Consider the following 72,089-nt stretch of genomic DNA (forward strand, 5'->3'; position numbering starts at 1 on the left):
GGCTTAGTCCCTCAGCTGGAAGTGCTTTTGAGAAGTGGTGGAAACTGAAGTTGATATTTTCTTCCTGGCTGGCCCTTCTCTCTTTCCCTTTGCTTTCTAGTCACCATGAACAGTTTTGCTAAGCCATAATTCTCCAACTTGGTGTTCAGCCTCATCACAGACTCATACAATGGGGCCAAATGAATGCGGATGGAAATGTCTGAAGTTGTAAGCCAAAATAAAACTTCCTTCTCTTAGGTAGGGTATGCTGTGATAACACACTTGAAAATAATGAATACCAATGGGGAGATAAATGGAGGAATATTTAATTTGATTAAAAGATGAGAGACAAATATAGATGTTAGAGACAAAGATAAATCAATCGATAACAAGAAGTACGTCTTTCTAGCTAATATTCATGCTTCCTTTTCTACTCCCCAGTATCTTTTAAAATTCAATCAAAATTTTATTTGCAAATCTGTTTCATTTTTTAATATTTTTACTGGTTTATATCTATAATACAGGAGACCCTATGATTGTTCCATTTCCATGCTTTTACACTGAATTCCAATCCATTTTACCACTTGTGTCACATTCCCCCTCTAAGAAAGAACATCTGCAATTTTTTTGTGTTACATTTTCATAGTCACAAAGAATCAATTTTGGCAGTATATAATCCTCTTTATATTCTCCTCATACTCACTCCCTTTTGCTACTCGCCACCCACCAAACCACAGTCTTCCATCTCCCTATTAATCATCATCTTTTGGTCAATTTCTCTGTGCTGTTTTCATATATACTGCAGTGTGTTACAGTTACTCACCCTTCTTTTCCCATTTTCCCATCTTCTCCTATGTAGTGTCCTAGTTTGTTTCACAAGTATGTTTAATCATCTAAGTCACTATGTATACAGATACTAATACTCATATATATTTCTGTAAATGTAGATGACCTTTAGCTTCCACATGAATGTAAAATCATACCTGCTGAGTTTTGCTTGTCTTATTCAATAGACTGTTCTTAATTTGTCTCTATTATTCATTCATCTGCTGTTGGGCACCTGAGTTGATTTCATTGTCTGGCTCCTGTGAATAGTGTTTTGATTGAGATATGTGGGGATTTGTCTACCTTTTGTAGTGTTTTATTCTTCTTCAGACATATATACCCAATAACGGTATGGGGGGTCAAAAGGAAGAGCCACTCTTAAGTTGTTGATGGATTTCTATACTGATTTCCATACTTGTTTACCTTCCCAGCAACAGTATATGAGAGATTCTCTTTCCTAACTTCCTCTCCCAACATTTCTTATTGTTTACTTTCATGATGACTGCAACTATGACTGGAGTGAAATCTAATCTCAGTGTGGATTTGCTTTTCAATTCCCTTATCTCTAAGGATGTTGAACATGTATCTCATGTATCTATTAGCCATTATATTTACCCAAACTTTTTTGTAGCATTTTATTTATTTTTTCATATATTTTTATTGTAATTAATAGAAGGATTACATGATTTTTGCCAGATAGAAGGTGCATTAATTTACATACATTGATACCCTTTCACATGTCTTGGTCCCCATTTCCCTCCCCCACACCCCCACCCCTCATCTTGTTTCCCCCCCTTCCCTATCCATTTTCAAACAACCAAATACAAATATATCCAATATATCAGGTAACAAAGTGAGACACTGTAACAATATGAGATAACCAAGGGACAGCAAAAGAGATGAGAGATAACATAGTACCTTAAGGACAACAATCATTCATTATACGACTTATGTTTCTATATGGTAGAGATCCTTTCATTTAGCATCATACTATATGGCCTTATGTATCAAGGTTTTGCTCTATTGCAAATCTCTGCTAGGAGAGCCCAAGGTTTCTACTGATTATGACAAATGAGGGAAGCCATTGAGCCTAAGTTCCTTTGAGTCTGGCTTACTTCACTCAATATGATTTTTTTCTAAGTCTTTCCATTTCCTAACAAATAGGGCGATGTCATTCTTTCTGACAGCAGCATAGAATTCCATTGTGTACAAATACCATATCTTGTTGATCCACTGATCAACTGAGGGACATCTTGGTTGGTTCCATATTTTTGCTATGGTAAATAGTGCTGCAATGAACATTGTTGTGCTGGTGGATTTAGTATGTCCTTGTTTCTGCATGATTGTTACCCAAACTTTTTAAATAGCAAGTAATTTTACAAGTCTGGCAAAAATGGACAATTGTTAATTACTTTAACCATTCTCTTACCATTTTTTCATCCCTAAAAAGTACTGCATTCGGTTTTTTCAGCAGATTTATTACATTTACCTCCATATCTCTGAATATATCAGCATTAGGCATTACTTACTGATATCCCACTGTGGACTATGAAAATGTGACTTTCGTTGACTGACTTCCTCTGCCTACCAATCCCCCTCATAACATATCCTCACAAACCACTACTCTATCTATTCCCTTGGATGAATCATTGGAATATATATATATGTGTGTGTGTGTATGTATGTATGTGTATATATATACATATATATACATATATATATGTTTTGTGACTTCTGTAAGTGGAGTCTTTCAGTAATGCCATTTGAACAGCAATCTGAAATGTGCAGCACACTTGATTTGTCAAGAGTGAACTGGGGTGCTAAACATTTTAGTATATGCACAGCAAATGGTGCTAGTTTCAATTTATCCTTCAGGGACACTGTGATACTGCTTATGACTAGTCTATTCAATACTTTATCTACCTTTTTCTTTCTTGGGCCACTTGTTTTTCTTAGAATTAGCATTGTCTTGATATTTTTATTTTTCTCCTTGGGAAATTTTGATGACCATATTTTGGTTCTATTGTATGTTGATATTTCACAATGTTACTGCATGTTTTAATCCACTTTCTGTCTCTTTGTTGTTTTCTGAGATTTCTTCCTTCTATTCCTCAGACTTCTCATGTTTCATGTTGCTTAAGTTTTGGAACTCCTACTTTCCAAATTACATCAATATTTTTTCTTGTTTTTGATCTTTGCTCTGTTCCCAGCAATGTTTCTCAGATTCTGTTTCTAGAACCTACTATTGAATTACTTTTTATTTTGTTTTGATATGTTTTTCTTTACCATATCTGTTGATTTTTAAAAATTCATGAATCTTTTTAATTGCTAAATCTATTTTATAGCATTTTACTTCTAGTTTGCAGATATAGCATTTACTTTTATGATTCTAGAGAAGTGCTAACAAAGTCTTTTTTTGTTCTATTCTACATTTTATTTGTGTTATATAAGAATTTCCATTCTGCTTTGTTTAGTTTGTGCATTTGTTAAGCTTTTATAGCTAATACTGTAACATAAAAAAGTGCAAATATTTAATGATCCTTGGAAGTCTGTGAATATCTAAATGAGGTACAAAGAGGTTGGTTAGAAGCTCTTTGCATAAACATATGAATTTTACTAACCACATAATTTATTAACTGCTCCACATGATCTGTATATATTATTTTCCCTAGTACTCCTACCTCAACAAACTTCTTCTGCTGGCTGTACTAGTGAAATTTCTCTGAGAAATGCATTTCTAATATCCTGGCTAAGGAGTATAGGTTTGTTTGTTCATTTTATGTGTGTGGGGGGCGGGGTTCATGGGGATTGAACTCAGCCTGGGCACTGTCCCTGAGCTCTTCAGCTCAAGTCTACCACCCTACCTTTTAGCCAAGCCCCACTTCCTGTTTTCTAAAGGTTAACTGGAGATAAGAATTTCAGGTCCTTTTGTGCCTGGGCTGGCTTTGAAACTTGATCCTCAGATCCCAGCCTCTTGAGATGCTAGGATTACAAGCATGAGCCACCATACCAGACTGTTTGTTTACTTTCTGAGGATGCATGTATCATGTAAACTTACACTGAGTCCCTCAGCTTGTTTCTTCTGTTATGGGGTCAAGAGGAGGGGATTCCACATCCCTCCCAGGTGAGGATTCCACATCCCACCAGAGTCCACCACACAGAGACAGTCTCATATAAAAAGATGAATTTATTAGGGAAGTAGATGGTGAACTGACCGTCCAGGGACACAGTGCAGACTCGGGAACTGACATTGTGACCCCGAGCGGCTTTCACGCAGGGTTTTTAAGGGCAAAACCCATGCGGTCGAACCTGGCCACACAGGTGGCAGTGGGATAGTCACATACACAGAGGGATCATAGTCAGCTCCGGCCACACGAAGGTAGCCAATAGGGACACAGTCCAGTGTCAAATTTACCGATCACCTTAGTTGGAGTTTGCGTGCAAATTGGAAAGGTCTCCACACAAAGCCAGCCCCCTCCTCACCCAAGCAGATATCCCTTCTCGTGGGGGTGGGGAGAAGGTCAAGGTTGCCCCTCCCTAGAAGGGCAAAGGTGGCTGGGCTGTACCACTGTCGACCTTCCACAGTGGGGTGGGGGAACTCTTAGGCATTCTGGGTGGTGCCAGTCCCTGCTCCCCTTAACACTCCCTGCTCCCCTCTGTTGTGCCCAGAGGAGGGTCCCCCAAAAGAAGACCGAGTTCGAGACATCCGAAATGCAACAGCAAGGTTTTATTGCGGGATACAAGCCAGGCAAGGAACTCTTCCACAGGCACTTGGCAGCGAGGCTGGGAGGAGTTGACAGTCAGGTTTTACACAGTGTATTTAAAGGCAGAAATCACAAACAGTTGCTAGGCAAGTTGGGGGGGGGGCATTCTACAGTTGTGAAAACCACAAACAACTGTTAATTAAGGTCCAGAGGTTCCTTTCAGATAAGGTGACTTATTAACTGTTCTTTCCTGTTTACGTATCTTCTGGGTTCGAAACTCTTATCTTTGAGTCAAGCTGAGTTTCTATTCCACTTACTGGAAGGGGAATAATTTGAGTCTGGGGGTAATTATTTTTCGTCCCTACACTTCCCCCTTCAGCTGTTCCCCAGGGGGAGGATTCAATCCTGAATCCTATTCCATCAATTCTATGAAATCATTTTCCTTGTTTATTTCACCTACAGGGAAGTGATTCCTCTGGACCATTAACTGAATGGTTCCTAGCCTTTCTTTCATAAATTGCACAAGCCTGTTAAGAATGTAGGGTCCAAAAGTTAGTAAAAGTAACAATATCACTAAGGGTCCTAATAAGCTAGACATAAGAGTAGAGAACCAGGGAGACTTACTATACCAGGCTTCAAACCAGTTCCTTTTTTTGTTTGTTTGTTTCTGCAAACCTTCCCTAACCTTGGCCATTGTTTGTTTAACTACTCCAGAATGGTCTGCATAAAAGAGCATTCCTCACCGAGGCGCTGTGCAGAGGCCTTTCTGCTGTAGAAATAATAAATCTAGCCCTCTCCTGTTTTGCATAACTACTTCGGCCAGGGAACTAAGGGATTCTTGGAGGTGGGAAATAGAGGACTCAATTTAACTGGGAGGTCCCACCATATATGTCCAGTCGACTCACACCCCCAGCTAGTGCAATATGCATCTCCCGCTCCTCCACACTTTTGAATCTGACTTGAGGATCGGGAGTGGGCTGGACAGACATAGAAGCGGTGAGTTGGGGTCCTATCCCAGGGATTCCAAAGTTCTCCTGCCAGATCTGGCTCCAAGGGAGATGTGGATTGCCATTAACTAGACAAAAGAAAAGAGTTTAAAGGGTTGGAGAGGTGTCTGCTGGTCTTCCAGCTATCTCCATGATAATCTTCCTTCAGGGCAAAGGGATCTGCTCGTCTGGCTTGCGAGTAATGGACCCAGGCAGTGACTCTGATGACTCCATCTACTTTGATAGTGGTGGGTGTCGTCAGCAATAATACCACATAGGGCCCTTTCCACCGAGGTTCCAGAGTCTTAGGATTGTGTCTCCAGCTGAGCACCCAGTCACCTGATATGAACAAATGGGGGGTAGGGACAGAGGCAGAATCATCTTGGCAACTCGATCGGCCAAATTATTTCCTCTGGTCACTGCACTAATCCCTTTTTGAGGACCTCGACAATGCATGATGGCAATTTTTGCGGTTCCCCATAAGGCCTGTAAGGACTGGATTGGATCATGGTTAACAGTGCCAGCTGAGATAACACATGGCTGGGGGGAGCAACAATTGTTATCAGACTCAGGTAGACAGCATTCTTTGTTTTGGAGGAGCATACAATGTGCCCTCCTAGTTCTGCACCCAAGAAAAACCCTCACAATTAGGAAATATACATCCAAGCACAGCAACCCCTCACATCACTGCACTCTATTTACATTACTGCAATAACTGCATACCAACTTTACTCAAGACATACTCATACCATTAGCTACATACTCAAACCTTCTATAATTCACATGAACATTTCTTGAAGACAATTCTTTTCAGATCCTTTCTTATCCTTCATAAACCATTTTTTTCAACTCCTCTCCCCAAACCTTTACTAACCTTTCTCTCTTTTTCATTGGACTATGGCCTTCATTTACATTTGCACCTCTCACCTCTAGGCTGTTCAGCACTGGATGGAAAATTCCCTTCACACATCCAGAGTCACCATAATGGCTGCAAAAACCTAGGGTACTTTTAACTTAGCACAGATAGAATGTCCCATCACTAAGGGTTTAGTTCCAGTCCTCTCAGGAAGCAGCCTTGGAGTGGTGGAATCAGACAGGACAGAATGTGTGGCATCAACCTTGTCTTTCAGCAGCTCCAATGGCATGTCACACCTCCTGCTGGGTCGCCTGCAAATTTCTGCACGGACTGGTTAGAGAAGCTTACCCTAAGGCCTGACTTTGGTGAAGTCTCCCAGTGATTTCCTGGTTGCTTTTCCTAAGCACACTCATTTTGCAGGCTAGCAGCCCATTGGTTTTTAGGACAGTTGAGATTCCAAAGTAATACCAGGGTGACAATTTTTAGTAACCAAATTTCCTTTAAATGAGGCTAGGATTCTCTAGACAAGTATAGATGACTTGAACCTGTAGCCATTCCCCACAAGTGCAGTCTCCACTCTTGCACATCTGTTACTACTCTTTTCCATACCTTTAATTTATCCTGTCTCATTTTCCAAAAGTGACTCTGGTCCCTTCATCTTAAGGGGGTTGGTGGGCGAAGATCCATCTTCTATAACTTCTTCAGGCTGACGCAGGGGGTTGTCTCTATGTTTATATGGGTACCCTAAAAGCTGAGCCTGTTTTACGAAGAGGTTGCCAGGATTACATTTTAGGAGCAATATTTTACTCTAAACTGGAGATCATATAAAACATTTAACAACTGCACAAACTTTTTCTTTAGCTACAATATTGTAGTTTACTTAATACCCTTTTGCAAAGGCATTTTCTTGATTATCTGGGGAACTTAATCTCTGTGACCCTAACAATGCTTCAGTTATCAGTGTAGGCCTAAACAGATCAACAGGGACACAGACTCAGATCCACAAACTTTCCTGAATTTGTGGCTGGTGTTCAACACAAATCTTGCTCAGCTAGAGCTTTGAGCAAATGTGTGTGGGGGGTCGGGATTGTAAACTACCCACTGTTACAGATGCCTAACAAGGTCCTGCCCAGTTGTGGAGTAAATTAACATGGGCAGTAGTAAGGCATGCTTACAAATTATTCTATGACCTCCTGGCTCTGATTAATTTCAAATGGACAAACACAAGTGACTCTAGGATCTGACACCAACTCTGCCATCCAAGCAGTGGCTTACTGCATCTGGATGCTTCATTGTCCCAGTAGTGTCTCTCCACACAAGGATAAATGTCCCATTGGCATTTCACTTGCTTGGTTTCTGGACTTGAACTCAGGGCCTGGGCACTCTCCCTCAGCTTTCCAGCTCAAGGCTAGCACTCTGCCACTTTGAGTTCCAAAGCAACTCTGCCCCACCAGCATTCCGCTGGCAGATGTGACACCACAGTCTCACAGGGACTTTGCTTTGCCCTGTCTGGCTCAAAACTGCAGCTTTCAGATCAATGAGTCCTTTATAAGGCCACGTTACTCCAATTAAAGCAACAAGGTGGTCAACATAGAAATAGTCTCTAAGCATGATCTTACCTGGAATTTGGTAATGGCCAAAGTCATATTTGAATAAGGATTGCTGTCGTTCTCCAGGGGCCTGTGGGAAACTGCTATAAAGTAACGTACAAGAGCAAGCTGCAATATTAATTAAGCAATCATTTTGATAGTCCTAATTTTCCTTTTTTCTCTTTCTTGAAACAAACATTTGGGACAACTTCAATTTCAAATTTTGTCCAGAAACCCATTTCTAATGTTCTTTAAAACTTTTACTGATATTTGCTTAAACACTTAACACTTTAGTCTTTATTTGCATTGGAAGAACCCTTATGGGCTCAAGACACTCTCATTGCCTCTAGGCCTCCTTTAGAAGAGGCTCTTTTTTTTTTCTTTCTGCAATTTAGATTACTGCCTAGAACTACAACAACAGTTTTAACTGAAATAAGTTTTTCCTTAATGCAAGAACTACATCATCATTGCACCAAAAGTCTAAGTCTGGACTTAGTTTCCTTCTTTTTCTAAAATACAACCAATTGCAATCCAGTAGCATGAAACCAAATCATACAGAGATAAACTTTTAAACATTCCTTTAAAATACTAATCACATTACCCAGATTTTACCATCAAATTTTCAGTGTCAGTCTGCAAGGAAAAAGGACAAAGATGATCCACTCAGTCCATCTGACCAGATTTAGTGAAAAGCCTTCATGCCAGCGTGGACCCTCCCTTAGGGCATTTTCCACCATGGGAACCCAGAACTGCAGCTTTGCCAGTTCACCTCTCACCCCCAAAGATGGTCACACAGGACTATCCTAAGTTTTCCGTCCTGTCTCTCAGCATTTGATTACCTAAACAGTTTTAAAAGATAGGTAAAGTTTCTGATATTGATAAACAAATTCACATTTAAATTCCTAATATTTATCTCCAAATTTTAACTTAAGGAAATAAATTCCAAATTCCCTAATACCTCTGGGCTAAACAGGATACAGTGTTTACAATGTACACAGCTCTATGCATTACAAAACCAGATTTTAAAAGTGCAGATTTCAGGATCTGTAGAAAAATATTTTTTACCAGTTCCTCTTTAAAACAATGCAGTAATCCTTTGAGACATTGGAAACATTCAAACCTAATGCTTTTCTTGAAGTTTAAACTTAGATTCACCCAATTGCCTTTTTGTTTCAAGTATAAATTAATCCATTGTTTTATACAGCATGCTGACAATTTAACCTTGAACATATTCACTCACACCCGTTCACACACACATTCATACTCAAAGATGTTAAAGTGCACAAAATTAGTATCATGAGAGTTTTGCCCATCTTACTCTTGCAGGTTAGAACCAGGTTCAAAACAAAATATTTTTTACAAGGCAGCTTAGCTGGAATTTATTTTTCTAGGGCTTGTTACAACTGCAGGCATGTGGGAGCGGCCATACCAGACCTGAGGCCCATAAACATTCAAGTAAATACACACACAAAAAACACAAGGACTGGGCCGGGAGTTTGGCCTAGTGGTTAAAGTGCTTGCCTAGCATGCATGAAGACCCAGGTTCGATTCCTCGGTACCACATACATAGAAAAAAGCCTGAAGTGGTGCTGAGGCTCAAGTGGTAGAGCTCTAGCCTTGAGAAAGTCCAAGGACAGTGCTCAGGCCCTGAGCCCAAGCCCAGGACTGGCAAAAAAAAAAAAAAAATCACAAGGACTGGTACCAGTTTCGAAAACAAAACTAGACCAGACAAAATACACCTAACAAGACAGAAGCAGAGACCTTTAAGAATCCCCAAATTTTGATGGCATGCCTGGCAGCAGTCAGAGTGAGGAAGACACCTGGGGCCTGAAAACTCTTGGGGCATCTCTCCCGTGGAGACTTCCATTCCCTGGCAGCCGGCTGGCCAAGGCCATGCTACCTGCAAAACTGCTATGGGGGGGGGTGCCAAGAGTTTTTCATTTCTGACAAGACTCAGTAACATCTCAGTTCCTGGGGTGGGGAGAAAAGCAGAGAGTGACCCACTTTTTCCTTTTAATTATTATACTGTTGTTGGTGGCAGTCTCTTGCACATCCTGCCAATGTGCAAGGGTCAGACCTAGGGGAGAAGAGGTGTTGTTCCCCATCTTAAAGGAGTAGAAAAGAAGTAGACTAGAGACAAACACACAACAGGTAACAACCAACAAATCCAAAGAGACAAATTTCACAGAAAGTTCCCGGGACCAAACAGTACCCCCTTACTCTCACTCAGGAGCTGCCCAAACACACTCCACTCAGTGTGTCAAACCAGATGGACACCTCTTTGGTGCCCCCAGATGGCTTGGGGTCCAAAGACCCTTTGCCCAGAGTGGGGATCGGGACGTCTCCCGTTCCCTCCAGGATCACTGTCGGGACACGTCTATCCCAGTGAGAGCCTGCAAATACAAATGTGACCGATTGACCGCTACAAAGCGGAAGTGAAAACAGCAACAACACAAACACAGACAAACAGCGAGCACTCCTACCGGTTACTAAGCAACAAACCTTTCGGGCCTCAGCGGGTCCCAGTGGGGTTCCTGGGGGATCCCGGACGAGCCCCCAGATGTTGTGCCCAGAGGAGGGGTCCCCCAAAAGAAGACCACCGAGATCGAGGTGTCCAAAATGCAACAGCAAGGTTTTATCGTGGGATACAAGCCAGGCAAGGAACTCTTCCGCAGGCACTTGGCAGCGAGGCTGGGAGGAGTTGACAGTCAGGTTTTACACAGTGTATTTAAAGGCAGAAATCACAAACAGTTGCTAGGCAAGTGGGGGGGGCATTCTACAGTTGCAAAAACCACAAACAACTGTTAATTATGGTCCAGAGGTTCCTTTCAGATAAGGTGACTTATTAACTGTTCTTTCCTGTTTACATATCTTCTGGGTTTGAAACTCTTATCTTTGAGTCAAGCTGAGTTTCTATTCCACTTACTGGAAGGGGAATAATTTGAGTCTGGGGGAAATTATTTTTCATCCCTACACCCTCAACACTTCACTAGCATCTCTTCTTTCAAGGAAGAAAACCTAATCAAGATCATCAGACTTTTATCCTCTTCAGAGAATGGGAGAGTCCATTTCCTCCTGAAATGGACTTTCAGTCAAGGAATCTGTGCTAAAAACACTTTGATCATTTTTCTAGAGCTAAATCAAGTGACCTCTGAGCTTTTATGACAACATTAGAGACAAGAATCTGCTATGTTTATCAGATGTTTAATTGTGGAATATATGAAAAAACAAACAACCAAATCCTCTGGTCTTAGCAAAAGTAGACCTGTTCAAGAGTACTTGAAAGTGAGTGGAGAAGTCTCTCTGTGCCTTGTTCTCCACTTCTACTAAGCTTTCACAACTGCTTGCCACCTCTGCTCTAAACCTTTGTTTGGTGTTAGGGCCAAGGTCGGTCTTGTCAAGAGCCTACACACTCTGTCTTGGCACTCATCCTAATAAGTTCTTCAGTTTGGGACCAGAACCTGACTTAGCCATAGGCCATAGTTTCAATTCAGTAACCTCCTGGCTAGAAAGCTGGAGGAGAAGAGCCTGTGAAAAAAGACTAATATTTCTGAGTGTCACTGGGACATTTTACAGGGATGGCATGGTATCTAAGTGTGTGCTCACAGACAGTAAGGAATGCTGATTCCTTACTGAGCAGAACGTGGCCTTGGATGACTCTCCCTACTACAATCCTCTTCCAAACAACCATCCCTCCAGGTAGGTTGGGAAAAGACACCTGGAGGAAAGTCATTACTTGACAGCAAAACTGTCAGTCATGATGTATCCCAACTAATGTTTTGTATCTTAGTTCCTTTCTTTCAGCATGTATGTTTGAACAATTCCGAGGACTGTACCATATTTAGCTACACTAGTAGCGAAATTGTGGAAGAAGTCAAACAACTCCGTATTATCTATTTGCAGTTGATTTTCTCCTTGTTTCCTTCTAAACTACCAGCTCTCAAGAACACAGCTTGAGTCTTATTCATCATGTCCTGGAAATCTGGAGATAAGCACTGTGTAGAATGGCCTGTGTTTAATCTGAGCTATGAAGAAGCATTGACCGTCCTGTATTAGCCACAGAATGGAAAATTAAAATCATTTGTCAGAAACAGCATATTTCCTTTGAAATTCCTTTAGGACATTCAGTAACTACCAATAATGGTAGAAATAAGACCATTGGGGGGCATTCTTGAAGACACTGAGGGATCGTTCCTCCATACCAGCCTCTCAATGGCGGTCTTCTAATGTTTGAACGCAGTGAACTGCCAGATACTCAAATGTCAACGATCACATCATTATTTCTTTTAACCATTCCTCCTCAGCTTCCTCAAACACAAATGCAATGAAATGAATATTTCTCATCTTGACAACACCAAATATATCCTAACAGTTGTAGCATACATTGTGAATATCACTACTGTATCCATTGGGAAGTGGATGAATTTCCATGTGGCACTTTTAGATAGATATCTCCTAATTTAGAACACAATTTGTTCACTTATCACAAGTAGTATGCTTGGCAATTTTAAATGTGAAATTTATTTTTTTTAAATCTTCATTTCACAAAGCAGTTGCTGATATTTCTACAAAATCTATTTTTATTTTGTTTTAGATCTGTCTTTCCTACAGCACTTTCTTTGTCAGACTTGAACACTCAATGTGCTTCATTTATTGGATAAATATCCATTCAAGATCAAACATGTGGGCAATATTAGAAAAGAGAACTTGAAGATGCAGCCCAGCTCCTACCTTGGACTAAAAGTTCACAAATATATAGAACTTTACCTTATTAAGGTAGCTGAGAAATTTTAAAGGAAAAATTGGACTTGATGTGGAGACTGCAGTAGTGAATCTTGTCTAACAAGATACTCTCCCAGATTACAGATGAGATTGTCCTTTCTTTTTTGACAATAAAACAATGCTACTAGCAGACTTGAACAGATGAGCAATGGTGAAGCTTTCTGGCTCAAAAATTAACTTTATTGAAGCAAGCTGTCTTAAAGTCAAAAAGGTGCTTTGTGACACAGAAGGAAGGGACACCAAGCCTCAGTATCTCAGAGGAACTTTGGCAGGAACAAGCCAGTCAGTGATTGCATAGTGGCCCCTATCCAAATTAGCTTCACTTCTCAGTCTTTGCTTCTACTCGCTCTTCATTACTTACTATACATACACAGCATGGAAATGCCAGGTAATGTTTTATGTCTCCCATTTATTTAAAACCATATTCCTCAGCCATTTCACCTCTGGATGACTTAGCAGACTTGTTGTTCTGTTCCTCTCCTATAATATTTACTCACTAGTAAATGGAAATATAGGCAAAAAGTGAGTTGAAAGGTAAAAATACAGGGTAACAAAGATGTATTCAAGTGAAAATCACTAACTCTTGTCCTAAAACCAAGTTACTCTGCCACAAGTGTAGGGGGTCAAATGACTTTGGACTCATTAACCAGCTGATTTTATTTCATCTATTTCCTCAGATATCTTCCCTGGAGATGCCAACATAATCAGCACGAGGTTCCTGTCACCTTTTCTCACAGAAAGATACTAAGTAGAAATACTTCTCTTAGGTAACATAGGAGATAGATTGTGAATTGGGAAACCACCCCAATCAGTCAGTTGACACAGTTACAGTGTTCATTTGCAATTTTTCTAGCCAATAAACAAGGGAACTAGGTACAAATCTCTTTTATTCAGGCAGAGGAATCCAAAATGCCACAGTACTCTCAGGAGTTCATTTGTCGAGAAAGATACACTTGCCTTGGCCAAAGGGTAAGAGAAAGTTCTCTTTGCAGAACATGCAATTTAAAGGCTAATTTGGTGCCTGATACACAGAGGACAATCACTCAGTAAATGTGATTGACTGCCAAACAACTTGGAAAGCAGTCAGAATGCTTCTGGAATTGTTGATTTCTTAACCCCTTTCAGCCTGCTTTCATGTTATTTGGCACTGTATCCAGAGTTACAGTTTTAAAGAACAGGGACATTTTGAATTCTTTTAGAACTTTGAGATGACTTCCATTGATATTTATATTACCTATCTGCAGTGACTATTATGAGTAGAGGAGTTGTACCTTTTGAGACTTAAATCTTTTTCTCCAGTAGGCTTATCTGTCATTGAATAAGCAGAGAACTAAGCCATTGTTCCCTTCTTCTGAGTGATAATCTGGCTGTCCTCGTAATAAAAGAATTCTAGAATTATCAGATTGATGTCTACTTTTTCATTTCACAGGTGCCACTAACACCTCTAGTCTTATACCATAACTTCTAATTTGGGTGGATACTGACTAGTGTTAATGATGTACATTTTCTCTGCTCTTTTTCTACGAAAAATGATTATGTTTTTGTGAATTTCCTTGATTTTAAACTAATTGGGTAAAGAGTGAAGGAAAACAATAAAAAGCAAGAAAAAATAAAAGGCAATGTTTTTAAAAAATTTCTTCTAGAAATGATGCCCAAAGGATGAATGGGATAGAAACAGAGTACATTATCAGAGAAAGGTTAATAAGAGCTCAGGGTGGAAGAAGAAGGAGAAGTACAGATAAGGAAAGACATCATTTTAAGGGTTAGTGCCATGGTCATAGTTGTTAAGTAAGACAGAAAAGTGGAGAAAAGATTTTAATAATCTCACAGTATTACGAATTATCCGGGGTATCACTCATATATTGAAATTGCTTTACAATTATTTTGTTGAATGTCATGCTCTTCCTGTAACACCATTCTATGTTAAGCAAGGGACTATAAAAGAGCATAGGTATATGCAGATTCTATGTTGCCCCAGCTGCTTCTACAATTAGAAATAGATTTAAATAAACGTTGTTGATTTGTTTGTCCTAACACTGATATGAAGCTCCTACTTAAAACTTAATTCCACAGGAGCTGAAAGGTAGGTAGGACTTCAGAGTAAATACAAGGAAATCTTCTGGTTGAACTGTTTTGTTTTTTTTTTTGTTTGTTTTTGTTTTTTGTTTTTTAATTAAGGTCTGACTATGTAGTCTAGACTGGCCTCAAACTTGTAATCCTTCTGCCTCAGTCTTCTTACTACTGAGATAACAAGGCTTGAATATTTTCTTCTATATATATCGAAAACCACCTGTATTTTGTTATTGTTTTTTTGTTTTCTTGTTTCATATATGTTTATTGTGATTAATAGAAGGGTTACATTATATTTGCCAGATAGAAGGTACATTAATTCACGAACATTGATACCCTTTCTCATGTCTTGGTCCCCATTCCCCCCCCTACCCCCACCCCTCATCTTGTTTTCCCCCCTTCCCTATCCAATTTCAAATAAACCAAATAGAAATATATCCAATACATCAGATAACAAAGGAAGATACTGTAACAATATGAGATAATCAAGAGATAGCAAAAGAGATGAGAGATAACATAATACATTAAGGAAAAATCACTCATTTATATGCCTTTTGTTTATATATCCTAGAGGTCCTTATACTTAGCTTCATAATGTATGGCCTTATGCATCTAGGTTTTGCTCCATTGCAAATCTCTGCTAGCAGAGTCCAAGGTTTCTACTGATTATGACAAATGAGGGAAGCCATTGAGCCTATGTTTCTTTGAGTCTGGCTTACTTCACTTAATATGATTTTTTCTAAGTCTTTCCATTTCCTAACAAATGGGGCAATGTCATTATTTCTGACAGCAGCATAGAATTCCATTGTGTACAAATAACACATCTTGTTGATCCACTGATCAACTGAGGGACATCTAGGTTGGTTCCATATCTTTGCTATAGTAAATAGTGTTGCAATGAACATCATTGTGCTGGTGGATTTAGTCTGACTTTATTTTCTTTAAAGCTATTGCAAAGGAGTTGCTTTGCTGATTATTGCCTCATTATTCTCACTGTTGGGTTAGAGGAAGGCAGTTGATTTTTGAGGGTTAATTTTATAGCCTGCTACACTTCCAAAGTTTTGAATCAGCTCAAGGAGCTTGGGAGTAGAGTCTATAGGATTCTTTAAGTACAGAATCATGTCATCTGCAAAGAGGGATAGTTTTACTTCCTCTTTCCCTATTTGGATCCCTTTTATGCTTTCTTCTTGCCATATTGCACTGGCTAGGAATTCTAATACTATGTTAAACAGGAATGGATAGAGTGAGCATCCTTGTCTCATTCCTGATTTTAGAGGGAATGGCTTTAGCTTTTTGCCATTAAGTATAATACTACCTGTGGATTTGTCATACACAGCATTTATTATACTGAGGAATGTTCCATGGATTCCTAGTTTCTCCAGAGCTTTTAACATAAAGGGGTGATGGATCCTGTCAAATGCCTTTCCGCATCTATTGAGACAATCATGTGATTTTTGTCCTTGCTCCTGTTGATGTGTTGAATTATATTAATTGATTTGTGTATGTTGAACCAGGTTTGCCTCCATGTGATGAATCCTGTTTGATCACAGTGTATAATTTTTTTGATGAGTTGTTGTAGACAGTTGGCCAGGATTTTGTTGAGAAGTTTTGCATTGATGTTCATCAAAGAAATAGGTCTATAGTTCTCTTTCTTTGATGAGTCTCTATCTGGATTGGGAATGACGGTTATATTGGCTTCATAGAATGAGTTTGATAAAGAGCCTTCATTTTCAATTTCATTGGAGAGCTTGAGGAGTATTGGTGTGAGCTCTGCTTTGAAGACCTTATAGACAGCAGTGAATCCATCTGGCCCTGGGCTTTTCTTCAGTGGAAGTTCTCTTATTGCCATTTCTATTTCAGAGCTTGAAATAGTCCTGTTTAGTTGGGTTAGTTCTTCTTGGTTCAGTGTGGGTATGTTAAAATTGGCTAGGAATTTATTCATTTCTTCTAGAATCTCAAATTTGTTGGCATAAAGTTTTGAGAAATATTCCCTCATGATATTCTGGATCTTGGAAATTTCTGTCGTGATAGTACCATTTTTGTCTGCGATTTTGTTTATTTCAGTATGCTCTCTTCTTTCTTTGGTAAGGTTTGCTAAGGGTCTGTCAATTTTGTTAATATTTTCAAAGAACCAACTCCTTGTTTTGTTGATTCTTTCTGTAGTTTTTTTAGACTCCAATTCATTTAATTCTGCTTTGATTTTAATAATTTGCTTCCTTCCAGTGGGATTAGGGTTGGTTTGTTGCTCTTTTTCCAGGAGCTTAGGGTGAGACATTAAACTGTTGGTTTGCGATTTTTCCAATATATTATTGTATGCACTCCGAGCTATAAATTTTCCTCTGAGTACTGCCTTTACCATGTCCCAAAACAGCTGGTATTTTGTGTGCTACTTTTTGTTAAATTTCATAAACTGTTGGATTTCTGTTCTGACCTCTTCGATGACCCATTGGTGATTCAACAATATGTTGTTCAAACTCCATGAGTTAAAGGGTTTTCGTTGGTGGAGATGGGTGTTCAGTTCCAATTTGATGCCTTTGTGGTCTGAGAGAGTGCAGGGAATAATTTCAGTGTTTCTAAATCTGCCCAGGTTTGTTTTATGACCTAAAATGTGGTCTGTTTTGGAAAATATTCCATGCGCTGCTGAAAAAAATGTATATTGTGTTGTTGCTGGGTGGAATAATCTGCAGATGTCTGTTAGATCTAGTTGGTCTATACAGTTGTTCAATTTTAATGTTTCTCTGTTGAGAATTTTCCTGGTTGATCTGTCCATAGGTGAGAGTGGTGTGTTAAAGTCACCAACAATCAGTGTGTTTCGATCTATGTTTGGTTTCAGTGAAGGTAAAGTTTGCTTGATGAAGTTCGGAGCTCCGGGATTCGGTATGTAGATATTTAGGATGGTTATGTCCTCCTGGAGGAAAGATCCCTTTAGTAGTATGTAGTAACCTTCTTTGTCTTTTCTCACTAATTTTAGTTTGAAGTCTATTTTATCTGATATGAGGATGGCAACTCTAGCCTGTTTAAGGGGGCCATTACCTTGATAAGAGTTTATTCCAACCTCTCACTTTCAAAAAAAATGTTTGTTTTGGGGGGTAAGATGTGTCTCTTGAAGACATCAGAATGGTGGATCTAGCTTTTTAATCCAACTAGATAGTCTATGTCATTAAATTGGCGAGTTAAGTCCATTGATATTGAGAGTCAGGATTGAGAAGTACTTATTAGTTCCTGCCATTTTTAAAAGCTTTCATTAGGGCCTGTGTCTTGATAGTTCTTGTGGTACTTAGATGTTATGAGTTTTTAGGTGCCATGTCTTTCTCTGTATTACATTTGTGTTGGTTTTCTATGTGTAGAACATCTTTGAGAATTTTCTGTAATGTTGGTTTTGTTGCTACATAGTGTTGCAGTTTTTCCCTGGAATGGAACGTTTTTATTTTTCCCTAAGTTATGAATTAGAGCTTAGCAGGGTACAATATTCTTATTTGGTAGTTATTGGACTTCAGGGCATGACATACATTCTTCCAATCTCTTCTTGCTTGCATGGTCTCTTCTAAGAAATCTAGGGTTATTCTGATTGGTTTGCCTTTATAGGTGATTGTTCTCTTCACCTTGGCTGCTTTTAGGATCCTTTCTTTGGTCTCTATTGATCCAGTTCGGATTATAATGTGCCAGTGGGATGTCCTTTTCTGGTCAGGTCTGTTTGGGGTTCTAAAAGCTTCTTGTATCTGGATGGGCCTGCCCTTCTGGATATTTGGGAAGTTCTGTGAGATGATTCCCTGAAGTATATTTCCAATACCATTGACCTCTTTCTCCAGACCCTCCTCAATACCAATTAGCCTTAAATTAGGCTATTTAATTGTATCTTGGACCTCCTGTAGCGTTTTCTCATATTTCTTAGATTTAAAGCTTTCTACTTTATTCTTTATCTCCCTTGCTTCTAATTGCTCATTTTTGATGCCTTGCATCTCTTGTTTTAGATCATGTATGGATTTCTTTAGCTCCTTGATTTCTATTTGAGTGTTTAGCTCAGCAGCTTTATTCTCTTTGGACATTTGTTGGAGTTTGGTCAACTTTTTGTTTGTGGATTCTATGAATTCATCCATTTTTCTTTGAAATACCTTTATTATGGCCTTCTTTATGGCTTCCCCTTTTCACATATCACCTTGTTTATGGTTTCCTCTTGTTTAGCTATGGCTTCCTCCCTTATCTCTTTCTTTTATATTTTCATGCTTTTCATTAATGATGTTTATCAACTGCATTTGTATAGCACTTGGAACACTCTCCTCTAGATTTGCCACTGACTGCTCCATTGCCTGTTTATGTTGGGTGGGAGATGATATTCCTTGATTTGACATTTTTCTTGAATTTCTTGTTCTGCCCATTTGAAAATGGTGGCAAGATTAATTCTAAACAAGATTATAATTTTTCAGATATAAACAACCTAGACCTTTTTAGTTGACTGTCAATAGATGTTTGGTGTTTTAGATTGGTAATATCACTCTCTCTTTCTTTTTGTGCACTTACATACAAATCAAGACAATAAGCCCCTTAATCCAATCTCTATTGTATTTGAGTCACTATGGACCTAGAGTATAATTGCACACGTAGATACACAGCATTGCTCAACAACCATCAAATGTAGATCCATGCATTATTAGAGTTGAAGGATGGACAGAGGACCAGAGATAGAAAAATAATATGAAAGACGACAAGGAAAGTAGGAAAAGAATAATTCAGGAGCATAAGATTATTATAGTAGTGAAGAAAGGCTATCATGTAAGGATAGCTGACCGAAGGGGATAGACAGGTAGAGTATTTGATTAGAAAGTTAGATAAAACTTATGAAAATAAGAAGAGTAATAAGAAGAATATATAGAGAAAAGAGGGAGGTAGATATAGGAGATTTCAATGATACAAATTTTACAAAGAGAAAATAAACAAAACAACAACAAAATAAAACAGAACACAAAAAACAAAAACAAAAAAAACTAAACAAAAAAAACTCCAGAAAAACAAAAAACAAAACACAAAAAACAAAAAACAGAAAACAAAACCAAAAAAAAAAAATAGGGCATTCTTCAATTTTATTTATTTATTTTTTGGGGTTGGGGAGGACAGGAAACTTGTGTCTCCACTAAATTCGGGATCTAAACACTTCACAATGTCTTTTTCTCTTGTGATTTGGCTTTGCCGTTTTTTGGATCAGATTGCTTGATTGGTAAAACAAAGCTGAAAGATCCACAGGTGGCTTTGTTTACCCAGTCTGCGGCTGGCGCCGGGCATGGACTTCAGCAGTGCTGGGGCCGGATTTCTGGCTAAGGGATCTCTGGGAAATCCTTTGCCAGTTAGAATGATGGTGCTGTCAGGAACACCTCTAAGGCTCCAATTGCTTTGGCCTGGGTCGTTGCCAGCAGTCAAGATGGCGCTACTCTCAGCTTGTGGGGTGGGGGCTCCCTCCCAATGCCATTCCCGGAGCAAAATTGGAAACTTCTCCTCGGAGCTACTCACAAATTGCTGGATTCTCCAGTTCCGTGAATCTGGCAAGTCCATGCACGGCCGGATGTCGGCTCTGGGCTCGCGCAGGTTCTGTGTGCCTCTGTCTGCAGCCGGCGGGTCTGTTCTGTTGTGGAGCACTGTCTCTGCTCTGATTCAGAAGAGCTTTTGTCTTTCCTGCCGCTCCGTGACTGTCAGGCCTCCACACTGTCTTCTCATGCCGGTATTCTGCATTTTTCCTCTGTGGTGCTAAAGCTTACTTAGGATCAATTTTGGTAAAAACAAAACAAAAAACAAAACTGTCCCCTATGATGCCAGAATTCGAATCTTTGCAGGAGCTCAGTACGTCTCACACTGAACCTCTGCCATCTTCCACCAATCCTCTGTTTTTTGTTTTCTACAGTACTTTTGCCCCCTCTCTTTGGTGTGGGGAGATTGATGGTCAAGTGTAACTTGACTGGAGCTCTAAAGCTCAGGCTTTTTTTTCCCCCAAACTCAGTTTAACAAGGCTAACAACTTTTTGATAATACAATATTGTGGGATTTGTTTAAAAATTGGAACTTAGAGGTTTATTTATAGGATTTGTGCTCTTGTGTAAGAAAGATTTTAGCAAGAAAAAACAAGTGTGACATAATAACATGATAAATTCTGATCCCCAAGGAATTTATTTACCGTTTAACATAAATAATCACCCTGCCATACACCCCTCAGGTCTTTTTCTTTCTTTCCTCTTCTATCATTCTCTACTTCCTAATTCAGTTGTGGCTCCTGATCACTGCCTAACCTCTGTAGCCCTCTACATAATGTAGGATTTTAAACTTTAGGGACCTAAAATATTACTTGCAAACATTTACTTGCAAAAGTGTCCTCTTGATTTCTTTCCTCAGTCATTTCTGTCTTTGAGTAATGACTCACAAGACAGGCTCTATGGCCTTGGGAGGGAGTCCTGGGTGTGTGGGATGTATCAAGGTTTTTCCTCATCACCCTAATTACAGCATCAAACAATTCCTGCTAAAAGCAAGACTTTGTTTGGCCTTGCCTTTGAAGTTATTCCCCGCCCTAAATATATAGGCATTAATTTGTATTTGAAATGACATGCTACTTCTCCATCAAGTCAAGTAGCTATAGTCCCTGAGGCAGGGTGATACTTTTCCAACTGCATCCCCAGTAAAGGCACATCTAACAAAGAAAAGGAAGTCTCCATCCCAGGCAACCATGCCATCCCCTTTGGCAGGAGTATGTAATAAGTTCAGTTTAGATTCTTGCAGTCTCAACAACAGGAAGGAAAATGGAATCTTTAGAAGCTGAGTCAAAGAAAGAAAATGTTATCTAATCTAGCAGCTCTTCATTTCTCTGGTGAAGCAGTAAAATTCCTTTGCTTCTATATATTCATTTATAACCTTCCACAAATATGTGCTACTCATTTATTCTAGATCAGGACTGTGAAACATAATCATGAAGGGAAATAAGAAGGGACAAGGGGACTCAGAGCAATGCTTTAAATGGTATAACATCTTCCTGGCAAGCACAAGGCCCTGAGTTCAAACCCAATTACCGCAAATAAATAAGAAATATAGTGAAAGTTATAAATCAAATAATAAGTAACTCCTGATACCCAGGAATCCGGAGTTGCTGATGATTTTCCACTAGAGGATTGGAGAATGGAGAATTTGCTTTCAGATTAAATCCCTCATTCCACTAGAAGACTTAGCAGAAGATTTACTTAATAACAATACGAGTTTCAATTATGGCTTCAGTACAACATGACCAGTGTTTCTCAGTTTTATATATTAACATAAAAATTATTTCCAGAAAGCCTACAGGCTTCAGTTATCTTCATATTCCATAATCAAGTACATATATATTTCAGAGCATTCCTGTGTGCCAGACAGTATAGTAAGCATTGGAATAAACATTAAATAAGACAAAGTTCTTCACCTTAAAAATGGAATAAATGTAGTTGCTAATTCAGTTAAGACAGCTGCTTTAGCCAAAGGTGATGGATTACTGAATGGATCAGAGAAAAATATAGACCAAAGCAATTACTGTTATGAAACACACTAAATGCCAGTGTAAAACACAACATTTAACAATGCTCCATAGAGACTCTGGCAACTCCAAATAAGTGTCAGATTGCTCCATTAATTGATTAATTGCTTTTAAACTTAAGACATTGCTAGAAAAACACCTCTGAGTTTCTACAGAGCAAGTTACTCAATATCTTCAGTAAAGCAGAAAGCTTTTGACATATCAAATGTTTTATGCTTTCCCCATCTCAACATACATCATCATTAATTCCAACACTTCTTTTGTTCTCTGACAGTGGAGATGGTATGAAATGTGAAAGGACAGGTGAAAGCAAGACATATCCCTTGCGGTGAATTCCTACTTTGTGGTTAAATAATCATAAGCTAAGAATTAGCCATCTTAGATCTTCTCCCAGGAATTTATCTTTTAGGATACAAGTGAGTATATTGCTGTAAGTTATATTAAGTCACAAATGCTGGCTTAACCTAGCCTAGTAGCACACATCTACAGTCTCAGTTACTAGTGAGGCAGAAGTAGAAAGATCACTGTCCAAGACCAGCCTAAGCAAAATGATTGAGTATATTAATGCATGTCTATAATCCCAGCTACATAAGAAGTAGATGTATCATGGTCACACTCAGATACATGACTGGACGAAAGATATGAGATCTTATCTGTAAATGAAACTAAAGCAAATAGAAATGGGAAATGGCTGAGGTGATAAAGTACTTCCATTTATTCTTTAGTAACACATACATACAAGGCACTCCCCCAGACACACACACACACACACACACACACACACACACACACACACACACACAAAAGGAAGAAAAGAAAATGAAAAGTGTGTGCTCCTCAGGAGGCAAAGATTTGAAGATCATGTTTCAAAGCCAGCCTGAGGAAAAAAGTTCATGAGACTTTTATCACTATTAGATTATCAAACTAAAAGTTCGAAATGTTGCTGTGGCTCAAGTGGTAGAGTGCTAGACTTGAGCACAAAGAGGCTTAGACTCAGATTCCAGGCCCTGAGTTCAAGGCCCAGGACAAGCAAAAAAAATAAGTACATATAAAAATGTATATGTATATGTATACATTCATATATACATATGTGTATGTGTATATACATATACAGAGAGAAAGAGAAGAAAGAAAAGAAAAGTCCAAATTCAGCTATGTCAGATCAAGGAATTAAAAAGTAAATAATAAGTCATGACTAAAATCCTAAAAAAAAATGATGCCTATATGGTTGTAAATGTGTTCTTAGAGGAGCATCTCATCTTCTATGTGAGAAGTCTGCACAAAGGGGAAAAAAAACAAAACACTGGGACATTCAAGCTTGGCTACCTGAGGATATATAACAACTTCTCTGGATGAGGGGTTTCCTGTCCTGTCAGAGGATAAGCCTAGCTCAGGGTTGGCAGTAACAGAGCTTAGAAACAATGCCCCAGACCAGAAACCACATCCTCTGGAGTAGATAAAACTGGAGGGGGAAAATCTATAATGTTAATGAATTTAAATTCATAAACTCCTATTGCTACCAACCCTTGATCAATCTCACGCATTCCTCCTTCTCAAGCCACAGTGGCTATCTTCTGAGTCCTTGACATGATCTCTAGATGTGCTGCCTTTGATGCTCCCTCTAATGGTATGTTTTTCCTTTGCAAATGACAACTCACTCATCAGTTTAAATCACATCTTTTAAACTCTCTTTTTGAGGCTTCACTTTTCTTTTCTTTTTTTTTTTTGCCAGTCTTCCTGGGCTTGAGCTCAGGGCCTGAGCACTGTCCTTGAACTTTCTCAAGGCTAGAGCTCTACCACTTGAGCACTAGCACCACTTCCACCTTTTTTCTATGTATGTGGTACCAAAGAATTGAACCCAGGTCTTGGTGCATGCTAGGCAAGCACTCTGCCACTAGGCCAAACTTCTGGCCTGAGGCTTTACTTTTCTAAACAGAATTTCCCTGTTAGATTCCCCTCATCAAATACATATATATATCTTATGTATATCTTATATATACTTTTACCAATCCCAATTGTTACAATCTATGGCTACACTTTTATATCTTTATATAACAATAAGTCCTATTAATATATTATCCAAGGGAAAAAAATAACTATTCACTCCCGTATGTCACTGCCTTACACAGATTGAGTGCAACACATATGCAGTGACTATACAGTTTTATGTGGGGTTTTTTTTTGCGGGTTTTTTTTTGCCAGTCCTGGCTTGAGCTTAGAGCCTGAGTACTCTCCTTGGACTTTCTTAAGGCTAGAGCTCTACCACCCAAGCTTCAGCACCACTTTTGGCTTTTTTCTATGTATGTGGTACCAAGGAATTGAACCTGGGTCTTTGTGCATGCTAGTCAAGCACTCTACCACTAGGCCAAACTCCTTACCCCTTATAGTTTTAAATATACTGTTACATGCATCTATTTTTAATCTAAGTATTCTGCCTAGAAGAGTAAGAAGATTAAAGAGATAAAGACAATATGCATATAGTAGAGGTTATATAACACCAATACTTATTTATTATATAACTGTAATGAACTCCTCAGTATTTAATACAGAAAAGAGCTTGTTACCTTGAGGACTAAACTGTTGAGGAAATTTCCTTTAATAACTTTAAATCTATTCTCAAGAGGATGTAGACACTCATTCATATTTTATTATGACAAAGGATGGCTTGCTTATATACCAATAAAATAAATCAAGAAAATATAACTGTAGTGCTAATACAAACCTGGGAAATCCAATTTATGTGTATTTTCCATTTTAAGTCAAATAAAAGCTTTCTGATTATGTTCTTTACTTCTTTCTTTGCCTAATCATAAAGAAATAAGAAAGGCAATGAAGGAAAGAAAAGAAAATTTCACTGCTCTTTGAGAAAGATCATAAAGCAAGACCATGTTCATTTTTATACCAGTAAGCACTTATGGATTTGAGATCTATTTGAAAATGTATCTAACAACTTTGTCTCTAGCAAAAATCCAGAGGAAATTATTATAAATCTGACCAATGTATTTTCAAGGTACTTTATCCTTCTTTTTTTTTACTAAAGAATTTGTTAACATTGATTTTTACATCATATTTCAAATGACATGTTTAACAAACAAGTATTCAGGAAGGGAATCTCTATACACAATCAGTGGCTCTTAGATTTTGGAACAAAATTAAAATTAAGCTGAGGGTTTGTATGTTATAGATACATATTAATCTATGTAATAAAATATTATGTCTATAGAGCCATACATTTTTTTCTATGTAGTTATATTTATATTTCAAATACCATGTCCATAACATTGGGTATGCAAATATTGAGTCATCACTCTTTTTCAGGGTAGTTTTAATGACATCTCTTTTAAGATGCTCAGATTCTCTGGAGAGTCACATGGTTGATAATTGGTCCAACGCAGACCTGTATTTCATCTTTTGGTAGGAGTTAGGGTGTGGCATTCAGTAAATGTTAAAATAAGTTCTGCTGGGCTGCACCTAGCTAAGTTTAGGATTTAAGGACTGTCAGGAGAATGCCATACCTACCCTAGTCATTAGAAGGATGGTAGCATTACAAAAGAATAACATTTTTCAAGACCTCTGAGGTTCAAGGTCCTAAACTAACTTAATGAGTTAAATCATGTTATTCCAGGAGGGAGAAAGAGGCATATTGTGTCATTTCCTTAAGAGCAAAAATTGAAATGATTTTCAGTGGAAGAAGAAAAGAAAAGCTGACAAATAAAAACAACTTTCCAAAAATTTTCTATAAATCAAAAACATTTTAAAAAATCAGCAAGGCAGGTGCCTCTGACTCACACCTGTATTGCAGTTCAAAACCATTGTGGGCAAGAAAGGCCATGAGATTCTTTTTTTGTCAGTCATGGGGCTTGAACTGTGGACCTCAGCATTGTCCCTGAGCTCTTCAGCTCAAGGCTACTGCTGTACTAAGTTGAGACACAGTGCCACTTCCAGTTTTCTGGTGGTTAAATGGAGATAATAGTCTCATGGACTTTCATGCTTGGGCTGGCTTTGGACCTTGATCCTCAGATTTCAGCCTCCTGTGTATCTAGGATTACAGGAGTGAGCCACTCGTGCCCTGCAGGCCATGAGATTCTTATCTCCAATCAAGCACCAAAACAGCTGCAAGTGGAACTTTGGTTCAAGTGGTAGCAGGCTAGACTTGAGCAGAAAAGCTCAGAAACAGCACCTATGTTCAAGGACCAGCACCAGTACACACACAATAAATCAATTAGCCACTTTACAATTGTTTGTTGAAAATAGTGACGAATGCTTAGCATGCTATTATACCATATTTTGCACCACAAATTCTTTTCTTGATTTGGGGGCTTGAATTTGGGGTCCTACTCTCTCAGATGGCTTTCTTGTTCCCAGCTGGTCCTTTGCTACTGAGCCATACCTCCAGTCTGTCTCTTTGCTGGTTAACTCAAGATGGAGTCTTGAATACTTTCATGACCAAACTTAGCTTTGAATTGAAATCTTCTGATCTCAGCTCCCTGAGTAGCTAGTGTGAATCAATAGCGATGGCTACCTTTCAATTCTAGACTCAACTACTCTAGGAAATAACTTCAAAAAATAATCAAAGCTTAGCAAAAATGAGATTACATCCTCAGTGCAAACTAGTTTATAATACCATTGGTCCATAACACACCACTCTTCTGTAGCTATTCATGATCAGATTGAAAGTCAAGACAGCTTTATTATTGTGCTAAATTTTTTGAATATCTGAGGAAGATGAGTCCTAAGAAATTATTGCCTCAGGGCAATGGAAAACAGTGGTTTAACCACATGTACACTTCCAATTTAACTATGTAAAATCATATGGCTGAATTCTTAAAAGAATTGTGCAATAAAATTAAATACACATGAGGAAATGTTGGACAAAAGGGCTTTTTAGTGAGAAGACTCCAAAATGACATTCTAAGTGCTACTGCAATATATCCATTCAATTGTGGCCTAATTTTCATTCATTTCAATGAAATGAATGCTTGTTCCTGGTCTGAAAAAGCCAGCATTTTATTAGGTTTTAATGCAGGGAAAGGTGCATACACCTCTAAAAAGGATTTGTGCAGTTGGAAAGCCCATTTATTGCCCTATGCACATGTACTGTACATGAAGGGTTAAGTTCAGCAACCTTACCAGCCCCTTGGCTCCAGCCTCCTTCCTGGCCACCATTACTGCTCTGCTACTGTTTTTGCACATAGTTAATGGCCCTCCAATATGATTATGAAAGAACAAATGATGTTTCTGTGCTATTGTATTCTCTAAATGATCATATTTAATTTTTTAAACAAGGTTGCAATTCCTAATTGTTCCATTCCTGTGTTTTTGGCTGATGTGTAATAAAACAAGTTTTTTCCTTTTGTTTTGGTTATTTCTATTAAATTAGAAGACTGAAAAACTTCAAAAAAAGGACTTTTTAGGCCCTAAGCTTAATGTTGTATAATCATTCTTTATCCTGATTTAATTAATATATTTCTAATATTAGTTTAAAGGTAGTACAATCATTAACATAATACAAATGTAAGGATTCACTTCACACATGCATTTTTCAGGGATGGTACAAACATTTCAAGAAAAATTAATCCAAATTAGGAATAATACTTTATATATCACTGATAAAGTTTAGCTATTAAAGATGGAACTCATTTTCTTATTCAATAAATCAAGGTGATATTTGTACTTCTTATTGAAAAAATGAAGAGTTTAAAAGGAGGGAATAAGTTCCCTAACACAGATTAAAATGTATTTTTAAATTCATTTAACTATTTCTTTGTGTTGATATTAGGAAAATGATAAATTCATGTATCTCATGATACACAAAGGGGAAAAAATCAATCGAAAATAGGATAGCTCAAGGGAAAAGAGGCAATGGAAAGTTCAGGCAGGAATTCAGAGATAAATACTGCACTGATAAATAGTGTGATTAAGTGCATAGAAGCACTATTTTTGTTTTTGCCTTCCTTATAAGCTACAAGATTTAGACAAGAAGTAAAACAGTTCTCCCTCTGTTTTTTTCCCCAGATCCTGCCTCAGGTTTATTGGTAGAAACGACACCTGCCACTGGCCCCCTGAAGATGGCAAGCCAGGAAGCCACAGCAGTCCTCTTGTCCTCACACTGGCAGACAGAGATCTTCATTGTAGGGCCTTCACAGAGCCTTGGGTACCCTTAGAGGCTGGGGTCTGGGCGCTCTTAGAAGCCTGGGCCTGAGGGGGCATGGAAGTTGGAGCCTCTGCCTTAGCCTTGGCCTTAGCTGTAGCCTGGGCCCTGGCCTTGGGCCGGGTAAGCCTGCGGCCCTGGGCGATGTAGGCACGGATGCACTTCTCCAGCTTGGGGTGGGCGATGTATGTAGACGAGTGGCTGGGGCTTGTGCGTGGCCGGGGAACTTGCGTTTGTTGCTCACTACTTTGGGGTTCACCAGGGTCTAGATGGACTCGGCCCGAGCGCTCATGGCCTTGGCATTCCTGGCCTGCATCTTCTTAAAGCCCTTCTCGTTGTGCTTGGCAAAACGCATGTTCCTCAGGATCTTGTAGTCCATATCCTTCAAGATTCCTATCTTTGTGATCTGGGTTTCTTGATGCTATTTCTGTGCCATTTCCCGGACTGGTTGCGTATAGTGTGGTTCTTGGACTTGGCCATGTCTGAACTGCCAACCCGCAGGAGCTAATGTGCCTAGAACAGGGAGGGCTAATAGTTTTCTCATTTGATCTTAAATGCATGCCTAGCTGATTAGCAAGCTCTAAGTCTGAGGAAAAAAATCTTAAAAGAGACACATATTTTGGGAAAATGACTTTTTTTGGACATTAAAGGTATTAACTAATTCCATGTATCTATAGATATCATAGATACCTTTTTATATAAATATATAGTTATCTCTACATATCTTTATGTAGATTTCTTTATATATAAATGTATGTAGATATATCTGTAGATATCTACCTATCTATATCTACCTATATCTCTCTCTGTAGATATCTAGATAGATAGATATAGATATATCTATGGATATATAGTGATAGATATATCTATGAATATATAGCTATAGATATAGATGTGAATGTATATATATAGAAATAGCTAGCTAGCTAGATAATCTCAGGGTGGATACCAGTCTTGAAAAGACTGTGACAATATTCATTTTTTTGTCTGGAGAAAAGCACACACATCAATGATTCAAGTGGAAGAAAATCCCATTTGCATCAGTATCCCATATTTAGCCAGCCAACTTTTGAGCTCTCTAGATTCAATTGAACAGTGTAATAATAAGGATGACGAAATGAACCTGGTGTGAAATAAAAGATGAATTTGTGCCAAAATACAATGTGCATTTTTACCATAAATACACAGTATGTGTAAACATGTGTTTCACTTGTTAACAGATGTGTCCACACTGGTGACTGGACTGTGTATTATCTCTGTATCTTTCCATTGTTTTATTGAAGAAAATTCTTGTCTATGCCTTGAGGTATCTTCAGATTATGTCTGTGCCACAAGAACTGGATATCTATGAATCGAGCAGGGGCTCCTTCATTTTATAGATCTTCTCTCTACAGAGTGACCAATTTGGTCACAAATCCACACATTTTCCAAAGATTAAAGAGAGACTGAGACATAACTCCACACATACGAACATAAAATAATGCTTTTGTTTTTGGAGTTTTATAATAAGAAATGCACATTTTGAAATATACATCGAGGTCTAGTCACAATGAACTATTTTGAAGCAAATCCCATATATTAAGTTATTTTATCTGTGAATATCTCAGCATATTATAGTCATAGTAGTATGTTCATATCCAATATGAACTGATGTTTAAATTTCTCTATCTCATTCTTTTGTACACTTGGTTTGAATATCTTATTGTTCCTTATGTTAATTAATAGGTTATTATATTCCATATCTTTGTCACATAGTAATTACTTTCTGTGCTTTTTTTTCAAGCCACTCCTGGCTTGAACTAAGGGCCTGAGCACTGTCCTTGGGCTTTCTGAAGGCTAGAGCTCTACCGTTTGAACCACAAAACCACTTCCAGCTTTTTTCTATGTACATAGTACCTAGGAATCAAACCCTGGTCTTCGTGCATGCCAGGCAAGCATTCTACCCTAGACCAAACTCTCTGCCTCAATTTCTGTGGTTTTTAAAGGGTATTCTGTGGGTAATACATTCAGAGAACCTTGAATTCAACAGTTAAACAAAGTTCTTTACTGCAGAACTTACCCCTATCTTCAACAATGTACTTTAAAGCCCTATAACAACAAACTTACTGGGCAGTTATTCACACATAGGAACATAGTTTTATTTTTCTGGAGATATTTTTGGAAACATTACAACTTATAAATGACTTTAGTTTTGCCTCAGTTTTTATCCCTGTGTGAAACTCAGTCTTAATGGGGTTCAGTTTCATTCCAGAAAGTCTGAATACTGTAAACTAATGGCAGCTTGATGAAAGAGTGTGACAACTGTATTTTTTGGAAGAAAATTCTAGTATATATGACTGATGCATAGTTTGAATAGGAGACTTAGAAAACAGCAGAATACCTCAAGAAACATGTTTCTTAGAAGGCAGAACGTGTGGTCAGACTTTTGGAGAATTCCAGAATATTCTTCCTATCATTGAAACAGCTTTTCCCTGCTATGAAACAGCATCTGTGCTAACAATATTTTCCAAGAACACATAGAACGTGCTATATGAAGGATTTGTATGTTGCAAGGAACTGAAAATAAGGAATCTGAGAAATATGTCCAGTCAGAAATAAAATACTATCTGGAGCATTTTACCTATAGAGAGGAATAATAAGGCAAAACATTTCAAATTTATTTTCCTGGTAACCTGAAATTTTCCGTCTTAGGATAAAGAAGACATGTCAAAAGGCAGCGTCAAATTTTCCTTGTCCCTTGAGGAAACTCAAGCACTCAGTCTATTGTCCTAAAAAAGTACTATAAAGAAAGAGGGCCTCATTTTGTGTTCTAAAATGAAGAATGCTGCAGCCGGTGCGGTGGCTCATGCCTATAATCCTAGATACTCAGGTGGCTGAAATTGAGGATCGAGGTTCAAAGCCAGCCATAGCACAAAAGGAACTGAGTCTCATCTCCAATTAGTCTCTAGAAAACGAGAAGTGGGGCTGGCTCAAGGGTAGGGCAGTTGCCTTGAGCTGAAGATCTTAGGGACAGTGCCAAGGCCAAATTCAAGTCCCATGATCCACCCCCCCCCAAAAAAAAATAGAAGAAGAAAGATGCATTGGCAGAAGACAGTTTTCCCATTTTCTGGCAATGGCATTCAGACAGAGATTGTCATGCTGAAAGCAATTCCAGAATTGCTTTTTGTTGGCTTGGGGGACCCTCATATGTCTCCCAAATCCACACACACACACATTTTCCACTAGGTCTAGTCTTTGAAATGCCCCTTATGTAAGGGATGGTACATGTCTGCCAAGAACCTTTTAGAGTTTCTGTCTTTGAGGACAATGAATTCAGAGAATTCAATATTCCAGGGGTTACATGTTGTTCCAGGATTTTACTTAGCTGACTGGCTTCAGCTTGGGCAGAAACAGCAATCAACATGAGTGATGCTAATTTGGAGGCTGGTTGATTTCTACTTTCTTTTTCATCATCTGCTCTTGGAGCAAAGTTAGAAAAGTTATTTTTCCTGGCTTGCCTGGGGAACATGACTGCAATTACCAAGTTCTCATTTTCCAAGCTTGAACTATCAAGATTGAAGGATATGAGATCTTTTTGCACTCCCATCCTGCTATTGAAATTATTAGTCTGTAGGAGATTGTCTATTGCCTCTGGTTAATGAGGAGGTAACTGTACTAAGCCATTATCACCAGAAATATTTTTAACTGTATTTTTTCTTTTCTTTTTTTTGGTATTAAAGATTGAATCCAGGACATTAAACTTGCTAAGTAAGTGCTTTGCTACTGAGCTAGCTACATCAAGCATGCATCAAAAATCTTGATGCACTGACCAGTGGCCGCTATTGAAGTAGTGAGATAACCACCATACAAAGTGAAGCCCTTGATCTTAGGAGGATTGTAAATTGATGGTGTTGATGTCACTAAAATTATAGACTATAGAGCTTTAAAATACAGAAAATCAATCAACTGGAATGGTATGAACTAAGTACACTGAGTACTAAGTACACTGAGTAACTTAGTACATTGAGTACCTAGATTAGAAAACTATTCCCATGATCTACTTTGTTAGTCTCTCTTTTTGTATGTATGTATGTATGTATGTATGTGTGTGTGTGTGTGTGTGTGAGAGAGAGAGAGAGAGAGAGAGAGAGAGAAAGAGAGAGAGAGACAGAGAGAGAGAGAGAGAGAGAGAGAGAGAGAGAGAGAGAGAGAAACACTATTGAACAACCTGAAAATAAATGGTAGATATCCTGACACTTAAAACATCTGAAACATTCAACCACACTTTTTAAAAATTAATAACATTTTTCTATCTAACCACAGTTCTTATACTGTATCTCAGAAAATTGGATTTCCCTAATGATATCTATATGTTATATCTGTTTTAATAGCTCAGCTTAGACCAAATTTTCTTTTAGTATGGTTTTATTTAAAATAGAATCAAATGGATGTTTCATATGTTTTACTATCTCTTAGTTATAATAATTCCTCTTTTATCCAGGACACTGGCTTATGGGCTGTTTGAGGAGATTGGTCCAGTTGTACAGTATCCATCTTTCCAATTTGTTTGATGGCCTTCTCATAATGTTGATTTACAGTTTTCTTTGTCAAAGTGTCCCCAAAATGGAAAGTTTGACCTAGAGACTTCAGAAAGAGATGAAACATATTTGGGAAAAATATTAATACCTTCTTATGTGGATGGTTAGAATATAAGATAATGTAGTAGCTTTAGGGTGAAATAAATCATCAATTCCTCTAAGTTTAAATAGAGTTCCAAGACTGTTTAAATAGAGTTCCAATCTTTCAGTCTCATTCCAAGGTATATACACAAGAAAAATATTTTGAACTCATATATCCAAGCAAAAATATGTACTGAAGTATTCATAGCAACATTAATTAGCAGTAGTCTCAAAGTGGAAATAACTCAAGTGTCTCCCAATGGATAAATAAATAAAACCTGATATATACACAGAATAGAATAATATAAAAACAACCCAAGTGTCCCTTAACAGATAAATAAGTTAGACATATTCATTAAATGGAATATTATAAAGAAGAATGAAGTGCTAATACATGGAGAATCTGGGGGAAGTTCATATTCAAGGGCCCTTCTGCTTCTGGCTATGTGATTCTAAGAGTCTTCCCTGGGCATGGCAGCCAGTCTGTTTTGCTCAGTGCTGCTCATATGGTGTACAATTAGCTTACTGAGATCTACTGCTTCTCTGAAATAAGAGTCATTGCATTCCACAGCATGCAAGTTGATTTATCCAAGTATCAGCTGCCCATTTATCTAAGGGAGTAGGTTAAATGAGCATAATTAATATCAAGCAAATAATATATCATTATTACTATAAATCACAGGCAGTTCACTATGGTCACTATATTTTTTTTTCATCTTGGAAATGTATTTTCTTCATTTACGTGAAACTTATCCCAGCACATTGACTCGAACAAAAAAAAATTGGAGGAAAATAAAAAGTAAATCTTCAGTTGAATAAAAGTCTATTTGGTGATTATAAATGTACAATATGGAGCATGTTTTGAGGTGTATATTATACTTGTGTTGAGAAGTATCAAATCAACCTGCAAGTAGGCCTCACATGAATATTTCTTTATGATATTTTCCTTTTTGGCATTGTCTGAGATATTGTGAGCATTCAACCAGCAATGACAACTGTCTGAGTGACTGAAATAGTTGCTAATGGGAGAGGGGATCTGGAAAAAATGCCTATAGATTTAACCATGACATAAGTTCTAACTTTATGACAGCCACTCCGGCAATGTTTTATTTAAGCTATTGTTTTATTTAAGCTTCCCTGGCTCTGTCTTAAATCTGTTCCAGATGCAGGGAACTAACATGGGAGCAGTTCTATGCTGAAGAACTAAGTCTCCAACCAAGGTCATGTTCCGTTCTCACATAACTTCAGTCTCAGTCAACATCTTGATTACAAGCCTGTAAGAGTACCTCAGCAGACTCACCCCACCAATCCATTCCTATGTTCCTTCCCTTCCAAAAGTTGAGGTAGTAAGTGATTGACACTGTCACTGTTTTCAAGATGTTAGTTAAGTAGAAATGATAATGATTAGCGATGTGTAAATTCATAGGTAGAAGATATATTGCTTATATATGTGCCAAAGGGATATGAATATCTAGGTATCTGTATTATTTTGTATTGTTTTGTTTCCCCTCTGAGTGTATGTATGCATGTGTACAGATCCTGGGATTTGAATTTGGGACCTGAGCATTTTCATTTAAGGCTAGTGCACTAGCATTTGAATCACAGCTCTATTTCTAGCTTTTATGAGGTTAATTTGAAATAAAATCTCATGGATTTTCCTTCCTTGGCTGGCTTCAATTAGAGAGCCTCTGTTCTTGACCTTCTGTATAGCTAGGATGACAGGTGTGAGCCAGGGACACCTGATTCATATTTTCCTTTAAAATTTTCCATTTATCTATTTAGTTATTATTATTTTTATCATTTATTATTTTTATATCTATTTTATAGGTGTCAATGTGTTATATGTGGCCGAATTGTTGAACATGACAGTGAAAATTCAAGGAAAGTGATGTAGATTGTTAATGCTTTGTTGTTTCCATGTTCTTAGTAGAATGTCAGTACCTCCCTCCCTGCCTCTCTCTATCTTTCTCTTTTGTCTCTCTCCTCTCTCTCTCTGTCTCTGTCTTTCTGTCTCTGTCTCTGTCTTTCTGTCTTTCTCTCTGTCTCTCTGTCTCTCTCGGTCTCTCTTTCTCGGTCTCTGTCTCTCTTGGTCTCTGTCTCTCGGTCTCTCTCTCGGTCTCGGTCTCTCTCGGTCTCGATCTCTCTCTCTGTGTCTCTCTCTCTCTCTCTCTCTCTCTCTCTCTCTCTCTCTCTCTCTCTCTCTCTCTCTCTCTCTCTCTCTCTCTCTCTCTCATCAGTTGTAAGACCAGGATCTAGTCACTGTCCCTGAGCTTTTTCTTTCAAGGCAAGCACTTTACCACTTTGAGCCACAGTCTGACTTCTGGGTTTCTGGTGGTTAAATGGAGATGAGTCTCATGGAATTTCTTTCCTGAGCTAGCTTGGAACATGATTCTCAGATCTCAGCTTCCTGAGCAACTAGGCTTACACATGTGAACAATTTTTCCTGTGCCTTTTCTTTCCAGGGAATAAAAGAAAAGTTGCATTCCTGTCTGTCGTCTCTGCTTAGGGGAAAAAAAATAACCCTGAAATTTGCAGTGGCAGCCACAGATGACAAATCAGCCATGTTATCTATGAGAAATAGCGACATTTCAATCGGAGCTAAAATGATTTCTTTAGGGATAAAAAGGCAGATATATCTCTCATGGAATTTTCTAAGAGAGGAACATATTTTGAGTTTAACTCCCAAATTCATTCATTGGCCAGTCAACTAAGAAGCTGGGATTGCTGATTGTATCTTTTCAGTGTAGTTAAAATATAGTTGAATTTATTTCAATATTGAAAAAAATACATCTGAATTTCTGGGTTTACAAATTGCAGTATTGGAAATAAAACTGCCTCAACAAGGAAAACAAAATAACTTCCAAAATGTAGTAGGGCTCAAATCATCTTAGAAACTTTATTACTCACATGCATAAGCCTGAAAACAGATGTTTCAATTTGCAAGTAGGTCTCTTCTGAGTTAAGGACTCCATTTTGTGCCTCCATCATTTATTTGATTAGTCTGCTTCTATAATTTTCATAAATATATGAGGTGATCAATTTAAAAATAGAAATGATACATTTTGGTTCACAATTTGGGAGTTTTTACTTGGCTCCATTGATTTGGACCTGTAGTACAAGAAACCACTCACTGCATAGTGGGTAGGAAATACAGAGAGCAGGAAAATATCATCTTATGTTGTACTTCAAGGACCCTCCTCAATGATGTAATACCTCCCACTAAGTCCCACCTTCTAAAGGCTCTATTGCCTTCTGGTATCTCTACATTAAGAACCATGTCTTTAACATACAGACCTTTGGGGGACAAATTAGATTTGAACTGCAGATATCATCTTCCATACAAGTTTTCTAACTTGTTTTTGCTTATCATGCCAGTAGACAGAGAAAGCATGCACTGAGGGAAATAGTTAAAAACCAACCAACCAACCAATGACAGCAACAAAAAGTCATGTTAGAAAATTTATGGGCCAGGCCTTCAAGTAGCATACTTCATTTCTGGCACATTTTATTGGGTAAAATGGAATCTCTAGTTCCCCAGTCAAGGTAGCTGGTATGCTCACTCACATCCCCATCCTGAATCCAAGATTGACTTGGACTCCATGCTGTTTGCTCCCAGAAAATGTTGTACCTATCCTCACATAATTACTACTCAGTCATCATTGTTGGTGGCTTTTTTTTCTTCCACTGCTCTATAGGCATCCGGAGGGCAGAGAGCAGGCCATTTTATCTCTACTTGGCAGCATCAGACAGACATCAGATTTGTCATTAGACACAAATTGGTAGTTTGAAGAATGAGTAAAATTTTATAAGATTGGGTGTTCTGATACAAAGAGTTATATATTGGTACTAGTGCTGAATAGAATCTGACAGGAAATGTAAAAAATAACAGAGGTAAGGCATGCTCATGAAGATGTCTGGGTGTAGTAAGGCACGTTGGTAACCTTAACACTAGATGTCTGAGCTCATGTGATCCTGACTTTGAGGATGCAGAGTGGACATGGTGATGAATTGTAAAATAACAACAACAAAAAACAACCAGCAAACTGTGCAAAAAGTAAAGGGTAGTTGTGGTTCTAAAATCATCTGAGGAAGATTCCTAAGTGTCTAATAACATTTCTAGTATTCTAAAATTCTTCCAACTAGGGCTTTCCAGTTATCCATAGTAAGAAGAGGTTATCTCCCCATCAATGAAAGTATTTGAACAAAAATGAGTAAATTTTAATGATCATGCAGCTATATTTACTGGATGCTTACCTGAGGTGCTGGAAATATGTTAAGTACTTACTTGCAATTTTCTTTCAAAAGTGATATTTTATAGACAGTGAGACTGATAATTACAGATGTAAAGCAACTCCATGGAAGTCACTTTCTGGTGGGGTCAGGGCTTAGTTCTGAGTTAGTTCTCCCTCTCTATTATATTTCCAAGCTTGGGTTAGCAATATAACTAGCAGACATTGGGGGTCACTTCCCACTAAGAGACTTTATATATTTAAAAAATTAATAAGTGAACATGCCATATAACAGTAGCTCATATCTGTAATCCTAGCTACTCAGAAGGCTGAAACTTGATGATAAAGTAAGCCAGGAAAGGAAAGAGTGGTAAATTCCATTTCTTATTAGACATCAAGAAGCCCGTCTGTAGGTGAGGCTCATAAATACTACCCATGAACAAACATACTAAGGGAAAGTCTGAATGTTCAGTTATTCTGAGTTCAAGCCCCAGAGCTGTAAGAAGTAATATAGCACTGTTACCATATGATAAAGATAAAACCAATCCTGTGTGTGTGTATATATATATATATATATATATATATATATATTGTGTTTGTTAGTGGGGGGTGTCTATGTTATTTTATATATGAGAAAGTTTAATTACAAATTAGGCACCGAATAAAATTAACAAAAGTTATAAGCTAGGACAGTAGAAATGGTATACAAATTGTCTATTTCTCTACTCATGCACATTGAGACCACGATTATTTTAAAAGCAAAGGCTTGATTTAATGTGAGTACTGTGAATGTGGTGTATACACTCCAGATAGACTAGACAAAGAGGTGGAAGTTAAATGGATGAGGTGACCAGACTAGCTGGCACATAAAAAAGCACTAAGGTTGATATTTCTTTAAAGTTCAAGTTATTGATGGGTAGTATTTAATTTTCAAAACTTGTGACTATACATACTTGGGAAAATTTTCACCCAAAGAAATAAAGTAAAAAAGTGGCAAGATGAGCAGACAGGAACTAATTGAGCAGAAGCCACATTTTTTCTAGATTCATTTGAACTTGGTTTCACAAGCATCATAAAGTGTCCTGCCTACCCTTGGCCAAGCCTCAATACCTAGAGTCTTTGTTAGGAAATTCTACTTTAAGAAACCATTTACTTCTCAGAACACACTGTTTTCTTTCCTTTGTTTGCGGGTCATGGAGCTTGAACTCTGGGCTTGGGTGCTATCTCTGAGCTCTTCAGCTCAAGACCTCTGCCCTACTCCTTGAGCTATGTACCCCCTTCAGATTCTATTCTATTTTCTAAAGATAAATCCACCTGTTTATTCATCATCTCTGTAGACACTGGTTTATTACCTCATAGAGCTAGGAGAAAGCCTAAGGCATGTACCAATAACAGAGGGCTGATGGACTCATAATACAAAATAACCTCAGGCCTCATCCATAGATATTAATGGAGGCAAGATTCCTGGAACAAAAAAAAAGTCTTGTTGGAAGAGTTCTTTCTTTCTTTATTTTTATGTAGATTCAGATGTTAGTTATTTCTCAAGAATGTTATAAAATAATGCCTAATTCTCTCAATTATAACTCCAGCACATAGGGCTATCATTTTCCCAGAGGAATCTGAACAAACCTTTAGCATCAAGGAAATTCATGCCTTTATTTTTGTGGAATATAAGAAGGATTACATGAAAGTAGTCTCTGCTCCTTCCAATACATCTTGACTCTCAAGGGGCATAAAATGAGATCAGACATCCCGGTGATATTTCAAAGACCCATGTACTGAAGGATTGGTTTCCATCCTGCAGCACTTTTGAGAGGTGGTGGGACTTTGAGGAGATTGACCATAGTGGGTTTCTTAGACTGTTGTGGAAAAGAGCTGACCAGGAATGTGGTTGTGGAGACTCAATCTCATATTCTTAATTTCTCTTCCATTTCTAGCTGAAAAGTGAATGGCTTTGCTTTGGCATATGCTTCCATGCTGTTTTAGCCCTAGAGCAATGGATTTAATTACTTATAGACAAAGACTGCCAAATTGGTAAGCCCAAATAGATCTTCCCTCTTTATAATTGATTGCCTTACATAGTGCGTTTTTTTAAAAAAATTTATTTATTTATTTATTACATTTTTTTTTCTTTTTTGGTACATTGGGTCTGGGCACTATTCCTAATCTCATCAGCTCAAGTCTACTGCCTGGGTAAGGTCCCTGAGCTCTTCAGCTCAAGGCTACCGCCCTACCTTTGAGTCACAATGCCACTTTTGGTTTTCTACGATTGATTAGAATAAGAGTCTCAAGGTCTTTTAGAGCCCAGGATGGCTTTGAACTGAGATCCTCAGATTTCAGGTTCCTGAGTAGTTAGGATTACAGGTGTGAGCCACCAGTGCCTGGCAATTTATTAAGTTTTAGTAAGAAGACTCAATCAAAGTTGTATTACCATGAAATCATATTATTCAAGGATTTTTGTCCTTAGATTATATTGAAGATTGGACTCTAGGACTTGAGCTTGCTTAGGCAAGCTCTCTTCCACAGAATACACATTTCCAGTTCTTTTTGATTTAAGCTATTTTCAGACAGGATCTTGTGGGCTTTTTCTTGTTGTTGTTGTTGGCCTGGGTCTACATTCCAATAGCAATCATTCTACTTTTTCTCTAATAGAAATTTCAAACTCATATCACCATGCCAAAATTGTTCATTTAGAATGTAATCTCTATTTTTTTTTTTGCCTGGGCTGACCTTGAACTGAGATCCTTCTAATATCTGTCTCACAAGTGCTAGGATTACAAGTGGGAACTATTATACCCAGCCTCAGACTACTCAGTTCATTTGAAGAGCAAATGGAGATTGGTATTTTGCATACTAGAAATAAACACATTCACTGATTACTTACCCATGTTTATTTTTGATATTATAGGTACAAACCTAAATTTAATCCAAAATACAATCTCATCCCCAGTAGAGAAGAACCCCTAGGGGTGGCTTAAACCTTTTCAACCTTAATTGAAGGGATAGAAAAACAATGTTTTAACATTTAGAAAAATTCCCATGTGTCTAGTTAATTGACATCTTTTAGTTAATTTTTTATAAAGCCTATTCAATTGCACTTATTGATTCAAAGTAAGACAAGTCCTGTGATGAGTTCAAGAAAATCTCTCCCTCACATGTCAATCAAGCCTTTCCAATCTTATTACAAGAGCAAAATAATATCAATGGTCCATGTGATGGACTATGCTCACAATGGAAGCAAAGAAATTCACTAAGCCTTCCTGCCTAGGCTTTTTCAGTGGCTCAGGCCCTCAGGTGTCTTTGATAGCCACTCTCTGTTAATGCACTATAGATGAGTGAATCAATAATTTGATGTGCTGTTTTCTGTCAGAGTCTAAGATACTCCATGAAGCACTATTTAAAATTTCATATTTCTAACACACCAGATGTGTTCCTATTGTTCACAACTCGTATTGATTTCCCTGGTTAACTCTGTAAATGATGCCTCATTGATATTTCTCCAAGTTTTTAGTAGAGGGAGAGATGTGACCAGGAAGCAAAACTGCAGCCCAGCACCCAACATTGGCACCATCAAAGCACTAATTGCTGTGGGTTCCTGTGCCCCATCTGAGACAATTTCACCACAGAGTAGAGATAAACAAGCCAAAAGAATTTGGGCTCTCCTTCACTTCTGCCCCAGTAATGTTACATCTGTGCTGAGTCTCACTTTCGGCATAGTTTCCAGCCAGCAAAACTGAGGAAAGTTCCAGATTGCAGAGCTGAAAGTCTCTTTCTTCTTTTTGTGTTCTTGCTGCTTTTTCTCTACAAGTTCCTGGGCAAAGATTTCTGGGTTCTGAGAGCCGTTAGTCTACTCAAAAGCCATCCCAGCGTCACATAGAATTCCTGTAATTGATGGCAAGTTGATTTAGGAGATAAAGCTTCTGTATAGAATGTAGCTACATTTTGCTTTCTTTTCTAACATTTGGGCTCATAGATTTCATGAAACAATCCAAAGTTCAAGCACTACCATATCTTCCTGTTGGGACATACCATAACCTAAGAAAATTCCAGAATTGGTGTTCCATGGCCGCTGATGGAAAGAAATAAGGTTAATTATCAATCTTTTCCAGGCCTGATGAGGGAAGCAGACAAGAAAACTTAAATTTAATTGAAAATACAATCGCATTTCCAGTAGGAAAGAGCCCCTAAAGATTTCACCCTTTTAGTTGAAGGAATAGAAAAGCAATGATTTAACATTTAGGAAAACTCCCACATGGTTTATTTAATTGAAATCCTTTAGATTATATTTTAGAAAGCCCAGTTCATTCCACTGATTGATTGAAACTAAGACAAGCCCTGTAATGAATTTGAAAAAAATGATGCTGTCCCTCACATGTCAGTCAAGCCTTTCCAATCTCATCGCAGGAGCAAAATAATATTGATGATCCATGTCCTGGACTATGCTCACAGTGGAGGCAAAAGAGTTCAGTCTTCCTGCCCAGGCTTTTTCAATGGCTCAGGCCCTTATGTGTCTTGGACAGCCACTTTCTGCTACTGCAGTATAGATGATTGAATCAAGCTGAAAACTCATGCAATCCTCCATCTTGGACATTATGATGTCAAAATCCTGGGCACCTATCTGAAGTCAGTATCTTTTTTTTTTTTTTTTGCCAGTCCTGGGCTTGGGCTCAGGGCCTAAGCCCTGTCCTTGGACTTTCTCAAGGCTAGAGCTCTACCACTTGAGCCTCAGCACCATTTCCGGCTTTTTTCTATGTATGTGGTACCGAGGAATCGAACCCGGGTCTTCATGCATGCTAGGCAAGCACTTTAACCACTAGGCCAAACTCCTGGCCCTGAAGTCAGTATCTTGCTAGAGTTTGGGAGCAGGATTTTGTTGTTGTTGTTGTTGTTGTTGTTGTTGTAACTCTCATCCAATCACTTCTACTCTAGGTGGAGTGGCTCTTGTCTGGTAGGCATCCTGTCTGTGGAAACTTGTCTGCAGTCCAAAGCAGTGAGAGAAAAGGGCAGCTCTTCTGCCCACACAATGAACTGCTCTCACTGGCGGGGTCTGTTGTATAGTGCAGAGAACAAAGGCTCATATGAGACCTCGCACCTTATTGGCCCTTTTGGCTTCTGAGCTTTTCACTATCTCTGAACCCAACATTGTTTTATTGTCTCCAGCAAAAAGGAGAAAGCAAGAACAAGGTGTAGCCTATTTTCTCCAGTGCCCCTCTGTATCTAGCTTAGGCAGCCTGGCCTAGGATGTGGATGGGTAACAGTCTAAACTTGTATGAATTTAAGGGAAATCCTCTGTGACAGAGGCAAAAGGTTTTCAATAGCTACAATGAGGAGATTTTCCCAGCCCTAGTTGGGTTTCAGTCTAGCTAAGCAGAGTCTATTTTGCATTTCAAAAGAAATTCCTGGTTTGCTTTGTAGTTTGGAAATGGGCAATAAGGAAAAGTGCTTAGGAACTTGGGCCAGTGGAAACAGGGTGGCATATGAGTGACAGGGCTCAGAGTAGGAGAAGGAAAAGAGACCACAGGGCATAGAACACCCATAATATTGGGAGAGAACACAGAGTGCTCCTGTCACAATCACGTCTGGACAGTCCACAACTCACAAGAGGCATAAAGGATCACTGATTGTGGAGCTCTTCACCATCCATTCATTCCTTTCTGGGGAAGCCTATCTTCATTTGGGAGTGCACAATCCCCCAAGTCCATGAGTGTTCTTGCTCTCTTTCTCTTTCCTCTCTCTTCTCTCCTTTCTTATCTCTCCCTTCTCCTCTCCTCATTTTCTCCTTTCTTCCTCTTTCTCTTCTCCTCCCCTTTCTCCTTTCTCTCCTCTCCTCTTTCCTCTCATATTCTCTCCTTTCCTTGTTGTCTTCTCTCCACCACTCCCAGGAGTAAGGTAATAATCAGCACGATAATGACATAGTCCAGCCAGGAGGTTTCAGAATGTTCCTAGAGGTAATGGCCCCAAGACTGTTAAAGGGACAGGAATCTAGATGGGGAAGTCCTGGAATGAGTCCCTGTGCAGTCAAAATTCATTTTGAGTTCCCAAGAGTAACTAACTACTGATTAGGGGCATTTTATTCCTTTTCAATTTGCCAACTTAAATCAAGGCAACCTCACCAATCTGCTGAGATCAAAAGTGAATTTCAGGGACAGTACTGCAGGTCCAGCACACAGCCTAGTCTTACTTCATTCCTAGTCCCTCTTAGCCACTTTAAATCAGGGCATCTCGTACCTTTTATTTATTTACTTTTTGATCTAATACTAATAAATAACTGGAAAATAATAAAGAGTACTTAATAATTTTTCCTTTCAAAATAAAAAATAAAATGAAACATAGCGTAACTATGCCTAATGGTCAATATTTTGTTGTAAGTCCTAGGTGTTTTAAAAGAGACTCATGAATGAATTGTACATGCCATTAAAAAGAAAGTCAATATTGGTGGGCTTTGATCTCAGAACTTTGTGTTTCTTAGGCAGGTACTCTATCATTGTAACCATATTCCAGCTGTATATATTATTTTTAAAAGCTTCCATTTATACTTAGCTACTTAATGTAAGCATTTCTTCATATGAAATATTTACGAAGATATAGCATTAATGTTTATACAGTATTTCCTATATCATTGTAAATTCTCATTGTTAATTATTTAGAGGGTTCCTATTTTTGCATTTCCATTCTTTAGTATGTATCCTTAGTCAACCCGTTAGGATACATTTCTAGAAATGTTATCTCAAGGTCAAGTGGCTACCCATGGTAGATATTGGAAAATTGCTTTCTATGAAGGTAATAGCAATTTACCTTTTCTCCAGGGAAAAAGATTTAGAAGTTTTTAACTTCTGATTGCTTTTTCAGTACAAATGCTTGTAGCACTCACTTCTCAGTGACACTTTACAGAGGTGAGACAATTGGCAAATGTTACCTCCTCACAGATTGCACAATGCCTCAGTATAGTTTTAGTCTTTGAAATGAAACTTAGGACTTAATGTTATTGTGCCCATTTGCAAAAAATGCCCAGAGCTGTTGAGCAATCTCTCTCTGGCCTCCTAAACAAGAATCGTAGATAAGATTGCTTATTTCCCAAGGCCAATGTTACTTCTGTCTAGAGTACATCATCTCAAGAATCTGATTTAATTATTCTGGTACGGATGTGTGAGATGGCAAATATTCTCCCAGGTTTTGAGAACCCACTGAAAATAGTGGGCCACTTTCCATAAACACCAATACTCACAGGCACTCAACAAATTATTAATGAAACTCCAGGAAGAAGAGATAAAGAAGACCTTACAAAGGAATTAGATAATAAAGACCCGAAGTGATTTTAGTACATTGTTAATAAACACAAGTTGCAATCAGAATATTAAGATGACCCAAATGACTCATCTTAATATAATCCTTACCCTTCAAGCATGGGTGGAACCTGTGTATAACATAACCTGTTATGTTATAGTCAGGCATAAGGCCCAGAGATCATTTCAAATGGTTCCCACATATTTCCTGAGGCATTTAATCTAGACATAGAGGTCAGAGAATCATCAGAGGAGTGAGAGTTTCTCTTAATGGCTTTGAAGAATAGGACTCTGTGGAGAATCTGTAGGAAGCCTTTCTGAGTGAAGAGAACAGACACACAAACATGCACATGTGTACACAAATGTACGCGTATATGTGTGCATGCACGAGCATACGCATGCACATACTCACACCCCCACACACACTTTAGCTGACAGTAAAAGTATAGAGTAACAATACTATATATAATCACAGAAAGTAGCAGACTTTAAGAATGTCCAAAGAGGAGCAATGATAGGTACTACCTGATTTCAGTCCTGTGAAATTTCAAGCCAAAATCCTACTTAGGTATCATCAGCTATATTTCTGACCTACAAAAGCTGAAGTACTAGAAAGATGCTTGAAGTCACTAAGCTTGTCTAATTATCAATGCAGAAATAATAGATGCAAATCAACTTTCCATCCTGGAGCACATGGTAGGATAGCATTATGTTTGCTTCCATAGAGGATGAAAAGATCCTTGATTAATGTTTCTGCTCTCTCTTCGGTGAACAAATATGAGAAAAATCTAGATCTTAGACACGCATCGACAGACAGCCTGAGTTGAACACTATATATATTAACAAAGCTGAAATTCTCTTTACCAGTCCAAGAAAAGAAGGCTTCAATAGGCAAGAGGTCATCAGAATATTACCCACTGAAAGATAGTGAGCCAGGTTTTGTGAAGATTGGGTAGACTTAGGGAATCTTGTCTATCCTCCATTTCTTCCCTTGTAAAATAGAGTGGAGGGGAAAGTTCTCAGAATTTTCAGGAAATAGCAAGTAGGTCATAGATCTCTTGGAAACATTCCCAAAAAGGTAGGGAAAGATGAAATTGTGAAGAAAGTTGAATCTTTGATGTTACACCTGGACATTGTTCTGTGTACTGTGGGGGTTTATGGAAAGTTCCACTGGAGTGGCTGTTTCAAAGGCTGGGCATGCGAAGAAAGATCAGAAAATATGATTCAGTCACATCTGGATAGGCTTCATGTCCAATTGCTTTTGGCTATACTGCTGTTTGGGGAAGGGGACTTGCTGATCAGGACAACTGAGGATTCCCATTCCCATCCTGTACCACTGGAACTAACCTTTGGACTCACCTCTATTGCTTGAATCTTCCAATTTTCACTAAGGGTCTATGTGAGATGTATCTTAGCTTGATGCTATCTCCAATCAGATGTAACACATTCCCATTACAACACTGGTTGTAATGCGAGCTAATGTGACACCTTTTCTTGCTGTCCTGTCAATCTCCAGGGTTCCCACTTCACTGAATATTTTCTTGGGGCTCAAAAGATCATGTAATCTGTTTTGTTTCAGCCAGCGACCCCTGACAGCAAATATGAATGATAACTTCTAAAAGATCTGCTACTTCTTTGAAGACTCCATTTATCTTGTGCCATATTATCAGTGGCAGTATGTCAGAGTCAATATAAAAACTGGAAAGCAATAATCTTCTGGCAGTAATCATGAGGATTTATAACTTATAAGCAGTCTTACTTCAGCCTGGTGCCAGTGGCTCATGTCAGTAAACCTAACTACTCAGGAGGCTGGGTTCTGAAGGTCAAGGTTCAAAGCCAGCTGGGGCAAGAAAGAACAAGAAACTCTTATCTCCAATTAATCACAAAAAGTGCTGAAAATGGAATTATGATGTAAGTGACAGAGCACTAGCTTCAAACAAAAGAAGCTCAGAGACAATGCCCAAGCCCTTGAATCAGCACAAAAATCATCATCATCATCATTATCATCATCATCATCATCATCATCATCATCATTATCATCATCTTCATAGCTTATACCACATCCAGATGAACCAATATAATTGTATTTTTGGTTTGGCATTGGTTCTTCTGAGTAGAAATTGGTAAAGTCTAACACATTGGTAATTTACCCACTAACCAAATACAGTGACATCCAGTCCCTCAGCTCTGACTGTGATCTTCAGCACATTCACACTGTTCTACGCCTTCTAGCTACAGACATAGGGGTTTTGTCTGTCTTCAGTTTCCTCTTTTGTTAAATGGGGGTAACACAAAGATGTCTGGGTCATTCTATAGTGCAGAGGTTAGGAGCTCTGAACCTGAGAATGCCATGACCTTGACCCACCACACCTGGGGATCTTGTCCATTAAATAGTAACCTAGACTTCAGGTCATTACAGGCCAGAAAGTGTGTGGGAGGGGAGTTGAGGGGGGTTGAGGGGAAGGGGCTGATTCCAGAAGTGCCTTCTCATCTGACTAAGTGGATTTATGAAGCCAGGCATCATTGAGTTAGTTGTGCTCCAGCTTCCCAGAACATTGGATCCATGGATACCTCATGATTTCTCTCAGAGTGGTTTATTATTTTAATCAAATAGGAAAAAAAACAAAAACAAAACCAAGATCTTCCCTTTGTTTTAAATAGACCCAGATACATCTTTGTATTTTAGAATAATGTTTTAATTATATATCTGCATAATGTCACCTACCTTTGGGCATCCAAAAACTTTGTCTCACCAGAGGGTTGCTGAGCAACATGATCATGTGTCTGCTGAGAATGAATGAAGGTGGCAGATACAACTGGGCATTTCCCTTCTAGCAGGAACTAGCCCCACCCCCACACCTTTTTCTTTTCAATTTCTCCTCTCCTTACCTTATCCTAATACTCTAAAATAAATCCTTGCTAAAACTACCATTTTGTGAGACTCTCCTGCCGCAACCCCTTGAAACATGATCTGAAAGGGCCTGTGGTTTTGCAATGACACTAAGAAGCTGACAGAGACTCTCCCATATCGTCTGACAATTTCAGGGTTTAGCCAGTTTGGGAACTCACAGGAACAGGCTAACAGAGGCGGTGATGCGGTTATGCCAGTGGCCACTGAAAATACTGACCACGGACCTCATGAACACACACTGAGTGCATTGCTCACAAGAGGTTGTTTCCAGGGATGGTCTTTTTAGGCCTGAGGAAATAGAGAACTTGACCCAGCCTGAGGCTTGGGAGTTCCAAAAGTTTAGGAAAAGAAACACACATCTGTATCTAATAAAATGTAACCACAATTTCAAGAGCAAGGGAATTAAGACAACTTGCAATCACAAATTGGTGCAACACATAGAACATGTAGCAAGATATATAGAAGACTTATCTGAATACTGTTTTCTTTTCAAATGAAACTTTCATGTAAAATTAATATGTAAATTTGCATTTCCCAAATTTCATCATCTAATGTTATCTACTGCCGATATTTTGATCTATGTTCATCTGGGTATCTTTAAAGAAAATTGTGAATATACTTGGACATAAACCACCCGGGCTTAGCATTCAGATTTTAACTCCAAAAAAGAGAGGGAGAATAAGACTGGTGAATACTGTGAGGCTTCCTTAGGCTGATTCTACCTGGCCTTCCTCTGGTTTCCTCCTCTGCACAACTACCTTCCCCTAGAATGCTCTCAGCCTTTGATTAACTTGTCTTATCTTTTATCCTACATTCTAGCTTCATTGGAATAGAGCAAAATGGTGGGATTGTTGAAGTAGTTAAAACCCAAAACTGATATATAGAGTTCTCCTTAGTGAACCAATGATCTGTGTAAACCCTCCAAAACTTCAAATAGGAAAAAAAAAAGAGGTATTTCTCAAGTCACATCTTCCCAGTGGTAGGTACCCACAAAGTTTCTGGAATTTTCTTTGTGAGTGTGATTTTTTTTTCACTTAAATTTTGTTTTGAGATACTATGATCTCAGATAATTTCTTTTCCCTTCTGTTCTTTTTTTTCAGAGTGTTTTCCCTCTTTTTGATTACACATTGCAATGTCAAGTCCCACAATCAAGAGAAGTGACAGGCACAGAGTAGGCAATGGGTCAGGTGTTCCCCTATTTCCATTCTTTCATCATCCTTCCACTGACATCCTGACTTAATATATACATGTATGCATGCTGCTGTCATAGCATGAATTTTAACCCACGTGGCTGATCATGCAGCAATTATTCCTGGCTCACAGCAGAGTGAACAAAGCCTTGCACATCTCTGCAGTTTTATGCCTCTCCAGCCAGTAGGTACAGCCTGGAAACTTGAGTGAAGAGCCAATCTCCCCGCCTCTGGAACCAGGGGAGGATTACCTCTTCCTCCTCTTTCCATCATCAGCTACTAATATCACACCCAGTGCCTTCTGGGAGAGTGATTACGACGTCACCTGTCAGAAACTAGACTGCTCCCAACTGAGTTGACTGCGCCTGTGCTTGCATTTCTGTACCAAATGCCCTGGAACAGAGGAAATACAGAGGTTTCTGATGGTCTCTATGCCAGAGGAATGCACTGCATAAAGTGGGGTGATGGAGTATGAGAAAACCGCATGGACAATGGAAATGAAATGACAAATATGAAGGCTGTATCTTTTATAGCATTTTCTGGAGAAAAAAAGGAGATATCTTTGTTTGTAATTTTTATTTTTTTGTTGTTTTTAAATTTTTTTATTTTTTTGTAATTAATAAAAGGGTTAAATGATATTTGCCAGATAGAAGGTGCATTCATTCACATATATTAATACCCTTTCACATATCTTGGTCCCCATTACCCTCCCCTCTACCCCTCTCCGTCTTGGTTTTTTTCCCCCTTCCCTATCCAATTTCAAATAACCAAATACAAATAAATCCAATATATCAGATAACAAGTGAGATACTGTAACAATATGAGATAACCAAGGGACAGCAAAAGACATGACAGATAACATAGTACATTAAGGACAACAATCATTCATTGTATGGCTTTTGTTTCAATATCCTGGAGGTCTTTTCAATTAGCTTCATATTATATGGTCTTATGTAACAAGATTTTGCTCTATTGCAGATCTCTGCTAGTAGAGCCCAAGGTTTCTACTGATTATGACAAATGAGGGGAACCATTGAGCCTAATTTCCTTTGAGTCTGGCTTACTTCATGTAATATGATTTTTTTCTAAGACTTTCCATTTCCTAACAAATGGGGCGATGCTGTTTTTTCTGACAGCAGCATAGAATTCCATTGCGTACAAATACCACAACTTGTTGATCCTCTCATCAACTGAGGGACATCTAGGTTGGTTCCATATTTTTGCTATGGTGAATAATGCTGCAATGAACATTGTTGTGGTAGTGGATTTAGTATGCCCTAGTTTCTGGATGGTTGGGTAAATGCCAAGTAGTGGAATTGCTGGGTCATAGGGGAGGTCTATGTTTAGTCTTTTGAGGAACTGCCATACTGCTTTCCATAGTGGTTGAACGAGTTTGCACTCCCACCAACAGTGTAGTAGTGATCCCTCCTGGCCACATCCCCTCCAGCATCTGTTGTTATTCGTTTTCCTGAACCTGGCCATTCTAACTGGAGTGAAGTGGAATCTTAGAGTTGTTTTGATTTGCATTTCTTTTATGCCCAGAGATGTTGAGCATTTCTTCATGTGTGTATAGGCCATTTTTGTTTCTTCTTCAGAGAAGACTCTCTTCACGTCTTTGGCCCATTTTTTAATGTGATGGTTGTTACTTTGGGGATTAGTTTTGGAGTGATCCAATTTTTTGAGCTGCTGATATATTTTAGATATGAGGCCTTTGTCTGTTGTTTGATTGGTGAAGATCTTCTCCCACTCTGTAGGCTTCCTAATTAATTTACTAGCTATGTCCTTTGCCATACAAAAGCTCTGCAGTTTAATGCAGTCCCACTTATCCAGCCTTTCTCTTATTTGTTGTGATTCTTGGTCCTTATTAAGAAAGTTTCAACCTGTGCCAAGGAGGCCTAGTATATCTCCTATTCCTTCTTGTAAAGTTTTCAGTGTGTCAGCTTTTACCTCCAGGTCTTTGATCCATTTGGAGTTAATTCTAGTGCAGGGTGACAAAGAAGGATCCAACTTTAGTTTTCTGCAGGTGCTTAACCAGTTCTGCCAGCACCACTTGTTGAAGAGGCTGTCTTTCTGCCAGTCTATTTTTTTGGCTCCCTTGTCAAAGATTAGGTGGTCATAGGTCTGTGGTTTATTATCTGAGTCCTCAGATCTATTCCATTGGTCTTCAGGCCTGTTCTTGTGCCAGTACCAAGCTGTTTTGATAATTATAGCTCTGTAATAGAGTCTAAAGTTTGGAATTGAAATTCCTCCAGCGCTGTTCTTTCTGCTAAGTGTTTTTGCTATACGGGGTCTTTTATTTTTCCATATGAAATTTTGGATTGCCTCTTCTATTTCTTTAAAGAATGCCATTAGGATGTTGATGGGTATTGCGTTGAATTTGTAGATAGCCCTTGGCAAGATTGTTATTTTCACAATGTTGATTCTCCTTCTGTGTGCTTCTTATGGGAAAGTTATCTTCTTGGGCAAGATTTTTTTTATTTGTTGTGATATCCCAAGATCTTAGTGCTATATTTTCTAGCACATGATAAGTATTTCAAAAAATGTTTAAGATATGAAAGAAGTAGAAAGGAAGCCAGAGTGGGAAGAAAGGAAGTACGAGATAGAGGAAACATGGGCAGAGTGAAGGGGGAGAAGAAAGGAGGAAGAGAAAGGGAAGGAGAGAGAGAAGGGAAGAAAGAAAGAGAAGGAAAAAGGGAAGAAAGGAGTGAAGTCAGGAAGCGAGGGAGGCAAAGGACAAGTCATATAGACTATTGAGTCATAAAAACTTGTTTTAATCATTCCTGTGGCAATTCTAGCTATACAAAAATATGGATGAGTTATTTTCTTCTGTGTGTGTGTGTGTGTGTGTGTGTGTGTGTGTGTGTGTGTATGTGTATGTGTTTGGACTACTAGGCAATAACACACAAGGAAATAGTGACATGATTTCAAATATTATCATAGATAAGAATATCCTGGGCACTTAAAATGGAATATTAGCCTCATTCTGAGCATGTTGGATGGTCACCAATTTTTCTGCTCATTTCACTCATGCCAGTCCTCTTCTGAGCTACAATCCTCTTCTCTGTTTAACCTTTGCCTTCCAGTTTCATTTTGCTTTTTGGTACTTATAAATTGGATCCCTTCTTTTGTTGTGATATGGCATGTGTGTTTCAACAATTGAGCTCACTCAGCCTTCATGTTTGACTCTGGTGCAGGACCTTGAAGGACCTTGAAAGAACTCCAAGGCAGCATGTAAGTGTGGAGCTTGAATCTTTCTATACTCAAATGAGGATCCCACAATTTTCAGAGCCTTTCCAGTGCGGAGGATTAAGTCATCAAAGTACACTGAAAATAAAATGAAACAGAAAGCATGCTCCTCATCTAAGCATACAGGAATTTTTATTTACTTCATAAAAGAGAAAACTACAGACCATAAAGCTGTTTCGAATGATGGTTTGAAGGAGAAAATATTAGACCACTAGGTCCAGTGCATGAAATGACTTCTCTGATTTAGAGACTATCTAAATTAATGTGCTAAAGGGCAATATAATCTTTTTACAAGAAGAAACCATTAGCATCTCTACTAGACAATAATTAACATGCAACTTCACAGAATCTGGGCTTTAATCAACAGCAAAGAGTAAAATTCTTCCCTTGAGAATTAAAAAAATCTTTAAGGATCTCTATGGAGCAATATTTTCATAGTGTTTTGAAAGAGCAGGGAGATGTTCTGTTTTCATTTTTGAGCTTCAGGCACTTTTTCTTAACAGAGTCAATCCTCAATATCCTAGTGGACTTCACTACAGTATTTAAACGTCTTGTAATCCAGGCTCTTGGAATCATTTCTTAATTCTCAATTGGCTGTAGAGGGCGTCTGTCCAATTTAGTCCAATTCCAGGCACACAGGACTGCCTTTTCTCTGCCATTGGTAGAAGTGCTTCTCTGTGCTAGTCAGCTTTCTATCACTGTGACATGACATCTGAGGAGATTAACTTTTAAGGAGAAAAGTGATAGTTTCACTCTCATAGAACTTTGAAAGTTTCAATCCATTGTCAATTGGCTTTGCTTCTTTTTTTTTTTGGCCTATGGTAAGGTAGTACATTAGGGCAAAAATGCCTGATATAAAATAAAATATAATTGTTCTTTTATTTCTTATCACCTATTTTCTGTTTGCTTGTTTGTATAAGATCTAGAACTGGAGATATGGGAGGACTGTGTGTTCAGAAAATGTAAAACTAAAAAATTAAACACTAGCAATCTCAAAAAAATAAAATAATTGTTCTTCTAATGGCTAGGACATAAGATAAAGGAAGAGGAAAGGTTGTGGATTTCAATATTCCTTCAATGGCTCCTTTCTAATCACTTAAAGACTTCCCACTAAACCCTGAAGGTTCCACTAAATTCCAATGCCATTTTTATAACCAAACCTTCAACATAGGAGACTTACCACATTTAAACATCAACAATTTGAAAGACAGGGAAATAAACTAGAAAAAAAAGGAGTCTCAGAGGAACCAGAGAGAGAGAAGTGCCTTCTTTCAGTTGCAAGGAACTGTCTACAGAGGACTCTATTTAATGCCTTCTCTTTTTCAGAGTGACCTGGCTGAGGAAGTATGTAAGCTGAGTGGCAGCAAGCCCAAAAGTAAGACCCCGCTAATGGTCTTTGACAGTCAGAACAACGTATTTCCACCATACCCTGGTATGAATAATTGAGCCAATCTAGGTGAAAATCACCTCTACAATCACCTGCAGAATCTTGTTGTAGACCTGGTATTGAAAGAAGGTTACAACAAATGTCATTTTCTGGGAAAAAGACTAGTGAGTGGGGTTGTCTCAGTCCATTTTGCTCAATCTCCTATGGGCTTCAATATCTGGCACTTTATCAGTCATTTTATCTTAGTATAACTAATGTATGTATTTGCAAAAAGGACATGTGCAGATCCTATTGCATTTTCAGGAAAAATGAGAACTACAAAGACTAATTATAGAATTATCATCATCATTATTATCTTCAATCCATCCTTCTTTCACAGTGGTAGTTTCTAAGAGTTTTGTATGAGAAAAGTGTAATCTCTAGTGCAATAGAGGTCTAGTCACCATCTCAATTCTGTGGTCTCTCAGAGAGGGCAGAGACCCTAATTTCCATTAACTTAATTGTAAGAAATGAAAACGCTACAATCTGAACCCCAAGCAATGTTGCCCTGTTCAAGACAATACTTTTTTTTTTTTTAGCAGTTTAGATTTTCTTTTATTTATTTATTTATTCATTTTTGCCAGTCCTGGGCTTGGGCTCAGGGCCTGAGAACTGTCCCTGGATTTTCTCAAGGCTAGGGCTCCACCACTTGAGCCACAGAACCACTTCTGGCTTTTTGCTATGTATGTGGTACCAAGGAATCAAACCCAGGTCTTAATGCATGCTAGGCAAGCACTCTACCACTAGGCCAAACTCCCAGCCCATGTTCAAGACAATTCTTGGCTCCATTCGGCATCCAACTCAATCAGGGTACAATCTTTTTAGTGGACATTTACCTAGACCCACGGGAAGAACCCAAAAAAAGGGAGAAATATTTCAGTTCTTAGAAGAGTTTTTTTGTGTAGTTAGGCATTGGTTAATCCAGGCAACTGCTCCCCTTCCTGGGATCTTACCATTGCTGCTCCTGATTTATAATATTTTGGATGGTATTTGGAGATTTGAACACAGAGTTTCATGATTAGTAGGCATCTTATAGCTGATCAGACATCCACTTCCTTTGGGCTTACCATTGTAGTTGGTTATGGTTTCTCTCAGACTTTTGTGGCTGGCCTTACATGGCACTGCAGTGTTCGCAATATCAGCCTCCTATGTAAGGGGGATGGCAGCACATGCCACCAACCTCACCTTTGGTTCAAGAATGGGGAAAGGGGTCTCATGAATGTTTCAGATTCAGATGTCTTTGAAATGTTGTCCTCGTATCTTCATTCTTCCAAGTAGATAGAATTACCTCTACAAGCCACTGGTGCTGAGCTTGTTCTTTCTGATCGAAGGTATACAAAGTAAGCCACTATTTCATTCATTCATTAACTGTGGGATTCTTTTTGAAGGTCAGAAATAATATGGAGCCTCTGAACTACTATGTAAATATCATTAAATCAAATTAAATTTGTAAAGTAAGAAATGGTATGCGGAGGATGAGGTGAAATGAAAAAGACCTGAGGTGTCAAACAATATTGACTGAAATCTAGGTTCTGCCACCTATTCACTATGTAAGGGTAAAATATCACTTCACTAATTAGAGTCTTGTCTTTTTGTCTTAAACAACTTATTTATGGAGTTTTCATCAAGAAAAGTCAATGAGATTGAATCTCAGTACAAAGTAGCAAAACCATGAAGGATGAAAAATCAAGAAATACTATCATGCTAGTCCATGAAAGAAGAAAGCAAATGTTTGTTAGAAAAAAAGAATTTTGCACAAACGGCCAGTCACTCCAATCTTCCATCACCCCAGATCCTTTGATCATAATTTGAGGATGGATAAATTAAGAGGTGAGGCTATAGATGCTATCCACGTTTCCAAAAAATGCAATCAAATACATCTATGTTTGGCCATATCACTACTTTAGACTTCCAGCATTCAGGAGGCATGTTATATACAAGGGTATTGCATGCCAAGGCCGAGAGCTCTTGAGAAAACAAAAGTGATATTAATCTCTCCACTGCTCCTGGCTCAGGAACTGGATATACAGTGTTGAATAAGGGATCCAAATAGATAAGATATCAAAGGCTAAGTATCAGAAATATCAACCATTATGCCTGGCCTTTTGGCAGATCTTTGTGATTATACCCTCAAAGTAACTTAATAGTTGTAACCAATGACTATCTTTGATAAGGCTTGTGCTTCCTCCCTAACAGACACTGGTTATGTTCAACTGTAATTCTGTCAGCCAGGAGACCAGTGGAGCTACCAGTGAGCAGACTTAGTGCTGTGTCTCTTTTTACTTTCAAGGTTGGACAATTCCAACCCTGAAATACTTTTTGATAGTGAGACATGAGTCAATGAAGCTATGAATTCTGAGTATGCTCTAAAGAGGCCTCTGAAGGCAGGAACAGGCTAGGATCAGACTCCATTCCTACCATTATCCTTACCAGCCACCTACTTAGTCTCTACTTCTCCAGTCTCAGTAGCTCTTACTCTAGAGATGATCCAATTTGTCCTCTGGCTATGATTTCATTAGGAAACACTAGTAATATTTTCACTTTTTCTTTAACCACCATGCTAGAAGATGGTCACTTCATCTCCAAAGCAAAGATTTGCAATGATCATCTGCAAAGATGACTGTTTGGTTTCTGCCAATGCTTGGTGTCTCTTGGCCCTCAAAATGGTCTTCTGAGGAGAACATTAGCATTCTCATTTCTCAGTTGAGCAACAGAGGCTAAAAAGATCATTTCAGGCTCATATGTGTTTCTGACACGTTTTACCTTATGGTGTTTGATCTCAGGCTGGGAACACATAGATATGAGAAGAGAAGCAAGAGAAAGGAAAGATAATTTTTTTCTCCAGTCCTGGGCTAAAGCTTAGGGCCTGAGCACTGTCCTTGGATTTTCTCAAGGCTAGAGCTCTACCACTTGAGCCTCCGCACCACTTCCGGCTTTTTTCTATGTATGTAGTACTGAGGAATCCAACCTGGGTGTTCGTGCATGCTAGGCAAGCACTCTACCACTAGGCCAAACTCTCGGCCCCAATATTTTTTTTTATTTTTACAAAATAGCAATTGTTTACATAGTTACCATTTGTTAAAAATCAGTTTGCAGTATTTTTCAGGGAATAATTTGTAAAGAAGTTTATTAAAGGAAGAAGTTAAATGTCCTGGAGATCTGTTTTAGATTTATAATCTATTTATAATCTATTTTCTATTCCTACCATACTTCTTAAGACCATCCCAGGATTTCTTAGCAATAGAAATACACTTCACAGTCACATTTCTTTTACTTCTGACAGCTCAAACCAGCCTGTGAGTTCTCCTGCTAGCTCAGTATGGTTTAGTCAAGATGGTTACCTATCTCCCACCCCTATACACACACTGAATCTAAAGTCTAGGAACAATGAGATTATTTTCTTGGATGGAACTTGATATTTTAATAAATGACATCAAGGCCATCATGGAGTACGATAGCTATCTCACCCATTTACACAATGACAACAAATAAGAATGAGAGAATGCTCCAATCACCCCAAAACTAATCTCCAAAAAAAATCCATCCCATTAAAAGATGGGCCAAAGACTTAAAGAGAGTTTTCTCTGAAGAAGAAACAAAAATGGCCTATAGACACATGAAGAAATGCTCAACATCTCTGGTCATAAAAGAAATGCAAATCAAAACAACTCTAAGATTCCACCTCACTCCAGTTAGAATGGCTAGGATCAAGAAAACTAGTAACAACAGATATTGGAGGGGATGTGCCCAGGAGGGATCACTACTACACTGCTGGTGGGAGTGCAAACTTGTTCAACCACTATGGAAAGCAGTATGGCAGCTCCTCAAAAGACTAAACATAGAGCTCCACTATGATCCAGCAATTCCACTACTAGGCATTTACCCAATTGTCTAGAAACAAGGTCAGAACAAATCCACTAGCACAACAATGTTCATTGCAGCACTATTTACCATAGCAAAGATATGGAACCAACCCAGATGTCCCTCAGTTGATGAATGGATCAACAAGATGTGGTATTTGTACACAATGGAATTCTATGCTGCTGTCGGAAAGAACAACATCGCCCCATTTGTTAGGAAATGGAAAGTCTTAGAAAAAATCATATTAAGTGAAGTAAGCCAGACTCAAAGGAAGTTAGGCTCAATGGTTTCCCTCAATTGTCATAATCAGTAGAAACCTTGGGCTCTCCTAGCAGAGATCTGCAATAGAGCAAAACCTAGATACATAAGGCATATAGTATGACACTAAATGAAAGGACCTCTAGGATATAGAAACAAAAGCCATATAATGAGTGATTGTTGTCCTTAACGTAGTATGTTATCTTGCATCTCTTTTGCTATCCCTTTATTATCTCATATTGTTACAGTATCTTACTTTGTTATCTGATATATTGAATATATTTGTATTTGGTTATTTGAAATTGGATAGGGAAGGGGGGAAAACAAGATGAGCGGTGGGGGCGGGGGGAGGGAAATGGGGACCAAGACCTGAGAAAGGGTATCAATGTACGTGAATTAATGTACCTTCTATCTGGCAAATATAATGTAACCCTTCTATTAATTACAATAAAAATACATGAAAAAAAGAATGAAAGTCCAAAAGATGATACTTTATTATTTTTATAAATGATGGTAGTTCATTATCTAAATGAATTTCATGTGAAAAATATATTTCTTCTCATTAAATGCTTAAAGAAAGAGATTTGGAGTCAGACATGGAAGCTCATTCCTATTATCCTCACTACTTGGGAAGAAGTCATTGGCTGGATTACACATACAAGAACAGCCAGGGTAAAATGTCCACAAGACCTCATCTCAAGCAATCAGAGGATAAGTGTGATAGTCTACACCACTCACTCCAGATATACAGGAACACTTAATTAGGAAGATCACAGCCGGGCTGGGTAGACATAAATTGGAGACTTTCCTACAAAAAAATAACTAAAGCAGAAAGGGCTGAAGTGTGGTTCAAATGATTGAGTTCACAGTTAGCAAGCATAGAACCACAAGCTCTGAGTTCCAGTTCCAATATTATCAAAAGAAAAAGAGAAGAAATATAAAAAGAGGAAGAAAACTGGGCACCAGTGGCTTCTTCTAGCTATTCAGGAAGGTGAGCTCTGAGATCAGAGTTCAAAGTTAACCTAGGCAGGAACAATAATGAAACTTTTTTCTCCAATTAACTACTAGAAAACAGGGAGTGGTGCTGTGGCTCAGAGTGGTAGACCACTAATCTTGGGTGGAAAAGCTCAGGGGTAGCACCCAGGACCTGAGTTCAAGCTCCATCACTGACAATAACAAGAAAAACGAAAAAAAAAACCCCACACAATTGATTTAATTTTCCAATGATTACTTATGGACAGGCAAACAGTGCATCAAAAATGGGTATCTAAGTTCTTCAATATTGTGTTGTAGTTGGGCTTTCCCTGGGAAAGCCGACCTTAAATTAGAGTACATTCTTTCTTCAGACAATGAGGCTAGGAATATAGATCAGGTATTCAATGCCTAGGCAAAGCTGAACCTGAGTGATAAAAATTCTTCCCCAAATTTTCTCTCCCCTGGCTAATCCACAGAGTCAAAATCCCAGCATATCTCCTTCCTAATAAAGGGATAACACTGAAAAGTGAAAATGACATTAACAAATTCAAGGAATGCTATCCAAGTACACCTGCGGCCTTGAGATCCCAGTACACACTCAAGTTCATGCTGCTCTGATCGCTGCTGTTATTTTACATATATTGTAGTTGTGCTAATGTTTCTTTTTCTCATATCCTCCTGGCCATAGGGGAAGAAAAGCCTCAGGACCCCAAGATACATTTGCTGTAGTTTGGATTGTAACTGTATCACAAAGCCCATGTATGAAAGACATGCTCCCCAGGGTGGAGCTTTAGGAGACAGTGGAAACTGATTTTGCCCTCTTGCAGACTAAAACAGGATAGCAGGGTGGGCGTTGTTGTAAGGTGTTTTTGCAGTCCTCATTGAGGAATATGCTTTCCCAAGCAAATGGATCTCATTAAGGGGAAGGGGCTAGGTGCATACAAAAAGTATTCTGAAGAAAGACTATGCCCTGTCTCCCTTCCCTCTGCTGGTACTGGCCTAATGCTCATCTCTCTAGCCCCATCTCAGGATAGTCACATCCTGGTAGAGTCTACGGAAGGTCAGAGACTAGAGAAAGAGGGAAAGGAGTGTGCATTATTACTTTCTGAGCTGTTGCTTATCTGTTTGGGATGATGAAGGGAACTTTAGATCCACAGAAATTTTCAATGGCATCTACTGCTCAAAGGGAGCTCTTATTTACCTTCAAACTCCTGGATTTTATTTGCTGTTTCCACAATTATTTGTTTTTTTTAATCTCTGTGGATGCTTATATTCTCCTCTTTTGTGTTGGTCTAAGAGCCACTGATATCTTTCCTTGAGGACTGGTGGCCGTACCCTCTCTGGCTTAGCCACCTTCAGAGAATGAAAACAAAACAAAAACACCAAAAAAACTTGCTGTAGAGTGTAAAAATACCTATGCCACAGGAGTGTCTTGATGGTTAAAGTTCTAATTTGTATAAGCTTTTTAGAAGTGCATCTGACCCACCAAAGCCTCTCAGAAATCCTGGTTTTTATTAATATCCTATACCTACTTCTGCCTTTATCTGTCTGTTACTGAGCTTGATGTCAGTAAGACAAACACCTGAGATATTCAACCAGAAGATGAATGGTTAATTCTAGCTCCCAGTTTCAGAGGGTTTAGTATGTAGTCCCTTGGTTCTGTGTTTTTATTTTTTTCATCTGTTTTTCTGGTCATGGGGGAAGCATGTAATGGAACAAAGCTCTTTACCTTACAGCCTCCAGAAAGTGAAAATTTCCCTATCCTTCTTGAAGGAATGATCATAGTCACCTAAAACTTCTCACTTAAGTTTTCTTCATCTTCCCAATAGTATCCCTGGTTATAAAGCTTTAGGAATGTGTTCACAATTTGCACATGTGTATGACAGACAGAAAGAAATAAAGGGAATGACCAAAATAAAACTTATAAGCCTATTTTGCTACTAAAATTATTTTTATCACTTTTAGTATTTCTGATACTTTGCATGGATAGCTGTCATAGAGACAATATTTATAAGTGGTTATATCCTATTTTCTTATTTCATTTTATTAGAGGAAAAAATAAAGCAAAAGATGGACTTACTTCTTAGGAAATTAACAGCATATTGGTAGTAATTGTAATTATTTAAAAGGCCACATCAGGAGAACTTTGAATTCACCTGAAGTAAAAAAAAATGCAATTCCCCACACTAAAGTGAAGCTCAGTTTATTTGCTTCTACTAATTAAATAATCCCAACTAGGGACATTACATTTAAGCATTACAGTTAAAATGGCGTGACTTAATACTGGCTTAATGAATGCTCTTATGAAATCAACTCAAATGTTAGTCATAGCAAATTATAAACTTTGATGCTCTGAGTTCGTTTTGAGCTTTATAGTGGATTTTAAAAATCAGTGATACATTCTATTCTATAATTTTTGCAATTACATTTGATTAGGAAAAGAAATCATAAATCAAACTGGCTTTTGGGCTATAGGTATATCCCTTATATGTTTATCTTATAAATGTTGATTATTCATTTTAAAACTTCATTCCTGCCCTCTTTGAATAGTCTTTGCCATAAAATTGCCTATCAGAATCCTCCATCAGAATGTTACTTCCACAAAACTGTAAAAAAAGACACTTGAGCCTTTGATTCTGATGCTTGTCTAATTTTAGCTACATAGGAGGCTGATTTATGAGGATCATAATTTGAAGCAGATTAGACAGGCTCTATCTCCAGTTAAGTAGCAAAAAGCCAGATGTAGCAGTGTGCCTCAAGTAGTAGAGTACAAGCCTTGAATGACAAAGCTAAGCAAGGATATAAGGCCCTGAGTTCAAGGCCTCCTATCTATACATTATAAACATAAAACAAATAAAGTAGAACTTGAAGTCTGGGATATGGCTTAATAGAACTATGCTTGCCTAATATGCACAATCCGAGGGTTCCATCCAGACACAGCTCCCAGGAAAAATAGTGCAATTATTGTTTTAAATTTTAAATCAACTCACTATCTTTCATTGCAGATTTTCTAATTCCAGTAAACCCAGGATTCTCCATCTCTGGGGCTGACTGATCCTCTATCCACTTTCTTCATCCAATTAACAAGAAATCTTTACTAATTTTCAAGTTCATTAAATCTGTTTTCCTTTCTCTGAAATGTTCTCTATGCTGCAGGCTGCAGCCCACCATCAAGTAATAAGTCGATCACTGTAAGAACCTTCCAAATGCTCTTGGCTGCAGCTTTATGACCTTCAAGTCTATATATCACGGTGAACAAAGTCATATTGAAAAATCGGCATCAGATCATGTTATTTCTTACTTAATTTCCTCTATGGCAGCCTTTTTAAGCTCCCTCAGATTCAGTTCCATTTCTCTGCTTTATCCCCAACTGACTCCACTCCCTTATATACATTCTGCACATAATGATCTACATGACCAGTTTGTGGATGCTTGTGGCAGCAAAATGCAATGGATGTTTTTACTTAGCTACTGCTACTCAATAATGCTATCCAAAATATCCACATAATGAATTATATTTTGACTGAGTTCCCTTATTTTATTGTGTACAGTGAAGGAAATATGGGATGGCAGGTTTATGAGAAGCACACTCCTATGAGTGGCAGTTGGTTGGCAACCTCAATTTCCTCTAAGTGACTTTCTCAGCCTACAGAAGGATAAACCAGTGCACCTATAGCAAGTGATCTTAGTCTACATAGGAAATTAATAAAGGCAGAAGTCCAAAGGCTTCTTAGCATTTGGTTTTGAGAATTATATAGCATTGCTTTCCCTGTGACCTTTTCTTTTCTTCCTTCCTTCCTTCCTTCCTTCCTTCCTTCCTTCCTTCCTTCTTTCCTTCCTCCCTGCCTCCCTCCCTCCCTCCCTCCCATCCTTCCTCTCTGCTTCCCTCCCTCCCATCCTTATTCTTTTCCTGTCTCTCTTCTCCTTCTCCATCTTTGGTTTTCATGTTCCTTCTAGACCCCATGGTAAACAGATTCTTTTACTTTTTCTTTTCTTTTTGTTATTAACTTTAAGTAGTTTTAGAAATGAGTTGCTATTGAACAAGGTCATTTATGAATACATACATCTTGATCAATATCATCCTGTCAGCATTCTCACCCATCCCCAACCTACTCATTCTTGCTCTCACTCTTCTTAATTTCACATTTCATTACATTTTTTACTACATTCTCTCCCTCTTCTCCTTTTTATTTCTCTGCTCTCTTCCCATTGACCCCACCCTGTCCTTCTCAAATAACTGGTGTCTATTTTGTTAGCCTTTGTGACTTTGCCTTTATAAGGAATTACACTATTTGAGTTCTCCCTTGAATCTACTATATTTCTGCTATAAACTTGCATACAACTTCTAAGTTTAGAAGCTAATGTCCGCATTCAAGAGGAAACATGCATCCTTTGTCTCTCTGGGCATTACTTCACTGAACATAATTTTTCCAGGTCTTTCCATTCTTTAAAAATGGCACATCATTCTTTCTCACGGATGAGTAAAACTCCATTGTGTGTACATACCATATTTTCTTGATCCCATTGTCCATTGAGGGGCATCTGGGTTGATCACTTACCATGGCTGTGGTGAATAGTGCTTCAGCAAACATGATTACTTTGCAGGATGAGAAAAGTGACAAAGTTACATTTTCAGGCCTTGCCAATTCTACATTCATTCGATGTTAGATGGAGTATATATATGTATTTTACATTCTGTGTTATGAATATAAATGTATTTTTTCAAAAAAAGCTTATAGGCAAATGGAATTCCAGCCTGTTCTTTGCCTGGATGAAATCCAAGAGATCTATGGTTATGGCTAGGCAAAGAGAGAAAGCCCCACCTGGATGGAGCTGTGATCCTGGAAAGCACCAGAAAGATTACAAAGGGAATCACTAGGATATTCATTCTCCTTCTGAACATGTTAATTTAGTAATATGGAAAAGTTTTTGGTTTCCAGTTCTCAAGGACTAAAAGTAAGAATGCTTAGTCAAACCCACAACATTTATTCTGTATGTAGTGACAGACCTGGATATCTAGACTTGGGGAGACACAACTAGAGCAATATGAGATGGTAGAGCAATTTCTGAACAGCACAATGTATCTAATCAATAAATAAACTTATCTAAAAGTGTAGGAGAATCTGAAAATAAATGTCTGAGTGCAGGGATGACCTCAGAGGTTCTCAGTTCTCATGATTCCTCATATCAAGCAACATTTCCAGTTCCATCATAACTAGAGAAGAGTTTGATCATGGTTCTTGCACTTAAGTTAGGATCAGAGTATGCATAGAGCCAGGCCTGAGTCAGGATGACCAGGTTATATGGACAAGGAATAAAATCAAATAAATCCTCACAGGGAGACATGCACACCTGTCACTAGTTCCTTGGTGCTGTTCAGTGTGCTCTGGAGGAGAAAAGGGAGTGCATAGTTCTGATAGGAAGCGCAGGTCAGAGACTACGAACTGTTCCCCTACTTCTAGGAGAAAAGATGATTGGACATTAGCTTCCCTATTTAGACCATAGGCTCACTCCACTTTGGCATGGTGACAGATAGCTTCACATGGAAATCTTCAATGAATGAGAAAATTTAATAAATACGGGGAGATTTCCAGGCCAGAGAAATATGTCATCTGCCAATAAGGAGGAAAAGTGCCTCATCCTGATATTATGTTCATGTTAGATCATTGTTGCCTGGATACTGGATTTACTTGGGGATAATGTGATTGCATAGGATTGGGGATGGTGGAAGCAGAATCCCTCCGTCCACAATCATCTTCAGGCAGCCAAGGTCACAAGGAGGTATTTCACGAGCTAAAGGGCAGGAGACATGTTAATGCTTAAACATGTCCCCATCTTGTCTTTGTTAGATCATAATATATAGTGACTTGTCAGTCACTACAGAAAAATGACAAATAATTACTGAATGCTATTACAGAATAACTAGAAAACCACATAAGGCCTGATGCAGTGAAATAATAAGACTAATGTGCAGGTTTGTTGCCCCATTGCTTGAAAGACTGAGGCATAAAGACAAGGAATTCTAGTGTATCCTGAGTTTCACAGCAAGACCCTGTCTTAAAACCAAACCAAAGGAAACAGTATTCAAGATGTAAATTAGCTCCAATAGCTATTATACTGAAGGCATATATGTGCTCAATATTTTCAGGAATAAGGAATGTCTGGCCCAGGTAGCATATAAGGGCTTTGAAAAATGTAGCACAATGGCTCATGAGAGTCTTATGTGCTTCTCATCTGGCTTCATCAGCTTGTGTTGCTCAGGAGTAATTTTATATATAAACTAAATGATCTTTTGGCAACAACAACAAAAAAGTTTCCCTACCCCTGAGAGTATCAGGACAGCCCTTTCCCTTCCAGTGGGGTTAATATTAACTTGTCAAAGCCTATGGAGGCCATCTGAGTTAAGATGATGACATACTTCCAAAAGGAGCACACTGAACTATAAACTTCAGGATTAAGTGCTCTCCTTTGTTTGTGTTCTAATTTGTTTTGTTTCTCTGCCTTTCTTGGTAACAGGTTCTCAAAGTCAGAGTAGGTGGAAATGAGTCTTATGTTTTTTAGCCTTGCTGACAGGCCAGTACATTAATCCTTAATGAAAGTAAAACTGCTTACAAGAGAAATAGCACTGCTTTGTGTGTGTGAGTGTATATATGTGTATATGCATCAGAGGGGGAGCAGTTGGAGGGAAAGAGAGAATAGGCTATAAGGGATGAAATTTCTGATCTACAGCTTGCCATTTAACAGATGGTGAACTTTAAAAAAAATAATCACAGCCACTTTTAGATAATACTGCACTTTAGTTTGGCTCAGTCATTTTCCAATACTGTATGAAAAAAAACATATCTTAGAGTTCTGGAGGCTATCAGGTACAAGGTAGAGAGCCTTTCTCTGGTGAGGGGAAGGAAAGATGCTGGTGGAGAGTTGTAAGGAGATGCAGGTCATCCTATACTAAGAGGTGAATATCTAAGAAATGGGGCCCAATTGTTTGCAATGGCAGACTTCCTGAAATAACCTCTTAGCTCGTGAAGGGATGAAGGCAATTGTGAACCTCCACTATCTAAGCATCTTCCAGAAATCCAAAATGTAAGTACCATAAACATATGGATTATATTTCTCAGCCCGAACGTAAACCACACTTAAACTACAGAACTGCCTAAGGTCATAATTTTATAATGGAATACTATGCTTACTTTCCCACCTTTACTGTCCTTCCCAGATGGGCTCTCATAGTCAAGAACTAATCCATGCCCCAGCAAAATGTTTTCTGAGTAAATGTTGTCCATGTTTGCAGGCTATCTAAACGGGCGATTTGTTTTCTCAGTTCAACAAAATGTTAGCTCCTATGGTAGACTGTACCTGCAATAATGGAACTGTAGTTGCTTTTATCCTTTTCAAATTGTATAATATGTTATTACCTCAAACTACATTAAAACCACATTTGTTTATGTCATGAGTATCATAAAGATTTATTTATATTTTCCCAGTGGTTTCCATTATTCAAATCTTAAGGTCAATTGTTGATATGTGATATTTCAGAGAACACTGAACCCATCTGGAAAGACTGTGATATGTCTACTATGCTAGAGTAAATAATTTAAAGAGAATTTATAATTATTTAATTTCACTGAAGAGTGTCTTTTGGACACACATCCATGGAGTCCTATCTACTCCATGGATCTAAGGATCACAGTTCAAACACAGCCTAAGGAAGATAACACACAAGATTCTTATCTCTATTTAACTACCAACAGTCCGGAAATGGACCTGCAGCTGAAGTGGTAGAGAGCTAGCCTTGAATAGTTCAGGGACAATGCGTAGGCTCCAAGTTCAAGTCCAGGGCTAACAAAGGGATAAAAGTATCCTCTCTAGCTGAGCTGAGAGAAGCTGCACTATTTATGATGAAACTGCAAAAAGAATATAGAACATTCTGTGAGAAAGTATAAGTAGTATATTGTGGTTGTTATTATGCTGATATGTCGAAATTCAACATCATCTTTAAGGTGTGACAGGGCTTTGTAACTTGTTTGAATCAGTTGTGAACAGACATGATCATCAATTTCAGAAGAATCTATTAAGACTTTAATACTATACAAAATATAAAATGAGAAATTCATATATTTTCTACATGGTGTATTCTGACACCCACAAATTTGATTCTAAATGACCTTGACGGGCAGAGCTGCTTGTGTTAATCAGTGGAGATCTGTAAGATATATGTTAATGCAACATAAGCAAACATAACCTAACTAATGTCAGAGTGAAGTGTATCACAAAACAGTCTCTTACAAGGGGAGAAGCTTCCATTGTGAATGTCTGGGGATGAAAGTCTCCCAATCTCTTGAGAATTCTAGATCACAAGGTAAGTAATGTAGATTGTGCATGCATGTGCCCATACACACACACACACACACACACACACACACACACACACACACACACACATATGTACCTGTCAGTCCTGGAGTTGAAACTCAGAAACCCACGCTTTCATTCAACTTGTTCACTCACACTTGACACTCTGCCACAGTATGCTTTCAGTCTCAGATTTTTGCTAGTTAATTGGAAATTATAGTTTTGCATATTTGTCTGTCTGGTCTGGCTTCAAATCACAGTCCTCATTTCTCAGCCTCTTGAGTGGCTAGGGTAAATAAGCTACCTATGCCTAGCCTAGAAATTAGGCAAATTCTAATTCCTTGAATTTCTAACCCCTATCCAATGCTTTCCAACATGGCAAAAACAAACTCTGCTTCTCTAGCCAGAGACTTCCCTCAGAACTCAGCCAGCAAGCAAGCTTCTAAGGGACACCTGACGCACTTTTTTCCTCCTCCTGCTGACTCACTCATTGTTTTATAAACAAACAGAATCCTCACTTCTAGAAAACCTTCACAATGCCATCAGGAGGCTAAATGGATACCCTTATTCTCCCAACCACTATTAAAATATCACCACAACCAAGATGAGAAGCTGCAATTGCTATTCTGAAATGGAAAGTTAGAGGACTAAATGAAGTTCTTTGCAGAATATGATTTTCTGTTTGTGTTTAGTTCTATTCTGCAGGCAATAAGTACACGATGTTGACTAATTGACTGTGTCCAGCCAATGTCTTAAAGAAAAGATTTCCATTCAGACTAAAGAAGCCCTTTATTCTGGCATTAAACACAGAAGATATTGGCTTAATAAGAAGAGCTGCCCTAATTTCCATTGTGATATATAGAATGAATGTTTTCTATAGTAGCTGAATTTTAAAAATCAACTAAATAAACTTCAATGTATGTATGTATGTATATGAGAGAGAGCAGAGTGGGGAGAGAAGCAGTGAGAGGGAGGAACTGAGGAATGGAAGAAAGGGAGAGAGGAAGTGGGTTATTATTATTATTATTATACTATTATACTATATTCAGTGTAAAAATGTTTCCAAGGCTGCAAGAAAAGAGCTAAATACCAATGTCACCTGCCTCTGTGATCTTAAGATTGTTTTTATAGCCATGATTAGGTACTCAACAAAGGCACAAGGTCATTTTGCCCTTAGGATTATTCTATGCTAAATCTAGATCATACTGACAAATATTCAACCTTGATGTTCTCAGTTGAGAAGAGCAATTAGCAAACTCATAAATTAAGTGTTTGCTTTCTCTTCTTCAGTTAAACATAAACATTTGTTTAAAGGTATTTTTATTTAACTAAAAATTTTCTCCTATGAATAAGCAGATATATGAATACCCATGTTTTCCTTGAAACTCATGTCATTTCCTCATGCCAGGCACCCAGTTCCAATTATAACATGTCACTGAAAGTGCACATTGGCTCATAAGGCAATGTGAATTGGGAGAGGGGATTTTGATTGAATGCCACAGGACTTTCTTTCTCTTTCATCACACATTGTCTATGCTTTTATGGGAAAGTACAAATGATATCATATGACTTTGGATGGGGTCAGTAAGAAGATTACCATTATAGGAAATATCTCAGCAAATTTATAATGTTTTCAGTTCTGTCTCAATGTTGCACACACAAAAGCTATTTTAATAACCTGAAGAGAGAAGAGCATTTCTGAAGATGAAGTCATCACACCAGATAAATCTATGGAGAACAATGTACAGAATGAAGGTGAGAAGTTCTCAGAATCTATTGGGGCTGGGGCCGGGAATGTGAATTAGTGGTAATGTGTTTGCCTTGCATGCATAAAGCTCTGGGTTGGATTACTTGGTAACACATAAGTAGAAAAACCTGGAAGTGGTCCAGTGGCTCAAGTGGTAGAGGAGCAAGAAAGCACAGAAAGGGAAGTTAATTGGATAAATATGTAGAACCATGACACAGCCAAAATATCAGAAGGCAGTTTTCCTCATCAGAACATAATTTTGGGATTAATAATCTCAATGAAACGGAACTAATGAAGTGATTAGAAATAATTCTTCTATGTTGGACAGTTTCTGGACTTACATGGTCTATTAATGTTTGGCTCACCATTTTAAAGGTGATTCTACACATATCTATTCTAACTTTGTAAAGTAGGGTGAACAAATTGGTCCCTGGAGTGAAGGAGCTGTCCATGGTCCTGAACCATGATTTGCAAACTTGAGAGTCTATTGAATCCTAATCTATTTCTCCCTGAAATTTCAAACCAGGCTGTTAACTATGGAACAGGATAGATGCAAACTGACAACCAAAAAAAATCTTTCGGTATAAATGAAAAAAAATAAATTATTATACACAAATATGTATGTACACCTTTTTATACACAATTTTATGAAGATAAAAATGCCATCACTCTGATAATAAAAAATATAAGAAGTCACTTAAAAAGATGGTAAAATAAAACTTAATTGTCCTTTCAGTGTTACAATATAGCATGGCAACAAACCATCTATATGAGTGCCTGAAGCGTGCGCACATGCTCACACACACACACACACACACACACACACATGCACACATATACATATATATAAATAATGATATAATAGTATCTATAACATGAGAAAACACGAAATTTCTATATTAAATGTTTGAATGTGTATTAGGTCCTCTGCCCACCCAAATCTTAGGAAATATTAAACCAGTTCCAATGTTGGGATGTGTTTGTAGATATTTTTAATTCCAATCTTCTGGAAGAGCGAAGTTAATATCAGATGCCAATACATAAATAGTGAGTTCTAGGCCTTTATGGAATACCAAGCAAAACTCTGCAGTAAAAAATGTTAACAATTATATACCTGTTTCATAATAGTATAAAACTAGAAAGTACAATAAGGAAAGTTCTCTCTTAAGTAATTATTGTGTCAAGGAAATGCAAAATCTGCAGAATGTCTAATAATAAAAATTAAAAAAATAATAATGAGACACCATAGTAGAGTAAAATAAATACATTATGAATTTAATTTAAGAAACATACATGATAAACTACTCCTTAGAATAATGGAGTATGTTAATATAAAGGAAAGTAGAAACTAATAAATTAGGAAGCAAACATGTAGAACTAATTCATAAATCAGAACACTATGCCTTGGCAAAATAAGACTTACTGAAGTAAGACTGTTTTGTCTTGGGAAGACAGAGAGAATAAGAGGTGGAAAGACCTCATTAGATAGAGGCAGCAGGAGAAAGAAAGCCACCAAAGATTACCAGGGATCAAAAAGAAATCCTCCATTTACCACCATTTCAAATGTGCAGAACCAGACGAAATTATTTCTCCTTCTCTGGAAGATTAAGGGGAAATTTTTCTATTCTTTGTCCTCTCACCTCCCCCACACATTCACAGGCATTCCATGCCCCCCCTTCCTCAAATGACATCTCTCAAATAACATTCTTATCTCCATTATTTTTTGGGAAAATAGATTTCACTTCCCTGCTGTGTACAAAGAAATCATTCATTGAATGTCTGTCACAGGCCAAACTTGACATAAAGGCTTTACAGAGAGATCTGCTAAACTCACACCAGAACTATCTTTTTGCTATGAGCAAATTTGTTTGATTGTAGATAAAGAAACTGAAGCTCACGGACTTTTCCAATGTTATATAGGCAACGATTCAAAACTGTACTCAATAGCTGTATTCTTTTCATGGTTCTCTATCGCCTCCCCATGGATAGAGATGGCTATTTCGTTGATCAACATACACTACAGTCTCAACTGATAGGTTGAATTAAAACCCCTTTTCATAACTACTTACAGAGAAGAAGGAAGAGAAGGAAAAGAGGAGGGAAGAGGAGGAAGTGGAGGAGGAGTAAACATTGTTCTCACACTGATATGTTGACTTGAAGTACTTAAATATAATAAAATGTCAAAGAACAGTTTTACATATTCTTAATCAAGATCTGATCTTGTTCATGTAAAAAATGACCCAGTCTTTTGTGGTCTGTTACTTTTTTGTGGTTTCCAAGGTGCTGTCAGAAAACAGTTGGTCTGTCCATGGTTTTACTAAGTATAACTTTATATTTTAAAAAGTTTGTTTCCAGAATTAAGGGAGCTCCTAAGAATGGCCAACCATCAGGTTCTAATGACATGGCCTATAGCAAGGTGCCAAAGCAGTGAATATAAAGATGTATCCAGTGGTATGTTCTTAAATAGCTCTACACATCTTTGTACTTACAGTCAACCTGTCTTCCAGGGTCTCCCCATGGTCAGTTTAAACCAAAATCCACAGAGCAGTACAATCTGAGTGGTATATTAAGTATAATAACCTGGGAAACAAAGTCAGAGCTTCCAAAAGTAGGAAGACAAAAGAATAAGTATCACATTCACCCTCCCATAGCAAGGTAATTCTGCTGCTAAAATTAAACTAATTCAGTATCAGAATTAATTAACAAATATTTTTTTTCCTATTTGTGACATCTTGACAATTGAATCCACAGTGTGTACAGGCTAGGCAGGTGCTTTACCACTGAGCTACAGTCTTTCATATTTTGATCCTCAGAAATCACTGTCCTACTAGCTGGGGGACAAACAAGTATATGGATATCATGTTTAAATATGTTACAGAGAAATAAATTTACACATAAGAACTGCATCCAGACAAAGATAGCTGGTCTGTTAGCCATTACTAAAAGCTCTCTAGTGTTTTCTCTGGGTGAAAAATAGGAAAAAATTATGAAGGCTGGCTTGAGGTGGCCTTGAAAGCAGATATAAATTTGTAAGATAGCTACTGGGAATCAGGGTTTATCTTAATATAAGTAAAAGTTTTCTGACCCCCAAATCTGTCCATTAGTGACATGAACTCCAAGTGGGAAAAAATCATCACAGCATGTATAGAATTTAGAATTTAGTCCTAGGCAAGGCTGCCATCTGCTGCTGGACCTGCTATAGAAAAAATTCCTGCAAGAGAGAGAGAGAGAGAGAGAGAGAGAGAGAGAGAGAGAGAGAGAGAGAGAGAGAGAGAGAGAGAGAGAGAGAGAGAGACTCCCTTTCCTTCCATCTGTACATCATTCTGATTCAGTCTCAAACACACTACTTTTCACAGTAGGCCCCTAAGATAAGATCCACCTATCAACATAACACTGTCAATACATCCATGTAATGGATTGAATTTCAAATATCCCAAGTATCAAAGGTTTGATTAATAGCCTGTGAAGCTTGTTG

General features: G+C 38.2%; 1 pseudogene; it reads right to left on the reverse strand.

The window, feature by feature from the left end:
• Nucleotides 1-5,368: 5,368 nt before the first annotated feature.
• LOC150057608 (large ribosomal subunit protein eL29-like) lies at nucleotides 5,369-28,958 on the reverse strand (annotated as a pseudogene).
• Between the last annotated feature and the right edge of the window lie 43,131 nt (nucleotides 28,959-72,089).

The sequence above is a fragment of the Megascapheus bottae genome, chromosome 10 (assembly GCF_031878675.1).
Source record: "Megascapheus bottae isolate mThoBot1 chromosome 10, mThoBot2.hap1, whole genome shotgun sequence".
NCBI lineage: Eukaryota > Metazoa > Chordata > Mammalia > Rodentia > Geomyidae > Megascapheus > Megascapheus bottae.